This window comes from Sturnira hondurensis, unplaced genomic scaffold (assembly GCF_014824575.4).
Source record: "Sturnira hondurensis isolate 20B ecotype Veracruz unplaced genomic scaffold, ASM1482457v3 Scaffold0008380, whole genome shotgun sequence".
NCBI classification, from domain to species: Eukaryota; Metazoa; Chordata; class Mammalia; order Chiroptera; family Phyllostomidae; genus Sturnira; species Sturnira hondurensis.
The window spans coordinates 389,687-461,775 of record NW_028081011.1 but is presented as its reverse complement, the minus strand read 5'-3'; the positions used below and the strand labels follow the sequence as shown (position 1 = coordinate 461,775).

Sequence of the window (72,089 nt, the reverse complement as noted above, 5' to 3'; positions counted from 1 at the left end):
TGTACTGTCTTTCCAAAATGAGAAAACATTCCCTGAACTAGGACAGAGGGAAGAACTGGAGAGATAGCAAAGAGAAATTTCCACTATGATAGCTTGAAATAGAAATTGAGTTCTACTATTAAAAATTTTAAGAAATTTGTATTTCTTGCACACTTGAGTTTGTGAACTAAATTTTTTGATGGATAAATTGTTTATATGTGCACATATGATGACTTTGTTAATGGTGAATATAAAATGTGATTCGTGCTTTAGAAATTGGGCAATAAAGCTATGAAGCTTAAAGACACACATGAAGCAGCTTTGGTTAAAAGTCTGAAACTTTGCAAGTAACAGAGAGTTTCCAGTTCAGGTTTTAAAGAAAAGGGGAAACAAACTATTTGTTGAGTTGTCACCAATCAGTACTGAAATATGATCGAACAGGTATTAAGGTGACCTTGATATATTCCTATCACCTTAAGACTCAATGTCCCCAAATTAAATCATTTTTGCTCATGTGCTCCCACACAAAGTCAATTTCTCCTCTTTAATTTTCTTCCTTGTCAGGGGATCATCAAATTTCCAAGTTCAAAATCATGGATCTTTTTTTTATTTGTCCCATGCCAATATTCCCATGACTGAGCAAATGTTTGAATGTAAGTTTCATGTTTGAATTGTAAGTTTCATGTTTGAAATGTAAGTTTCATGTTTGAATTGTAACTCTGGTCCATTATCACTGCTACTAACCTAGGCTAAAACTTTATGACATGACTCCTAAATTCTAAAATAGCCTCGAAATATCCAGTTTTAAATGATCTCTTGATGCTTAGATATATTCTAGTCCCATCACTAGACTATAGCTTATAAAAAGTCCATACCAAGTTCCTTCAAGTGGCTGCTACTATGTCAAATAAAAATTTAAGAAGCAGTAGGGATACAGTTTATTGAACACTTGGTTTGGAGTTAGAAGACGTGGAATCAAATTCTGTCTCTACCACTTTCTAGCTACATGACCTTTAAAAATACTAAAACATCTGAATCTGTTCTCATTCATCAAATAAGAATTATTTTTGTCTTATATACACTCAGGGTGTACTTTCGGGTGAGGAGTAGAAGGAGCTGTACTGAGAATTCAATGAGATCATGGATATGAAAGTATTTGACATGAGCTAAGCACTTAGTAATGTTTCTTTTAATTTCCTCTACCTGGCAATTTAAGATTCTCAATAATTTGACCCTATTTTTCTTAACTAATTTACTTCCCACTACACTGTGCCATTATTGAAGCAGTGGTACCTTCTACCGCTTATGTATACTCAGCTCATTCTTACACACATGCTCTTTATTTTTGTACTACTTGTAATTTGGACCATTCAACCTTCCTTCTCCTAATACCCAGATTTTACTCATCCTTCCAGAACATGTTTGTCCTGTGTCAATGTTGGGGTCTTGTACCTAGTACAATTCCTGTTTTATAATAGATCTGTAATACATATTTGTTAAAACAACTAAACAAATTTGCCCTGCTAACTAAAGTTTAGGTTTCCCTATACTTTGGTCTTAAAAAAAATTCTCCCTTTTTGGAACTTCTTTAGGACTTGTGTTCTCTGTCATTCATGTTGGCACCCAATCATTTATTGAATTTTATTCTATGTATTGCAAGATCTCCAAGGGTAGGGCTCGCTTTTCTTCTTTTAGGCTCACCCATAGCATGCTGCAGTATCTTAACTAAAATTATTGGATGATTAAATACTTATATTATAACACAGCACATATAATTCTGTTCTTGAATCTAAAATTTAATTAAATTGCTTTTTCAGTTACTACTGAAAGTTTAAAATCAAAGAATTTCAGATTTGAAATTATCAGCTATATTCTATAGCCATAAAGGCTTTAAAAAACACAATGGTAGTGGTTTTACACTTCAAAATTTTTTTGGGCTGTTGCTGTGCTTAATCACTACAATAACTTTGAATTAAGTAGTCCTATCCATGAAGTTCATATTTTCAAAAATGTGTTGATATTATCATTGGGATTGCATTACATTTGATTGCATTACATTACATTACAATGTAATGCAATGCATTACATTGCATTAGTATGACTTCACATGTTTACAGTATTGAGATCCATTCAGGTGTATATCCTTAATTTATTCAGATTTTCTGTTTAATACTCTTCAGAAGAATTTTATTTTTATTATTTATATATGTCACGTTCCATTTTCATTAAATTTATTTAGCTATTTTATATTTTATGTTGCTATTGTAAAAGGAACACCTAAATACACAAAATACATAAAGTAAATAAATATATAAAACATATAAAATAAATAAATATATATAAAGAAAATCTTGGCCCTGGCTGATGTAGCTCAGTGGATTGAGTGCGGGCCTGCTAACCACACGATCGCGGTTCGATTCCCAGTCAGGGCATATGCCTGGGTTGCAGGCCAGTTCCCAGCAGGGGACTCACAAGAGGCAACCATACATTGATATTTCTCTCCTTCCCCTCCTATCTAGAGATAAATAAATAAAATTTAAAAAAAAAGAAAAAGAGAAAAAAAGAAAATCTTGGAGGATTTCAGAAACGTACTGACAACAACACAGACATCTAGGGAACTTTAACACCCACTCTCAACAATGGATAGATTTTCCAAACAAAGAATCAACAAGAATATTGTGGCACTGAATGCCACCCAAGAGCAAATGAACTTAATTGATATAAACAGAACATTTCACCCCAAAGAAGAAAACTATACATTCTTTTTAAATGTACATGGAACATTTTCAAAGATAGACCACATGGTAGGACACAAAACAAGCCTCAACAAATTAAAAAAAAAAATTAAATCATACTTAGTCTGTGCTCAGATCACAATTGATTGAAACTACAAATGAACCTCAAGAAAAACACTCAAAAACATTCAAATACATGGAGACTAAATAACATATTATTAAATAATGAATGGGTCAACAGTGAGATCAAGGAAGAAATCAAAAATAGTCTGGAAACAAATGAAAATGAACACACAACAACCTAAGAACTATGAAACATGGGAAAGGCAGTCCTGAGAGGGAAGTTTATAGCAATACAGGCCTACCTAAAGATGATAAAAAAAATCTCAAATAAACAACCTAACCCTACATTTATAAGAACTAGTAGAACAACAACAAAGTTCAGAGTGAGTAGAAGGAAGGAAATAATCAAGAAGGGGGCAGAATTCAATGACATAGAGACTAAAATAACAACTCAGTAAGTCCAGGTTCTTTGAAAAAATAAACAACAGCAGCAAGCTGTTGCTCATCAAGAAAAAAAGAGAGAAGACCCAATTAAATAACATCAGAAATAAAAGAGGAGAAGTTATAACCAATACCACAGAGATAACAAAGGATTGTATGCAATTACTATGAACAACTATACGCCAAGAAACTGGACAACCTGGGCAATATGGATAAATTTCTAGAAACACACAATATCCCAAAATGAAGAAGAAGCAGAAAACCTGAATAAATTGATAACAACTAGTGAGACTGAAGCAGTATTTAAAAAAAATAACTCCCAGCACATAAAAGCCTGGGACTAGATGGATTCACAGGTGAATTTTACCAAACATTTAAGGAAGAACTAATCCCTATCCTTCTCAATCTTTCCATTTCAACAAGAGGCAACACATTCAAACTCTTTTTATGAGGCCAGTCCCTTCCTAATTCCAAAACAAGGGAAAGACAAAACAAAGAAAGAAAACTACAGACCAATATACATGATGAACATAGATGATAAAATTTTAAAAAAATATTGGCAATCCAGATTCAAAAATTCATTAAAAAGATCATACACCATGATTAAGTGGGATTCATCCCAGGAATACAAGGATAGTGCAATATTTGCAAACCAATAAATATAATATACCATATAAACAAAAGGAAGGACAAAAATCATATGATTGTATCAACAGATGCTGAAAAAGCATTTGTCAAAATCCAGCCCCTATTTATGATAAAAACAGTCAGCAAAGTGGGAATAGAGGGAATATACTTCACCATAAGAAAAGCTATATATGAGAAACCTACAGCCCACATTACATTCAATGAACAAAACCCAAAACCTTTCCCTTGAAGATTAAGAACAAGTGTGTCCACTTTCACCATTCTTATTCAACATAGTACAGGAAGTTCTAGACACAGTGATCAGACAAGAGAAAGAAATAAAAGGCATCCAGACTGGAAAGGAGGAAATAAAACTGTCGTTATTTGTAGATAACAGAGTGTATACAGAAAATTCTATGCAGGAGTGTCCAACCTTTTGGCATCTCGGGTCCACACTGAAAGAAGAAGAGTTGTCTTGGGCCAAACATTAAATACATTGTGACATATAATTATAAAAACATCTAGTAATGTTTTAAGTAAATTTACAATTTTGTGTTGGCCTTCAATCATAGCCATGTTGGGCTGCATGTGGCCCACGAGCCTCAGGTTGGACACACCTGCTATAGTCTCCAAAAAAAAACCCCACCTTGATCTAATAAGTGAATTTGGCAAAATAGCAGGAAACAAAGTCAATATTCATAAATCAATGGCATTTTTGTACACCAACTGAAATATCAGAAAAAAAAACAAATTAGGAAAAAAATCCCATTTACTACAGCAACAAGAAAAAGAAAGTTTCTAGCAATAAATTTAACCAAGGAGGTAAGAGAACTTGGAAAGCTATAGAATGCTGAAGAGAAAACTTAAGAAAGATACAAATAAATGGAAACATATACCATGTTCATGGATTGGAAGAATTAACATCATTAAAGTATCCATACTACCTAAAGCAATCTATAGATGCAACACAATTGCTATTAAAATACCAATAGCATATATCACAGATCTAGAACAAGTATTTCAAAAATTTATATGGAGCCAAAAAAGACCCTGAATAGATTAAGCAATCTGGAGAATAAAGAAAAAAGTAGGAGGGACCACAATATCTGATATTAAACTATACTACAATGCCAATGTAAACAAAAAAACTGGTGCTGTCATAAGAACAGACACATAGACAAATGGAACAGAACAGAGAGTTCAGAAATAAACCCAAGTCTCTATGGTCAATTAATATATTTTTAAAGATTTAATTTATTTATTTATCTTTATAAGGGAAGGAGAGAGGGAGAGAAACATCAATGTATGGTTGCCTTTTGTGCATCCCCTGCTGGGAGTTGGCCTGCAGGGAACTGGCCTGCAACCCAGGCATGTGCCCTGACTGGGAATTGAACCCCGATCCTCTGGTTCGCAGGCCTGTGCTCAATCCACTGAGCTACGCCAGCCCGGGCTATGGTCAATTAATATTTATCAAAGGAGGCATGAGCATACAATGGAGTAAAGATAGCCTGTTCAATATAAATGGTGCTGGGAGAACTGCACTGGTGCATGCAAAAAAATGAAAGTAGACCACTAACTTAAATCATACACCAGAATAAACTCAAAATAGACAAAAGACTTAACTATAAGTCAGGGTGTCATAAAAGTCCTAGAGGAAACATAGGCAGTAAAATTTCAGATACACCATGCAGCAATATTTTTGCTGATATATCTCCTAGGGCAAGGGAAATAAAGGAAAAACCAAACAGGACTAAATGAAACTAAAAAGCTTCTGCACAGCTAAAGAAAACATCATCAAAATGAAAACAGAACCCACCATATGGGAGAACATATTTGCTAATGATACACCAAAATATATAAAGAACTCGTATGACTCAAAACCAGGAAGACAAACAATCCAATTAAAAAATGGGCAAAGGGTCTAAATAGACATTTCTCCAAGGATGACATACAGATGACCCATAGACATATGAAAAGATGCTCAACATCACTAGCCATCAGAGAGATGCAAATAAAACCACAATGAGATATCACCTCACACAGGTCAGAACAGCCATCATTAATAAATCACAAGTACTGGCAAGCATGTAGAGAAAAGAGAACCCTAGTGTACTGCTGGTGGGAATGCAGACTGTTGAATCCATTATGGAAAACAGTGTGGAATTTCCTCAAAAAACGAAAAATGAAACTGCCTTTTGACCCAGCAATACCACTGTTGGAAATACACCCTAAGAATCCTGAATTGTCAATTTAGAACTTATCCCCCACCTATGTTCATAGCAGTGCTATTTACAATAGCCAAGTGTTGGAAACAAACTAAGTGCCCATCAGTGGATGAGTGGATAAAAAAGCTGTGGTACATGTACACAACAGAATGCTACACAGCACTAAAACAGGAGAAATTCTTACCTCTTGGGACAGCATGGATGGAACTAGAGACTATCATGCTAAGTGAAACAAGTCAGTCAGTGAAAGACAAGTACTGTATGATCTCACCTATAAGATGAATCCAATGAGCAAAATAAACTAATGAACAAAATAGAACCACAGTGATGGGAACATGGAACAGACTGAAAATGACCAGAGGGGAGGGAAAGGGAGATAATGGTGGAAAGAAGAAGAAGGGACTAGACAAAGAACACATATGTTCTGCTGGATTATGACTGCTGGACAAGGTGCTGAAACTTTATTTTGTATAAAGTAGGTGCTCGGGCAGGGGAAAATAAAAATCAGATCTTGGGTTTAGGAATATTATTTCTGGCAGTATCATGTTGTGAATAAGAGAGGGGAGAGTTTGAAGTTAATAATGTAGGTAAAAGATGCTAAAATGAGACTATAATTTGAGACAGAGAAAATGGNCAAAGAACATATATGAATGACTCACAGACATGAACAACAGTGTGGGAATCGACTGTGGGTAAGGGTGGTGCAATGGGTGGAGGAAGGCAAATGGGAAAAAATTGGGACAACTGTAATAGAATAACAATAAAATAATTTAAAAAGAAAAAGTGAATTTTTGTGTTATATTTGTAAAAATTAAAAACATTTATCTATATTTATCATAACTTTTCTTTTTATTTCATAAATTATTTTAGTGTTGTTCAGTTACAGTTGTCCGCATTTTCTCCCCACCACTCCCTCCTATACCAGCCAACCCCACCTTCCTCCCTTGCTTCAATCTCACTCCTGTCCACGTGTCCTTTATAGTAGTTCCTGAACTCCCTTCTCCCCACAATCCCCTCCACCCTCCTCTCTGGCTATTGTTAGATTGTTCTTAATTTCAATGTCTCTGGTTATATTTTGTTTGCTTTTTTCTTTCGTTGATTGTTTCAGCAAATGAGTGGATCAAAAAACTATGGTACATTTACACAATGGAATTCTACGTAGCAGAGAGAAAGAAGGAGCTCCTACCCTTTTCAAAAGCATGGATGGAACTCGAGAGCACTATGCTAAGTGAAATAAGCCAGGCAGGGAGGGATTTATCATAACTCTTTAAGGTTACTTTGCTTACCATTGTTTTTTTTTTGTTTTTAACCTTAAAATTATATTTTATTTTGATGGAGCATATCTTCTAGTCAATATTTCAGCTAGGATTTGTGGATAATGCATTTTCTGAATTCATTCATGTCTGAAAATATCTTATTTTGTCATTATATTTGTCTGATGGTTTGTCAGATTATATAATTCTGCATTCAAAATCATTTCAATTTAGTACCTAGAAAATTTTTCTCCAGTCTTCTTATATTCAATATTGTTAGTGAATTTGAAGTCAACAGGGATATTTTTCTTTGCAAGTAATGTATTTTTCCTCTTTAGAAGTGTTTTTGCATTTTCTCAGTCTTCTTGTTAGGCCCTGGGTGGGTCTTAATCTAAAAATTTGCAGGTTTTTTTTTTTGCAATTTGGGATATTTTATTTGGATTCTGTATTTCTTCCTTTCAGCTATTCTATTTTGTTTTTCTGGAAATCCCATTATGGGGATGTGTAACTTTTGGGTGGAAACTTCAAAGCCTTTAACCTTTATTTCATACATACCATTTCTCTGTCCATTTGTGTAGTGATCTTAGAGAATTTCAAAGTTTAATCTTTGAGCTTGCAGTTGCTCTTGGGCCCTATCAATTTGCTATTCATCCCTGAGTTTTTAATCTATCATATATTTTATTTCCAAAATAGACCATGTTTTTTCTCTCATTAAGTCCTGCTGCTCTTGTTTCATGGATACAATAACCTCTTTAAAAACACCTTATGATAATTGTTTTATTTTTATTAAAAGTCTTTATATATAAATGCTTTTATTTTAAAGTCTTTGACTTGGTGTGTGTGTGCTGGTTTTCTTTCATGGTGTTAGTTTCATCAAATGTTTGTTGATTGTAATCACAATGGTTTTTGATTTTCCCTCTTAACCTGTCTGTGAATAACAATTACGTCATCTGTAACAATTACTTCAGCTTGCCACTAATAACTTTGTGGGTTTTTCAGGATGTGCTATCAAGATGTGACTTGAGCTAGTCTTCTGGGAATAGGGGCTCTCTGAGTATCATTGGCCATTTGTGTCAGGAGCCTATATCTCTGGCTCAAAGGCCCACTCAAAATGCTCTCATGGTGCTTTGTTTTCTTGTGAACCTACTTATTTTTAATTGTACTGCAAACTTTGAGTGGAGGATTCTTTGATATCTATGATGAAATTGCCTTTTCATGCAGAGAACATGAATTTGCTTTTGCTGGATGCTTGGGGCACTACCACCACAGAACCATCCTAGATCTAGTTCTGGGATTACCCAGTCAAATTAATCTAGGCTGTAAATCTCCAGCAGGACTGGTCAGTTATCAGAGACGTATTTTCCCTTTACCTTTCCCCCCTGCTTTGCTAAGTGTTAAGTATCCACAGATCCCTAGACTTGGGAAAGGATAGATTTACTTGTAGTCTGCCCGTATCCTAAGAGTATAGCACTTTATGACCCTAGGGCAATATCAAAAAGGTCTCTTATTAGACTCCTCACCTTGGATAGGTCTTGAACATTGGATTCTGTCCTCCTTGCTTTGTGAGGTCACTACAACCAAATCCCAACTTTGTCTGGCTAGGGGCAAAAGTGCTTTGTCTGGCTAAACGCAAGAGAGCTGTGACTGGGGTGATACAAATCCTGGTCCTGCTTAGGTGCTTTGTGTTTACTTCTCTGGATTCTAGAAGTTCCTTTTGTCTGATAATTCTTTGTATCATCTCAACCCTCTGATGCATTTAAGAAGTTTGTATATTTTATGTACCATTGTTTTCAGTGGGAGGGTTGGTCCAAATAACTCTTTTCTTACAAGAAATAGAAGGGCTGCCCTCTCCTTTGCTATGGTGGTATAGTGATGGTGGTGAGATGTCAGAACTGCTTAGGCTGCTTCTACTGTTTTCAACCAACAACCCTCTCTTTTACCTCAAAGTCTCCTTCCCTTTATCCCAAACCCACTTGTACATCTTTTCTAGCCATATACTTTTTTGTGCATGTTGGGGCAAAAGTTTCTTCTTTCAATCCATTTCCGTCTTGTCTTTTAGATATTTCTAATTTCTTTTTCATCAAGGGCATTGGTACTTTTTCTGCAGAGCTGATGAATCTTGATGCTTTTTTTTTTCAGTCTCTTGGGAAGCTGCAGGGTGTATACCACTTTTTCTAATCTGGGAATAATTCTCTTCAATCCTAGCACTGTAAACTTGGCTCCAAGTTTCTGGGGCAGACTTAAAAAGAAGTCTTAAAAAACAAGTTCTTCTTGACCACCATATCTCATTGGCTGATAAACTATATAAATAACATTAGATAGAAACAGTAAATAAATTGCAGATGCCAATAAAATTACAAAATCAATTAAAAACTAATATTGTAAAATGCCAATGTTGGAATTTATGTAATCATCATACTGCCAAAACAATTGGTCAAAAAGTAAATAACTTAATCAATTGTCTGGCTGTTTATTCTATATAGAAGCAAACATGTGAATACTACATTTAAAAATAGTTAGATGATTGATTACACTTTTATTTACATCTGGCTGTGTGATAACATGTAGAAACAGCCTGAGGCAAGTACATATGATTATGATGCAAATACTCAGAGCAGTCCACTTTGGAGAATATAGACATAGAATAATAAACAGGTGACATGTAGTTAAAAAAACAAACAAAACTTGTTTCTCATTAGAGGACTCAGGTCTTACTAAACTCTATACTTCAGGATTTTGAAAATCTTTAAGTTTAAAATAAAAAAAATGTCTGTGTAGCCTGTTCCATAGGTTTTACGAATATCTCTTACATATTTTAAAGTGTCACGCAGATGCTAATTAGTCTATTTTACAAGTGCTAATTGAGCATCTACTATGTGCAAAGTTCAGCAATGAGCTATAGGAAATATAAAAGGTAAGTAAAACACAGTCTCTGCTGCATTCAGGTAGTTAACAATCTAGTGAGGGAGTTGAAACTAACTCAATTATAAGACTATGATGCATAAGAAAATAAAGGCTCAATATACTACAAAAAAAGGCTTGGGAAAGTTTTGGATCACATAGAACTTGAGATGGACCTTGAAAGATAAGCAGAATGTTATGCTGTAGATTTATGGTGGTGACAGGGAAGATAATGGGATAACAGTTCATCGTTGCAGACAGTTCATCTGCAGAACAGATTGAGAAAGACATGGAAGTGAGTTAGGTAGGTAGACTAAGTAGCTAAGAATGTGAATGGTTTGAAATAAAATATGTGCATAGCAGAGACAAAAGAGAAAGTTGGGATCTAATTGCATAGGATTATGACTGCTGGACAAGGTGCTGAAACTTTATTTTGTATAAAGTAGGTGCTCGGGCAGGGGAAAATAAAAATCAGATCTTGGGTTTAGGAATATTATTTCTGGCAGTATCATGTTGTGAATAAGAGAGGGGAGAGTTTGAAGTTAATAATGTAGGTAAAAGATGCTAAAATGAGACTATAATTTGAGACAGAGAAAATGGATAGATGGGAGAAATACTGTGGAGCTGACAAGACTTGATGAAGAAATAAAGGAGTGAATAATTGAAAAGGGTTAGGAGATTCTGGCTCCAGATCTGGTTTTGCAGAATGACCCTGGGAAATCAATTTTACCACTCTGGGCCCCAGTCTGGTTACTTGTAAAAACATTGAATTAGATCATCCTTAGTGCATAATAACATGATCATGCAATTTTGAGGTTTCTACAGAGACAGAAAACAACAACAACAAAAAGTCAGTGAATAATGTCAAATGCTGCAGAGAGGTTAAATAGTAAGAACAGTGAGAGAACACTGAATCGCTAATCAATGACCTATCGGTGTTCTTTAAGGAAGCAGTCTCAATAGATGCTGAGTTGCTCTTAGGATGATTTAGGAGCTGGTAGTGGGCTATCACTGGCACAAAAAGTTCTTGGAGTGGATATGTGATGAGGATACATGTGAGCCCTTTTATGGAGAAAATGGAGGATATGGAGAATTCATAGGAGAAATTACATTCCAAAAAGATAATAAGGACATTCTAGGAGATGGCTGTTCCTCAAAGCAGCTTAAGTAACCTGAAACGAAGCTAATGCATATTCACTAATAGATTCGGCAGGGGGATCTGTTTACCCAGCTCTTCTCAGGTCCAGGGCCACTCTTTCCCCCACTGAGTGCTGTCCTACTGGATGATTACAAAGTATAGTAGTAATTGATCAATACCATAACTTTTCAGATGAATTTAGGATATTAACACAAGAAAAGGACTTACATCTTACAGGACAATTCACAGTAGAGAAATGAGCTTCCTCACTAATAGTATCTAACATAACATGGCAATCAAACTTGCCTCTAGCAGTCAACAATCCCACCACGACACACCTACTCTTTGTTGCTTCTCTTCAAGAAAAGATGCTCCAGACACTTGTAATACAATGTTTAAAAAAAACTGAGAGGAAGCAAAGGTAATTTAGAATTCCTTGATTTTACAAGTTATTCACAACAGCACTGGTAATAGCAAGAACACCTCTGAAGTAGGATATTGTCTGCCTATATTGCTTAGGCTCAGCATCCTCTGTAATGTGTCTAGAACATGGCCTTTGTGTGGCCCCTCTCTGAACATGACCGGGACCTAAACATGATTGTTAGGAAATTGCTTTCTGACCTCTGATTAGTGTGAGGCTGGTGAACTACTTGCCTTTTTTCAGCCAAGTTAGAGGGTTGCTGGATGGGTGAATATTAGGTGAAAGAGTTGATGAATTTTCTTTTTAATTTAATTTTTCTAACTGTAGAAGTGTATAATAGTGAGGAATTACTTACTAGAAAGAGATAGACAGGATAGAGAGACCCTGGATCATCTAAAGCCAGAACTCCTGGCAGTGTCTTTTCTCTGTTTCAGTTATATCATCTTACACTATCTTCAATGAGCAGCTAAATTGGTAATGTGAGAGGAAAAAATATGCTATTTAAATTTCATATTAAAATACACTAGTTAACTTTCATTTTCTATGCCACACTTTGAGATACGTTACTCATTCTTTCCATCATCATCAACTACTTTATTCTGAGGATTTACCAAGAAAAAAAGTGAAGTCAGTAACTTTAAAAAAAAACTTTCCTTTGATGAACACAGAGTCAGAGACAATAACATAGTTATTGCATCATCACTCTCTCAATGTTTTTATATAGGTGAAGTCAAAGCACATTGAGCATCAATTGAAAACACAAAGACAATACACAAGCTTGCAAGGTATATTTGCCTTGAGAGTTAGAGAAGAGGTACAAAGAAAGAAAAAAAAGAGTGGGGTTAAGTGCTGATTTAATCTATGAATCTTAGGTCTTTTAGCACTAGGTTGAAAAGCAACTGGCTTCTCCCCTACTACTTCTCTGAGTCTCTGTAGAACTACGATCAATAAATGATGTGTTGAAACATGTCTGATCCTGCATATCACCACAATCCAAGAAGAGCGCTGCACCCGTCATTATTATCTCTACTCTCTTCTCTCCTGTTCATTTCTATGCATTGAAATCAGGTTTTGTTCCTGCTTCTCCAATACAACTGTCCTGGAAATGTAGATTCCCCAGCTGTCAAACCCAATGGTCACTTATTGGCCTTTACCTTCCCACTCTCTCTGGTATTTGGCACTATTGGCCATTGCCATTTTCTTAGTATACTCTCACCCTGGACTCTAGCAACACTATTCTCTCTAGCCTTGTTATCCATCTACTTCTCTCAGTCCTCACTACTATTGCTATGATTTAAGTCCTGATTGTTCTTATTTGGACCATTTGATAGTCTACTACTGGTTACACTGTCACCAGAGTTATACAGCTAGAATCTGCCTACCTCTCTATTGCCCAAGTCAAAGCATAATTCTATTCATGTTCTTTAATGAATGAACCCTTAAATGACTCCCTGTTGTTCACTGGGCAAAGCCCAAACTATGTAGCATGTTACATAAAGTCTCTGCCCCCTACACTCCAGCTTCATTAATTACTGGGTTCCTTCTTGTGTCCTACACCACAGCAAACTAATATACTTATTTATAGATCATGCCCCCCTTTTCCCCTGTGTCTTTGTTCTCTTTCCCTGGTTTGAAATGTTCTGTTCTTTTTTCTCTGCTTGGTGAACACTAAACTTTGAAGATTCAACTTATGCCATTTCCTGTATAAAGAATGTCTGATCACTTTACACACTTGGTAGAATTAGTCACTCCCTCATTTGTGTCTACAGTACCCTCTAAATGCTTCTATTTTAGTATCTATAAAGCTTCACAATCTAGTAACTTGTTTACTTGTTTTCCACATCCAGACTCTAAGCTCCTCAAGAATAAGGACTGTGTCTTAGATAGTCTCATATCACCAATACACATTGACACATAACTTTTATTAAATATTATTTTTCCCTACAATTCAATGACTTTTAGGATATTCACAAATTTGTGCAGTCATCACCACAATTTTAGAACATTTTCTTTTTTAATTTTTAAAAATTTTTATTTTAATTGTTGTTCAAGTACAGTTTTCTGTTTTTTACTCCCATCCCAGCCCACCCACCCAGCCTTCTCCACCTCCCTCCCATTTCCACGCCCCCTAGTTTTTGTCCATGTGTCCTTTATACTTGTTCCTGTAAACCCTTTCCTTTTTCCCCTGAAATTACCTCCCCTCTCCCCTCTGGTTACTGTCAGCCTGTCCTCTATTTCAGTGTCTTTGGTTATATTTTGCTTGCTTGTTTGTTTTGTTGTTTAGGTTCCTGTTAAAGTGAGACCATATGGTATTTGTCTTTCAACACCTGGCTTATTTTACTTAGCATAATGCTCTCCAGATCTATCCATGCTGTAATTTTAGAACATTTTCATTACCACCAAAGATATCTTTTATCCCTCACCCATCATCTCCACAATTCCCACATACCTCCCAGCCCTAGGTAACCAGCAACAAAATTTCTATTTTTTGGACTTGCTTATTTAGGACCTTTCATATATATAAGATCACATACTATGTGGCTTTTTATTTCTAGTTTCTTTTGATCAGCATAATATTTTCAATGTTTCTTTTTTGTGGCTGAATAATATTCCATTGTACAGATATAACAAATTTTATTTATCCATTCATCAGTTGGTATATATTTGGTTTTCTCTTACTTTTTGGCTACTATCTATAATCCTGCCATTTGTGTACAAGTTTTTGCATGAAAATAAGTTTTAACTTTTCTTGGGTATATAGCTAACAGTGAAATTTCTAGATCATATGGTAATTCGATGTTTAATCTTCTGAGGAATTGCCAGATTATTTTCCAAAGTATTGTACCATTTTTTAAAAAAAATTGAGGTGAAATTCATAGTATACAATGAACTGTTCTAAAGAGTACAGTTAAATGACATTTAATGCATTCACAATGTTATGTAACCACCATCTCTCTCTAGATTGAAAACCTTTTATTTATCCCAGAAGGACACTCATTAACTCCCCATTCCTTCCTCCTCTACCCCTGGCAACCACTGATCTGCTTTCTGTTTATACAGACTGGCCTATTCTTGATATTTATATAGTAAGAGTTATGTAAGACATGGCCCTTGTATTTGTTTTTTTTTTTTTTACTTCTACTGTGTTTGAGGTCCATCCAACTTCTAGTATGTATCAGTACTTTATTACTTTTTTCCAAATCAAAAATTTTATTTCTATATTTTTAGAGAGGGGAAGAGAGGGAGATAGAGAGGGAAATAGCGATGTGTGGCTTCCTCTCAAGCTCTCCCTACTGGGGACTTGGCCTGCAATCCAGGCATATGCCCTGGCTGGGAATCGAACCAGTAACCCTTTGGTTTGCAGGCTGGCACTCAAACTCAATCCACTGAGCCACACCAGCCAGGGCACTTCGTTCTTTTTTCATGGTTGAATAATATTACATCGCATAAACATATACCACAATTTTCTTATTCATTCATTTGTTGATGAACTTTTAGGTCGTTTCAACCTTTTTACTATAATGAATGTTTTTTAAAAACATTTGTGTATGCATTCTGTATTTGGACATATACTTTCACTTCTCTTGGGTATATACCTAGCAGTGGAATTGATAGATCTTATGGTTATTCCATATTTAACTTTTTGAGGAACTGCCAAACTGTTTCCACAGTGGCTGTATCATTTTACATTCCCATTAGTAATGTATGAGCATTCTTACTTCTCCATATCCTTGGTAAAACTTATTATTTTTCCATTTTAAAAATTATAACCATCTATGGGTGTGATGTGGTATCTCATTGTGGCTTTGATTCTCATTTTTTTAAATGACCAATAATTTTGAATGCCTATTTGTGCATTTGATAGTCACTTGTATACCTTCTTTGGAGGAACACCTTTCCAATTCCTTTGCTTACTTAAAAAATTGTTTGACGTATTGTTGATGAGTTGTAAGATTTATTTACATATTCTGAATACTAAGCCCTTATGGGATAAATAAGGGCTTATTTATGCAGATATTTTCTTCCATTCAGTCAGTTGTCTTTCAGTTTCTTGATTATGTCCTTTGAAGCAAAAAATTGCTTAATTTTGATGACATCCAGTTTATCTGTTTTTTTTTCTTTTTTTGCTTGTGCTTTGGTGGCATATCTAATTTGAGGTCACAAAGGTTTATGTCTATGTTTTCTTCTAAGAGTTTTTTTTAAGCTTTAGCAAGTATATTTAGATCTTTGACCCATTTGAATAAATTTTTGTATATGGTGTGAGGTTTGCATTAAAATTCATTGTTTTGTACTTGGCTGTCCTGCTGTCCTTACTATTCATTGAAGAGATTATTCTTTCCCCTCCCCACTGAGTTGTCTTGTCATCCTTTCCAAAAAAAATCAATACACCATATATGATCTATTTTTGAACTCTCAATGATATTCCACTGATCTACATTTCTATCCTCATGCAAGCACTACTCTGTCTTGATTACTGTAGCTTTGTAGGAAGTTTTGAAATTGAGACACATGAGTCCTCCAACTGTGTTCTTTTCTTTCAATATTCATTTTTATATTAGTTTTTCTATCATTTTGTTAATTTTTTGCAAACAAGCCAGCTGAGATTTTAATAAGAATTCTATTGAATCTGTAGACCAGTTTGGAGAGTATTATCATCTTAATAACATTAAGTTTTTCAATCCATGAACATGAGAAATATTTTCATTTATTCAGGTTTTCTTTAACTTCCCTGAGCAATTTTGCAGTCATCAGAGTAGGAACTTTCCATTTCTTTTGTTAAATTTATTCCTAAGTACATTATTCTTTTTGACACTATTGTACATGGAAATGTTAATTTTATTTTTGGTTTGTTTATTGACACTGTATAAAATGAATTGATTTTTGCATATTTGCCTTTTATCTTGTAATTTTGCTGAACTTGTTTATTAGTTGTAATAGTTTTTAATGTATTCCTTAGGATTTTTTTTGTGTTTAAGATCATTATCATTACTGAATAGAGATAGTTTTACTTCTTTCTTTCCACTATTGGTATCTTTTACTTCTTTTTCTTATCTAATCTCCTTGGCTAGAACCCCCAGGACAATGTTGAATAGAAATGGCAAGAGTGAGCATCTGTGTTTTATTCCTGAATTTATAGGGGAAGCATTTAGTCTCTCACCTTTATGCATATTAAGTGTTTGTTTTTTTGAGGATGCCTGTAGGGGAGCTCAAAGATGCAATATGGCTCCAGCAGCTAAGGTGTCTGGGAAATGCTGAACTCTCTGTTTAACCCTCTGTGATTGTTTAACTCCCTGTAGCCGCAGGCTTGGCTGGCTAGAAAACTGGAATGTCACTCAAAAATAAACGTCATGCCTCCTGGAAGAAGTTTAATGACTGTATAGAGTATAATAACTTCCTGATGCTATCTGATAACTTAGAAATTAATTAATCTTTCTGGTGGTGGTAGTGACTACCCACCATACATTTTTTACTATTACCTGCTTATAAAAAGGAATCCTGAGAGGAGTGTGGATTCTTCACTGCTGGCCACCAGTGTGAGCAGCTGCTTTGCCCATGTATGTTAAGTTTCTCCTTTTAAACTTCTTATGAATTTGAATAAGGCTATGTGTTTGTTGTTTGGAATTGATCCATTTTTTTCTTTTTAATTTTTTTAAAATTTATTTAATTATTTTTCAAGTACAGTTTTCTATTACTCTCATCCCATCCCACCCCCTGTGCTCCCCACTTCCCTCCCATTTCCACCCTTCTCAGTTGTTGTCCATGTATCCTTTATATATGTTCCTCTAGATCCCTCCCCTATTTCCCCTGAAATTCCCTCCCCTCTTCCCTCTGGTCATTGTCAGCCTGTTCTCTATTTCAGTGTCTTTGGTTATATTTTGCTTGCTTGTTTGTTTTGTTGTTGGAATTGATCCTTTTGAGGCTTTTCCCCAACAATATCCTTTAGAAGGTTAAGGAAGTTTCTATTCCTAGACTATTGAGTGTTTTTATAACAAAGGGATATTGAATTTTGTCAAAAGCTTTTTCTTTATTAATTGAGATAATCACATAGTCTTTTATTCTATTAATGTGGTATGTTACATTAATTAAATTTTGAATGTCATGCCAAACTTTCTATCCTGGGTTAAATGTAAATAAATATTCCTTAAATTGAATCTACAATGACTAAATTACCTGAGGACTGGGTAAAAAGTTAACTCAATAAGTGTCTACAACAAATAAGATTGAAAAATTATTTCCATTTCAAGATAGTAACTAGCCAGGAAACATAAAATCTTTGGAAGTAGAACTGCTATTATAAAAAGATCTAAAAAATTAACAGAATATAAATTTATTACATATTTTCACTCTTTGAGTCCTATACTTTTCCTTTACAGTCTTGGAACTAGACTTTCAAGTTATTTTAGATTTAATAAAACGTAACTGTCTCAAATATCCCTACACTATAAAATCACTCTAACACTTTTGTTATAGATTTGTTCAATATGTTCTCCCAATTTCTCTCTCTCTCACACACGTATTTTTCCTAATATTATCCTAAATGAGAGTATAATTATTATCTATCCTTACTAAATATCCCAAAAAGGTGTTAATTGGGCATATATTGAGGTTACTTCTGATTTAAATAACCTCAGTGATGTTAAAGAGAAAAGAGCCTCATATAGAACGATAAGGACAGAAACACTTACTTTTAATTGTGACCCCAAGAATTATCAATATCTCTATTAAAAGGGACGAGAGATTCATCTTCTAAGCAGCTCCTCCTCACTGTAACAGGCAGAACTAGGTGGCTGGCCCAGAAGCTTCTTCTTTACAATTGAGGGTGAGTGTCAGAATTTTGTTGCTAAGCAACCATTTTCTTACTCATTGGCCAATGAGCTTCCAAGAAGTTTCTTGCAATCCAGAATGAAGGCAGCTGCTGGAGAGCAGGCTGTGGGAAGAAACCATATCTACTCTGCTGCTTCCTCAGCAGGAGATAAGGGTGGGCTTGAAATAAGACATGCTCTTAGAAACTGAAGGAAGGTATATAAGTCCAATTTGTTCATGTACATATTAATGTTTAAATAATGTTCAGAGTTGCTGAACATGTGTTCTAGATCTGTGAATTATGCCATTGGTATTTTAATAGTGATTGCATTAAATCTATAGATTGTTCTCTGTAGTACAGATATTTTAATGATGTTGATTCTTCCAATCCATGAACACGGTATATGCTTCCATATACTTTTATCTTCCTTAATTTCTTTCTTCAGTGTTCTATAGTTTTCTGAGTACCATTCTTTTACCTCCTTGGTTAATTTTTTTTCTAGGTGCTTTATTTTTCTAGTTGCTATAGTAAATGGGATTTTTTCCTCAGTTTTTCTTTTGGATAATTCATTGTTGGTGTACAAGAATGTCACTGATTTCTGAATATTGACTTCATATCCCGCTGCTTTGCCAAATTCACTTACTAGGTTAAGTAATTTTTGGGTGGAGACTATAGAGTTTTCTATGTTCACTATCATGTCATCTGCAAATAATGACAATTTCAATTCCTCCTTTCAAATTTGGATTCCTTTTTTCCCTTTTTCTTGTTGATTGGTGTGGTTAGAACTTCCAGTACTATGTTGAATAAGACGGGTGAAAGTGGGAACCCTTGCCTTGTTCTTGATCTTAAGGGAAACACTTAGTTTTTGCCCATTGAGTATGACATTGGCAGAAGGTTTCTTGTATATGGCCTTTATTACGTTGAATATGTTCACTCTATTCCTACTTTTCTGAGTATTTTTATCATAAAAGGGTGCTGGATTTTATCAAATACTTTTCTATTTCTTTTTTATATCTATTGACATAATCCTGTGATCTTTTCTTTCATTTTGTCTATATCACAGGTGGCAAACACAAAGTCTATGGGATGAATCTGGCCCTCCACCTTGTTTTATCCAGCCCAGCACTTTGTTTCTACCCAGCAGCAGCACTGAGTTCTCATTTAAGTGTTAAGGAGTAGTTATATTTATACAGTCCTAAAATTACATTCAGCCTTTGAAGGCAACCACAATGAAAATGAGTTTGACACCCCTGGTTTATATTATGTTAATTGGTTTGCAAATGTTATACCATCCTTGAATCCCTGAGATAAATCCCACTTGATCAGGGTGTATGATCTGTTTAATGTAATGCTGGATCCAGATTTTTAATATTTTGTTGAGGATTTTAGCGTCTAGACTGGCTTGTAATTTACTTTCTCTGTTGTCTTTACCTGATTTTGGAGTTAGGCTAATACTGGCTTTGTAGAAGAGTTTGGGAGTCTTCCCTCTTAATTAATTTTTTTGGAATAGTTTGAGAAGGATAGATATTAGTTCTTTGAATGTTTTGTAACATTCACCTGTGAAGGCATCTGGTCCAGGGCTTTTGTGTGCCAGGTATTTTTTGATCACTGCTTCAATTATAGGTCTGTTTAGGCTTTCTGCTGCTTCTTGTTTCAGTTTTGGGAGATTACAGTATGATACTTTCCAGCAGTCACCTTATATTCAGCATTTCTAAGTAAGAAGATATTTTTCCCACAAAAATCTGCAATTACTCCTGTATTGCCTAATATTATTATTGCTGTTCTCCACCTTAAATAGCCAATGAAACCCTTATCTTCTTTCTTACCATCTTTCTGAAATCTATTCTATTACCAATTTTTATAGATTTTTACCTTGGTAATGTAACTTGAATCAGAGCCCTCTTTTCATTTCCACTGCCAATAAAATGAGTGCATATTTTTATTACTAGCTCAAATGTCACTTCTTTCTTGAAGCTTTCCCTACTTCTCCTAGCCAAATAAATTTTTATGTACTCAGCATTAAAAGAAAAACCAAAGCATAGACAATGTAAAAATAAAAATTATTACCTTACTACAATGTTACTCAAAACATTTAATTCTTTATAATTCTTAATAGCGCCTGTCCTTTCTTCTTTTTTTATTATTAAAAAAGTGTTACAAGTAATTATTTGGTCTTACACACCTTGCTTAAGTAGAACACATATAACAGAGCACCCCAACTGTCAAATAAATGTGGGTTCAATGCAACCACCAACTCAGCTCTGTGGATTGACTGATATTCAGAAGTGCAATAAATTTGGGGAGGGCATTACCAAATTTTCTCTAAATACTAGATCAATCTACTCTTGATGTGGACTCTACTGAAATTGGATTTTAATATCAACCAGAATCAAACCAGTCCTTTGGTGCCTTTGGACCAGCACCTTGGCTGGAAACAACTGGTGGAGGAATAAAACAATAAAATGACCTGGCTTGGGTTAGCACTTACTTGAATTTACTTTGATGTAAGGCTTCTGTTTCCAATACAACATTTTGGGTGCATACTATTTACTGATTCCTTTTTAAAAAATATTTTATGTACTTATTTTGGGAGAGGAGAAGAAGAGAGGGAGAAACATCAATGTGTGGTTGCCTCTCATGTGCCCCAAACTGGGGACCCCACCTGCAACCCAGGCATGTGCTCTGACTAGGAATCCAACCGCTGACCCTTTGATTCACAGGTGCACGCTCAATTCACTGAGCTATACCAGCCAGGGCTATTTACCAATTCTTAAAACACTTGAGTAGTCCAATTTACCTTCGTTCTTACCTTCACTGAACTCCCAATGAAATTTTCAATTTCCACTACAAGGTTCAGGAGGGCACTGTATATGATCCTGAACCATTTCCCAATCCTTTAATTTCTTTCCGTTATATCTGCACACCATGAAAAAAAATCTCCATATTACCTGGTAAAATCCGTGCAAACAAGCTAGGGTCAGCATGTACGTTACAGATTGACTCACATCTCTCACTTCCTAATCTTACAGTCCCTAAAGCAGGGCTCCTCAGCTCACACCTCGGTCACCGGTATCACCTGGCCCATATGCCACGCCCTCAGGACCACTCAGCGCCTGGGTGAGTTGTCTGCCCCCTTCTAGCACTTTCATGTGGCCGCTCCTCCTACGCCCCGGTCAGGAGGTCATTTCAAGCACCTACACGCCCTGGCTCCGCCCCCTCCAGCTCCCAAACGTCCTCCGCGATGGGCTCGAGCCTGCGCCTGCGCGTGCGGCCTGTGGACCGTGTCGGGGCGCGCCGTAACTGAAACGCGGAGAGCGGCGGACGGTGCAGCCAATGGGAGGTGGCGTTGGCTAGCGGCTGGAAGGCGGGGCCTGCGCGGGTGTTAGGTTAGCGCGAGGCGTGACCCAGTTGACAGGTTGTGAGGTGCTGCTGTGACGGCGTCCGCGGAGCTGAGACGGGTGGGAACCGAAGCTGAGCGCGGGCTGAGGGAGGAGGGCGGCGACTGGACAGCAGTGAGCGGCGTGGGACGCGGAGCCTTTTTCACTTTTTCCCTCCCGAGTGCCCCCTCCCACCCCTCCCACTCCACACCACCCTGTTTGCCGGTGAGCCTGGGGAACTTGCACCTTAAAGCCAGCCACCCCCACGGCAACATGTACCCCAGCAACAAGAAGAAAAAGGTGTGGAGAGAGGAGAAAGGTAACCGGCCCGTCGAGTCCTAGGGTGCGGGGGTGCGGGTGGTTGTGGGTTGGGGGCGGGGGTCAGGGCTGAGTGTGCCGCGGAGTCCTCCGCCCGAGCTCCCGCCTCGCGCCCTCCTGACCGGTGCCGCCTCCCTCGTGTGTTCGTGTGTACGTGTGTACACACGCACACACGCGCGCTCACACCGGCGGGCACGCGCCTCCCCCGGGTACCCACTGCTCGCCCACGTGTGGGCGCACGCCCCTCTCTGCCGCCCGTCGCGACTGGTCCCCTCTCCAGACGGGGCTGCTTTAGCCTCGCTTGTGGCGTGGACCCCCGCACGATAGCCTCCGGGCCCGGACAACTTACTCTGGTGTCCTGCGGGGTCTCGGGACTCCCCCTGGGACTTTTCGCCCACCAGGCTGGCGAGTTCCCCGGACACGTGCCCGCCGGCGGACACACCCGCTGCAGCTGTTGCTGCGCCTCCGCTCCCCGCGGACCCTCATTCCTTCACTCTTCGCCTCTGTTGATCCCCCCACTCTGTCAGCCTGCAGTGTCCCCACCTTCGGGTGTTTACCCCTTCTCTAGGTCCCTCACTTCTGCGCCGCAGTGTGACTTGAAACCTGGAACTCTATGGGGAGCCAAAAACAAGCGTCTTGTCCGTGAGGATAAGTGCCTTCAGAGAAATCTAAATGGGCTTTTCTCTTTGGAGTGTTTTTCAATATTCCATCTCCATTCATAGTTTCAAGTTGCCTGGAGAAAGAGTGTGAGACTGATGCCACTCAGTGAATGAACCCACCCCTGGATTTTGTGTATATCGAGGCTTATCCAAATCGGTGAAAGTGGCACTGATTTCTGTGAGATACAGAAGTGTACAATCCAACCTTCTTTTCTCTTCTTTCTTACCCTCTCTTTCTCTTTGACCTTATAGTTAGCTAATATTCTAAGGTAAAACTTGAGTGTCTGGAGATTTTTTCTTTTTTTCACTCCTCTTTATTTAGTGTTTTTTTTTTTTTTTACAGAAATGTAGCAAAAAGTACTTGCATTGCTCCTGCTAAGATATACTAAACCTTTGTGGAGTGAGGTCAAATGAGGGTGGGACAAATCTCTCCTAAGTATCCTGTTTTTAAAGAAGAAGGGTAAAGGGGTGACTAGGTGCAAGTCCTGGCCTTTGTAAATACCTAGGCAAATAGTGGACAAAAAATGGAATTAATGTGGAAAAAGAATCCTCTCTATAGGGGCTATTTCAAGCAATGTACAAGGAAAGTGATGAGAAGGGATTTAAAAAATTAACTGCTGGGAGGATTAACATAACAAATTAAAGTGGTTTCTATAATATTAAAAGATTAGATTGTTATGTAATTATGTTTTAATGATTATGGTCATATATAGAAGTAAAATTTTTGGTGTCACAAAACAAATGTTGAGAATAATAGCTTGATATATAAAGTAGTATGAAATATGTTTTGTTTTTGCAGTAGCAGTCACTATATACTTTCAACAAGGATTACCTTGTAAGCATTGAAAAATCATTTACGCCCATTTTTATTGATGGTCTTGAAATGTTAGCTTTGTATTATTGATAATAATGAAGGCAAAAATTAAAGACATGGAGATTGATTTCAATACATGAATCTTTGATGAGCTTTTAGTAATTACTTAAGAACTATTTTTTCTGTCATAATAGATAATGTTCCTGAGTAACGATGTTATAATGCTTCCTTCATTTAACATCTGCACAGTTGACCTGTGATAAGCAGGCATTTTAGAATTTTTAACGTCTGAGTTCTTCTTTTGCTTCTAATAGTAGGGGCAAATGTAACTAAATTAATACTTTCTAAATAAAGAAGCAAATGCACTATTAAGGAAGGCATTTAACAAAGTATGCTTTCTTGTCCAAACTAACCTATTTTTGTCTGAGGTTTAATGTTAAAGGAGAAAGTTATTGAGAACTGAAGGCTTTAATATATGTCTCAATGTCCTATCAGGATGTATATATTATACCATCAAGAAGAAGCTAAGGATTTCCAGTACAGTAGTTGGTATTAAAGAAGCTGATGGGATGCATCACCTTTTCCCTTTTATTACGCTGTAGAGGATGGTATCATATTTTTGCAGATGTTATTTTATTTTTTTGCAGATGTTATTTTAAATCTAAAGCCTTACCCATCTCATTGAAATGTCAAGGCATACACAGTATAACATCTATTGAGTAGATTTATTTATGTGCTTGGTTAACCAAAAAAAAGATTTATGTATTTTTCTCTGTATAATGTGTACTTTTTTTGCCCACATTTTTGAGGGAAGAATAAGGATGCACATTGTATATGGGTCTAATGGTTACATACTATGGGTATAATAATTCCCATGTATAATGTGCACAAAAACTATGGTTGCACATTATACATGGCAAAATACGGTATTGCAAAGATAAAGTATTCTTTAAGGAAAAGTTTTAATATTTCAGAAACTACATAGTATATGTATGTAGTCCTCAGTATGTCTTATTGTTTAAAAAAGTAATTAAGTTCTCAAGTCCATACATGTTAACTAGGTGTTATTGATGTAGCTTTTTGGGCCATAATTCAACACTACTTAATGTGTATTATCATTTTAAGTACTGAAACTTAAATTATTTCATTGTTTTATCTTACTGGCTTATTGATCTTATTTTGTTTAAAGTGTCCACACTTAAATTTTTAAGCAGATGGAGTGATAGAGGCCAGGTCGCATTCCCACAGGCACCTTCTGACATTTATTGAAACTAGAGGTGCTTCATATATTTCAGTCTGATCAGTGGTATTGCAATATTCCATTTCAGTGATCTGAGCTTTACTAGTAGTCCTTTGGTAAATTCTAGTCATCTTTTCCTCCTCTGTGTGATTATTTCATTTTTTAAAACTTTCTGCAAGCTTCCTGTTTCATCAAGACCCTGTCCTCCTACTAGACAGATGTTACTGCCTTTTAAAAAGTTTTTTAATAGGAGAAAGTTTATTAAGACAGGTACAGAGGTAGAAGTGAGCTGTAAAAGATATGGGCTAAGGAAACGAGTTACAGCAAAAGAAGGGCCCTAGGAGCTCAGGAGGGGGGGTGGTGCTTGCACCCTGGGGAAAGAAGGGGGTGGGGAAAGGGGTTGGTGTGCTCCATAGAGAGAGCCACTAGATACTGCCTTTTAGTCCATAGAGAAAATACATGTCATATGACATGAACAGCTACATAGTCTTAATTGTTTCTTCATGTGTCCTTTGTCTTTTCAGCTTTGTGTCTATGTTAGAGGAAACATTTTAATACTTTGTTTCTAAGATTAACCCCTCTACTTGTGCTATTTATCTTATCTCCTGAATTTTTTGAGACTTTCTGCTATCATTTATTCCCTTTTGGGTGTGTTTAGTTTCTGAGCATCTTCAGGTTTCTCTCCTTAGCCTCTAAGAATGGCCCTAGTCTCTTCTAAAGTAGTCTTCCTTCCATAGTGCTTCACCTTGAAGTGTGCTGTTCTCACTTTCTTTTTTTGTTTCTCATAGCCAGCCTCCAGGATCTCAGTTACACTAATAAAACTTACATTTCTATAGTCACTTAGTAATAACAAATATTACTAAAAAATAGTTACTGTTTGAATCCTGCTCAGCACTCTTCTAGGTACTTTATGTGGGATCTCATGTAATTCTCACAACAATCCTCTGAGGTAGTATACTGTAGGGTCAAAAGCTTTGAACACCATTTGCATGAATTTGAACCTAGTTGTACTGCTTACTGTATGTAGAACCTTAGATTTAGAAATTCTCTGTTTTAGTTGCTGAATCTGTAAGTTTAGAATATACCTACCGACCTGTCTCAAAAGGAAACTGAGACATAAAGAGTTTAAGTAACATAGATTTGTATGATTTGGGATTAAAACCCAGTTTTGTTAACCACTTTGCTCTCTTTTCAGTGCCTTTGGTGACCCAGTTGATAAAGCCAGTGGCCTATTAATTTTTATTCGTCCTGATCTTCCTGTAGCAATCGGTAGTATGTCTCCTCTTTTACATATTAAAACTCTTTTTCTCTGCTAGTTTTTACGTCACTGAGACCTTGGTTCACCTTGTGCCCCAAGTAACATCTAAACTTTACTTTATTTCCTTCTTTTTTTGTCTACTCCCTAAATGTCGTTTTTTTGAGGTTTGCTCTCCTCTCTTACCCTCCCCTATGAATTTATTATAGGACCAGAAGTTCAGGTTGTAATTTCCAAAATCTCTAGGCTAGACCTCTTTCCTAAGTTTCAGATTTTTTATTTCAACTTGAATACCTTGTAGGCACCTGAATTTTAATATGCTGACGACTCTTGAATATTGTAGTATTGTGACTTGAATATATCACATCTGATTAAAAGGCTTTTTTGTTTTTTGGTCATTGTTCAGCCTATTTATGTGGCTGAAGATAAGCCAGTTCTAGGAGCTGGGGAAAATGTTGGTTCCCTGTTTCTTGTTTACTTATGCTTACATTAATACTTTCTGAAGTTTATTTCTGTGGGAGAATCTTTTAAAGTGATTATTTTTTGAGGGTTAGGTTACCTACAATGAGATACTATCCTTAAAGCCATTCAGTGAAATTATGACATCTTGTAATATGCAGAAATAGAATTGGAGAATGAGAATACATCATTTGGTAAAGTATGTGATAAGTGACAGCTGACATACAGAATAAGTGAGGACACCAGTGTCAGTTTATATATTGAATATTATTATTTTTTAAACTTTATTTTTTATTTCTTTTAAAATTATTTATTGTTGCTCAAGTACAGTTGTCTGCATTTTCCCCCCAACCCCACTCTGGTTTTGTCTATGTGTCCTTTATAGTTTCTGAAAACCCTTCCTGCCCCCATTATCCCCTCCCACTCTGGTTACTGTCAGATTGTTCTTAATTTCAATGTCGCTGGTTATATTTTGCTTGCTTGCTTGTTTTGTTGATTAGGTTTCACTTAAAGGTGAGATAATGTGGTATTTATCCCTGACTGTCTGGCTTTTTTCACTTAGCACAATGCTCTCCAGTTCCATCCATGCTGTTGCAAAGGGTAGGAGCTCCTTCTTTCTGCTGCGTAGTATTCCATTGTGTAAATGTACCATAGTTTTTTGATTCATTCATTTACTGATGGGCACTTAGGTTGCTTCTGGCACTTGGCTGCTGTAAATTGTGGTGCTATGAACATTGGGGTACATAGGTTCTTTTGGATTGGTGTTTCAGGGTTCTTAGAATATAATCTCAGCAGTGGAATTGCCGGGTCAAAAGGCAGATCAATTTTTAGTTTTCTGATGAAATTCTGTACTGTTTTCCACAGTTGGCTGCACCTGTCTGTATTCCCATCAACAGTTCAGTAGGGTTCCCTTTTCTCCACACTTCTCTCCAACACTTGTTTGTTGCCTTGTTTATGATGGCCATTCTGACCCATGTAAAGTGGTATCTCATTATGGTTTTAATTTGCATCTCTCTGATGGCTAGTGATATTGAGCATCTTTTCCTATGTCTCTGGGCTCTCTGTATGACCTCCTTGGAGAAGTGTCTGTTTAGGTTCTTTGACAATTTTTTTAATTGGGTTGTTTGTTTTCTTGGAGTGGAGTCATGTGAGTTCATTATATATTTTGGATATCAAATCCTTGTCCAAGGTATTATTGGCAAGTACATTTTCCCATATAGTTGGTTCTCTTTTCATTTTAATGCTGTTTTCTTTAGCCATGCAAAAGCTTTTTAATTTGATGAGGTCTCATTTGTTTATTCTTTCCTTTATGTCCCTTACTTTAGGGAACATATCGGTGAAAATATTGCTGTGTGGAATATCTGAGATTTTTCTGCTTATGTTTTTCCTCTAGGATTTCTATGGTGTTGCAAATTGTATTTAAGTCTTTTATCCACCTTGAATTTATTTTTGTGTATGGTGTAAGTTGGTGATTGAGTTTGATTTTTTTGCATGTAGCTGTCCAGATCTTCCAACACCATTTGTCAAAGAGGCTGTTTTTACTCCATTTTATGCTTTGGCCCCTTTTTCAAATATTAATTGGCCATAGAGACTTGGGTCTATTTCTGGAGTGTCTGTTCTGTTCCATTGGTCTTTGTGTCTGTTCTTATACTAGTACCAGGCTGTTTGTTAGCCTTGTAATACAGTTTAGTGTCAGGTGATCCTTAGTGTCATTGTGATCCTTACTACTTTGCTTTTTCTCAGAAGTCCTGCAGCTGTTCAGGATCATTTATGGTTCCATATAAATTTTGAAATGTTTGTCCTATATCTGTGAAATATGCCATTGGTACTTTAATAGGGATTGCGTTGAATCTATAAATTGCTTTGAGTAGTATGGACATTTTGTTGGTGTTAATTCTTTAAATCCATGAGCATGGTACATGCTTCCATTTGTGTCTTCCTTAATTACTTTCTTCAATGTTGTGTAGTTTTCTGAGTACAGAATTAAAAAAAATTATTACAGAACTAAAAAGAACTCTTAGTAAATTTTATGTCTTCCTTATTTCTTTAGATTAAATATACAAATAAAATTTTACACATTTTTCTTGTATCTTAGTGGATTGTTTTATGTACATTCTAGGATATGCATAATCAACTTTGAATATTAGTGGTCCTCTTTATAGAATAAAGGTTAAACTGCTTACATTTTGTTTTAACTTAAGTTTCAAGCTGCCTTTTACTTTTGTAGCCACTTCCCTTTTCATAGCATATCTCACAGCTACATTAAACTATTCATATTTCCTTGTCTTACCAGCATACACAACACATGTTTTGGGGACTCAGCTTTTACTGAGAAGAGGGTACAATACAGTGGCTAATCGTATAGGCCATAGTTTCTGACTGATGGAGAACTCTGACTGGATTTTCATGGGAAGTTCTCTTGCATTGGACTGCTGAACTTTGATGTGCTTTATTTCTCTACCTGCAAAATAAGGATACTAATAGTGTCAATTTATTGAATTGTTGGGAAGATTATTTCGGTGAAATTATATGTATAAAGTACCTGGCACACAGTGAATTCTTTTTATTTTTCTTTAATCCTTACCTGAGGATATGTTTATTGTTTTAGAGAGAGAGAGAAAGGAAGAGACAGAGAGACATTGTGGGGGAGAGAGAGAGAGAAACAGAAACATCGATGTGAGAGAGAAACATCTGTTGGTTGACTCCTGCATGTGCCCTGACAGGGGAGCAACCTACAGCCTAGGTCTGTGTCCTGACTAGCAGATAAACCACGACCTTTTGGTGTACCATGCGATGCTCCAACCAACTGAGCCACCTGGCCCATGGCCCCTGAACACTCTATAAATGACAGCAATTGTTATCAGTTCTAAGATGCATTTAAAAGTAATTGTGTTTGTAATCAAGATGTATGTGTATATTTAGAGTATTATTTATATCACTTCCACAAAGGTGTTATTAAATTAAACGTGCACTTTTATTGTGGATGGCATTTTTGAATTAAGAAAATATCTTGGTGGCTGCCTTTCTTATGCTCTTAGCATTTGTACATTCCTGTTTTAGGATTTAGTGTTTTATTTATGAAGCTGTTATTTTGCCTCATCCATTTCTTCTTTTGTCTTGTGAATTTTTCAATGTCAAGGATCTCCTTTGTACTTGAACGTATCACCTAGTACATAGTATAGACTGTCAATAGAGGTTGATTAAAAGAGTTTCCTTATTTTTCCCCCTACTAATGTAGTATTAATTTTACACCTTTTAGCATTCAAGGTGTATTGTATAATAGGCAAATATAGAGTCATTTGATTTGCATTTTGGTGTTTCTCAAGCCCACATTGATTTTTTTGGTTGTTTAACATGGTTAATATTTAAATTATAAAATAATTACTGATCTTAAAAGTTATATACAAATGGAAATTCTGCTTTTATTTTGCAAGAACGCTTACTGAAGATGTCCCTAGAGGAAAGACGTAAAGAATACATAAGGGACTATGTTCCCCTGAACACTATCCTATCATGGAAGGAGGAGGTGAAGGGCAAGACCCAAAATGATGGTAAGTTTCTCAGTATATTTTTCAGGTAGATACTGTAGCTATTTTTTATGACTTCTGCAGGATAATTTTTGACAAAAATGACTAACAGGCATTTAATAAAGAGATAATAATTTTGCTATTTGAAATTGGTGTTGGTTGTCATTTAATTATTTTAGCAATCTATCATGCATTATTTAAACTTAGAAGATTATTATTTTTTTACTTATTTTATTTTTTTATCCTAACTCTAACCATTCTGAAATATACCAAAATTATATTACAGTATTCTGCTATGGGCACTATTAAAAAAATTACCTTGCAGTAGTTTTTGGTGCAACTGATATTAGGGATTGCTGCTTTGGTGGCATGCCCCTGAGTTTGTTTTGATTAAGTTAATTTATGTTGGATTTCTTCAAGTTTATTTTAAGGATTGGCTACAGTTCAAAGACAGTGCATCAAGAAGAATAGAGAAAACATGTAACATTTCACATAACTTCGAGAAGAGTATATATTTTGTGTGGTCTGGTATTATGTCTACATATAAAGTATTTGTATGACAAATTTACTGTATGACAAGCCTATTTTGATTTAATGAGAGTGTAGCTTGAGGGAAAATATATGTATTAGAATATAAATAAAATTTTAAGTATTACAGATGTTCATGGAAGAAAATTTAAAAAAACATAATAAATTGAATGTATGTTTAATATGTTTAGCTCTGAATTAACATTCACTGGTATTTATGGTCTGGATGTTAAGTTTGAAGAAACAGGGTGATTTTTAGGATACTTAACAGTTGATAAAGAAAGGTAACCTTATAAAAGGCACTTAAAACATGCTGATTTCATAAATTGTGGTCTTTGATGGAAATATACAGGATGTTATGGCCCAGAATAAGGAGACTAGATGGAGTTCCTATGGACAAAATCTGTGGGAAATAACAGCTAAATGAAGCTTTAGTATTTGTGAAGAAAACACATTTACCTGAGAGTTTGGGATTTGGACAGAATTTTACTTTTCTAGGAGGGCAAATGTATGCCCTTGAACAAGTTGGATAGTGGGTTTATCCCAATTTCTAATGGGGTCATTAGCTGATGGGATGTACACATCTGACATGTGTGTCCAGTGTCCTAAGTAAATGCAAGTTATTTTAATAATGGTTTAATTAAGACATCATTGGAAGAGTAGGTAGTGGTGTGTAATGAAAAGAATACAGAACTAGAGATCAAAAGGACAGAATTCTGGGCCTTGTCTGACCTAGGACCACATGCTCTTAATGTTTGGATTTATTGTTCTTTTGTTTTTAAGAAACTGGTATTAAATATTTCAGCTTCATTTTTCTTATGCTAGCAAATCTCTTTTCCAGTGCTTCATTCATTTGGTTTTCTTTCTTGGTCACAGTTTTAACTGGTCAGTTTTCTAAGGTTGCAGTACATGATGTTCTTCTTTTATAAAAATTGCCTCCTGAGACAGAAGTAGATTCTTATTGCTGACCTAATCATTGACAAAGCAGTAGTGATATTTGGGCTGCCTTGCCCAGTGTTGGGTTGGCTCACCTATGCATAGAGGCTAGGTCTTTATGTTGTTTGCTTCTACTTGAACATTTAGCATGCAACATTTTAGGTTCAACTAGGTTTTTATGAACTCAGTGCTGGATTTTTTAGAGACACTACACAGCAAAATATGTCTCCCAAATCAGTTAAGATACACTGAGTAGCATCTGACATTGTTATTCACTAATAAGATCCTGTGCATTTAATCCTGTCTTCCAATATGAGCTTTATAAGTAGTTTACAACTGCTCTGTGTATTTTAGTTTTTACCTTCATGGGTTTTGAAAATAATAGGCCTTCATGGGAACTAGGTGATGATCAAAATTTTATCTCTATTAAACAATGTTTTATTCTCTTTATCTAATGTTACTTGCTCCTTTCTGTTGTGACAGAAATTGGTGACTGGCCTCTCCTTTTGCATGAAACAGAATGGTTCATTTTACATGTACTATCTGTTAATTTCTTTGTATGATATGTATATCTTTTGTAAGTATTTTCTTCTACTGTTACATATCCAGTCTTAGTTAACTAAAATAGTCGTCAAAATTTTCGTATTTTTGCAATTTGAAAGATCTTTGAAAAATATAAATTAAATCGTAAAGGACAACTGTAGTTGAATTTCTGTATTTTATTTTGAAGTGTTTAAGCTTATGCACTGTTTATAAATATATATATAAAAGTAGGTACTGATATTTATAATAGTTTTATTTTTTCCATGTGAGATCAAACTAAGTTTTAAAAGAAGATAGTTTCTGATATTTAGGAAATAGACAGTATTTATTGGACTAGCACAATGTGTCAATTTTAAATTTAGTAGTTTAATTATCTTTGTTTTCATAGAAGGTCATTTTGGCCTTGAAATCCATGATTACATGGAAACTTCTCAAGCTATTTTAAAAAATATTATGTTTTACTTTGCTCAGTTTTCTTTTACTTTAATTAAATGCTTCTTGTTATATTGTAAAAAGTTTTAAAAGGAGAGAGGCTGAATGTGTTAGTCATGTTTTGACTTTAACCTCTTCTAATAAAAGGAAACCAAAAATTGCCAAAAATATAAAATCCGTGTTTGTGTAGAAAGGAGGAAGCAAGCAGATAATATAAGGTGGTGCAAAAGTAGGTTTGCAGTTGTGAATATGCAAAACAGTTTATTCTTTTATTATTTAGTAATTATTGCATTATTTTCCATATGAACAACTGTAAACCTACTTTTGCCCCACTCTGTGTTTTTACTTGACTTACTACTACGTAGTAGTAGTATTGGAAATCTATGGCCCAGAGGAGGAAAAGAATAGGAGATGATTACCAAAACAAAAGTCTATTTGTTTTATTGTTCATGTCCATATTTATCAAATACTATTAGTAAATCTTTGGAATTAGGTGCTTTTAATTAATTTTTCTTCTGTATTAGCAATTATTGTAGTAATTCTATTTCATTTGTCAGTTGCCTTGTAGGGAATTTAAAAATGCTTGTCTCTCCTATTGTACTGTGTCTGTAACACCTGGAATAGTGCCTCATGCCTACGTCAGCTCAGTCACTGTTAAAATAAGAATGCCTCAGAGGTTAACAGACTTCAGGGGGCAGTTCTTTTTATTTTTTTTCAAACTTTAAAATAAGCATTTAGCCCTACCTGGTGTAGCTGAGTGGATTGAGCACTGGCCTGCAAACCAAAGGATCGCGTGGTTCGATTCCCAGGGCACATGCCTGGGTTGCAGGCCAGTTCCCACCAGGAGATGCATGAGAGGCAACCATACATTGATATTTCTCTCCCTTTCTCCTTCCCTTTCCCTCTACAGATAAATAAAATCTTTAAAAAATAAAAAAAATATATAAAAATAAATAAAATAAGCATTTAAATACATACATAAAAATAGAGTATAATGAAGATTTTTGTACCCATTTCTCAGTTATAACAGTTAATATGTAGCCAATTAATGAACTTAATTTAAAATTTTTATTTCATCTATACCAGAGCTCCCAGTACCTTTTTCCCAGATTATTTTGAAGCAATTCTGGTACATAATATCAATTTTTATCTGTAAGTATATGTAAGTATGCATGTGTATGTACATCCAAAAGATAGGGACACATTTTTATTGTTTTATTATAACAACAATACTATCATCACACCTAAAAAGTAATAATTCTTTAATATAATTAAATATCTGATTAGTATTTCTATTTTTTCATTGTGTCACAAAGGGTTTTGCTTTTTTTGTACAGTTGGTTTTGGTAGAGTCAAATATGAGGTCCACATACTGCTTTTAATTGATGTATTTCCTGAGTCTCCTTTAATCCGTGAGTTGTTTTTTGTCTGTTCTTTTTCCTCCTTTCTAATTTATTTGATGAATAAAGTAGGTCGATTGTCTTATACATGTGTTGCATTTTGCTGGCTGCATCTTTGTAGTTTAATTTAACATGTTCCTCTATCACCTGTGTTTCTTATGAACTGGTAAATACAGAGGCTTGATGAGACTTGGGTTTAAATTTTTTGAAAGAGTACTGTATGGATTATTGTACTTTTGCATAATATTAGAAGGCACATACTGTCTGCTTCTCTCTCTCTCTGTGGTGATAAAACTGATCACTAGTTGAAGTATTTTGAGGCTAATTTAATCCATTGTGAAGTTGCCTATCAACTTTGCACCTAAATGATTTTAGTAGCAATTGATGATCATTACTTTTTAGGGGTAACAAAATGGTGTTATTTTATTTTATTTTTTTAAATATTTTATTTACTTATCTTTAGAGGGGAAGGGAAGGAGAGAGGGAGAGAAATATCAATGTATGGTTGCCTTTGCTGAGGAGACACAATGCATATCGTGTGTCCCCTGCCGGGAACTGGCCTGCAACCTAGGTATGTGCCCTGACTGGGAATCGAACCACGATCCTCTGGTTCGCAGGCCCGCGCTCAATCCACTGAGCTACAGCCGCCAGGGCACAAAATGGTGTTATTTTAATATTGTCATTCATTCATAGTTTATTAGTTGGACTATAAACTGTTTTTTTAATCAAGTATTTTTTTCTTTTCATGCAATACAGTTTAGACAGAAAATTCAGAAAAAATGCTAGATTTTTTTTTTACCAGTTTTCAGATTGAGTTGGTTGTATAAGATATAAAATGACTGAATGGTTAGAAAAATGGTATTTAAAACAGGATGGAACTTAGTAGGGATAAAAAAACTTTAAAAGGAATGTATCCTATTTAATCATTTGATGTTGATTCCTTTTTATACTATCACACTGAGTTTGAACACTATAATTGAAAAGTGAAATATCTGGAGAAGCAGAAGTCTCAGAGCAAAACACTTGTGCTTCTTAGATACAAATCTTTTATGGTGAGTGGGTAGTGGTTTTTCCCTACTCTTACATGATCTTAAAATGAATTTAATTTAGAAAAGCAGAAATCTATTTTGCCTCAAGTAACTAAGACCACTCTGACTTCTTTGAACAATTATTTGTGAAGCTTCCATCACCTGAAATAAGTAGAACTTGTATTAGAAACAGACTTTTTCACTTTAGAAGTGAAGATCAGGATAAAGACTAACATCCTAAAATGGCCTGTACTTTTTTATGATCTGGCCCCTTTCTTCTTTATTCTCTTTTATACAGTTTCCTTTCTTGGTCTCTGCATCTTGCTACACTATCCTTTCTGTGTCTTGAATGTTCTGATTCCTTCCACTACTGAATCTTCTTCTGATATTTTTTTCATCACTACTCTCACCTTCCTAATTTTTCTCAGCTTTCAGTTCTCAGTTTGAAACCCTTTTATTCTCCCTGAAGTCTTCTCTGTGTTCTTACTCTGTAACAGATTCCTTTATTATATACTTTCATAGAGCATTTATATCATTTTTTTAAATATACTCAATCTTAAGATTTTCTGATTATGGTCAATTTCCTTAGGGGATTATAATAGCCATGAAGATAGGAATGTTGGTGTTTTAATTCTTCCTTATACCCTAACATCCAGCATAATGCTTGGTGCACAGTAGATATTCAGAAAATATTTGTTGTGTTAATTGAATAAATGATAAATTATTGTGTGATGGCATTTTCATGCATTGTTTCCTTTCTTCCCACCTTTTTTATATTGTTTTTTAAAGACTCATGTGGAAATGATAGGATTAGAAGTAAGTCAGATGCTTTTTAATATAGGTAGTTTTTCAAACATAAGGTCAGTTTTATTAAGTTTTAAAAGGTAGACAGCTCAGTAATAATTTCAATAAAGATTTTAATGGACTATTACATAGATATTTAACTAGTTGATACAAAGATGAGAATTTATGTGTTATGTGTATTCATTAACATTGTATAGTATTATTGATAGTATTTAGTAACTAAACTTCATGATTTCAATTTCTATGAGTTTAGATGTCAACAGCTTAAGTTAAATGAGTGTAAATGTAACAATTTAGTAACACTTCAAAACATTAATATGTTAATGTTTATTAGAGCAAAGGGAAGGGAGGAACAAAGAGAGAAAACATCAACTCATTGCCAAAACATTAACATATTAATGTTTTGAAGTGTTGAAAACTCTTGAAGTATTGTCATTCTAAATGCGTTTACTTTGGCATTGTTTCTTGACAAGTAAAGCATTTGTAAGAAATTACTTTAATGCTATATTCTTTTCAATACTGTTAGTCAGTTTGCATCAAAAAAGAACTTTGCTAAAAGAATGTATTTGCCCATGGAAAAATTAAGATAAATAGGCCAAATATTCCAATAATTTTGAGAATAAATGGAATTTATATTACTATTAAACTTTTTTGGTGTAATGAGTTATGACCAGTGTGGCTTGCTTGGTTGGAGTGTCATCCCATAAACTTAAGGGTCCGGAGTTCAATTCTTGGTCAGGGCACATGTATGGGTAGTGCATTTGGTCCAAGTGGTCAGGGTGTGCTGAGAGAGGCAACGAGTTGATGTTTTCTCTCTCTTTGTTCCTCCCTTCGCTTTGCTCTAATAAACAAACAAATAAATAAACAAACAAAAAACCTGGTGTTGGAGTAATCACTGGAAACTAAGAGCTACTCAGATAAAAAAATTTTTGTGTGTAACAATATTCTATGTGAAGTTGTGAGCACTGATTTAGTCAGACATTTGTGAAGTGAGGTTACCTTGTAAAATGGAGAATTCATGATTCACCACATCGTTTTGCTTTTCCTCTACCATTACTTCTTTCTTAGTCTTTTAAACTACTTTCCAAGATTATTTTAAGAAGCTATAGATAAGTTTTATTGTGCGTTGTAGTGTATACCACTAAGTGCCATGTACACTTTTTGTATTTAAGCTTGTTTTTAAAATAATGTACTAGAAATAAAAAAATCACATATCTATAAACATGACTTGGTGCGGAGACCACAAAATGAAAAGTTTTACTGTGTATTTCCTAAGTTTCACCAGTTTCCATAATTTTACCACAGATTATATGTTTTCTTTTTAACCCATTAAATGAATTATACTAATAAACATGAATTTTACTTAAATAAATTTTGATCAACGTAGACAGATACTTAGAGATGGGTTACAGACTAGCAGCAGCTAAAGTCCTCTTTTTCCTTTCTTTTCTTTTTTCTCTCTGGTTGTCTTTCTGTATAAAAGAGTCTTTATAGAGTCTTTTGTGTGTGAAATATTTAGTTATTGAATTTTCATATAAGCATTCAAAACCAGGATTTAAATACAATTTATGGTTTACCTAAGCTTTTGATTTAGAACCAAGTTGAAGATTGCTGATGAAACAAGTACTAAAATATAGATAATAAATACAGCTCAATGAAGTTCATATGCTTGGTGGTATGCATATCTCAGCAAAAATGTGTCTCCTTTTGGAGGTTTGGAAATATTGAGGTTTAGTTTGGCCTGTCTTTAGGGCAGGCTGTTGATTTCAGATTGCTGTTCTTCCCTAGAGACTGGTTTGAGATATATTCAGTTTTTTAAGAATCCAGACTATCCTAACAAAGAGGGGATTATACCAATACAAATGGCCCATATATATATATGAAATGTTCAACTTCACTAGCTATTAGGGAAATGCAAATCAAAACTACAGCGAGACACCACCTCATACCTGTTAGAATGACAATTATCAACAAAACAAGTAATAAATGTTGGAGAGGTTGTGGAGAAAAAAGAACCCTCATTCACTGCTGGTGGGAATGTATATTGGTATAGCTACTGTGGAAAATAGTATGGTGTGGTTCCTCAAAAAATTAAGAAGAGTTACCATATGACCCAGCAGTTCCTCTTCTGGGTATGTATATGAAAAACCAAAAACATTTATTTGCAAAGATAATGCAACCCTATGTTCATTGTAGCATTATTCACAGTGGCCAAGACACGGAGACAACCAAACTGTCCTTTCATAGAGGATTGGGTAAAGAAGGTATGGTACATATGTATGTAATACTACTTAGCCATAAGAAAAGATGAAATCTGTTTGTGACAACATGGATGGATCTTGAGAATATTATGCTGAATGAAATATCAGTCAGAGAAAGCTAAGAACCATATGATTTCACTTATATAAAACTATAACTCATTGACACAGACAACATAGTTACCAGAAGGAAAGTGGGGGGGGGAGTTAAAGGCGAGGGAGGCCAAATACATGGTGACAGAAGATGATTTGACTTTGGGTGCTGGGCACACAATGCAATATACAAATCATGTAGCATAGAAATGTATACCTGAAACCTGTATGACCCTATGAACCAATGTCACCCCAGTAAATTTAATTAAAATAAATTACAAAATAAACAGTAAGATATCTACACATAAAAGTTGTATGAAAGTAGTAGACTTTTGATACTCTGTGACTCCAAGTTAGTACCAGTGCTCAAACTGTGAATCTTGGGTAAGTTACTTAAACTTCAAATACTCAGTTTATTCATCTATAAAATCTAGATAATAATATTAACCACCTTTCAGAGATACTGTGATAATTCAAAATATTGTATGTGAAGCTCTACATGTAACTCTTTAAGAAAAGGAAGTAAGAGAGATTTCCCAAATTGTATAATTCTCTTGTATTGGTGATTCTGTTGGGGTAAATAACTTTTTTTCCTTTTTTATTGGTGATGTAAGTTCAGGATTAATGTTAAGTACCCATTAGACACATGCTATTTTGGGTGACTTTCATTATTCAATATACATGTATCTTTCATGTAACATGTTTGGCATCATATCTCAGTTCTGCTATTATGTACTCTTGCCAAGAACCTGTGACCAATCTAAACTTGTTTCTTCATAGGTTAGTTACCACATGGGGGCTGTTTATTTCTTCTTCTTGAGGTTGTCATAATTAATTAAGAGAGGATATCAGTGAGCCTAGACAACCCAAAGCTCTTTTATTCTAGAATGCGCACTCCTCTTGCATGAAACTTCTTGTGACTCTGTATTCACAACTACTATTATCTATGCTCTTAGCCAATGTAAATATAAAGTAGATTTTTTCTCTGTGCTTATAAGTAGGACACACGTACAGTTTGCATCTATTTTGCTTTAGAAGGTAGAAACTGCTTTGAAATTTTATTTTATAGGACCTAGTAGAGGTCTGTGTGTATGTATTCATTTAGTAGTTTTGGTAAGTATACTAAATGGAATTATAACTGCTCAAGAAGGATTTTTTTTAAGATGATTTGAGTCTTTCACAAATAAACATATATGCTCTGTAGTCCTCTTGTTCAGGTGGTATGTGGTTGGACAGAGGTAAAAATGCTTATCGGACAATTTACAATACATAATGCTTTTCTTATCCAAGCAACTATTTCAAATTCCTGGTAACTTGGCTTGGTCCATAAGTGTTTTTAAAACCTTTTAACCATTTTAAAATGTATAATTCAGTGACTTGAAGTACATTTAAAATGTTTTCTAGCCATCACCACTACCCATTTCTAAAACTTTTTCATCTTGTTAAACAGAAACTGTGTACCCATTAAATAATAACTACCTATTCTTTCCTTTCACCCAGCTTCTGGTAATCTCTCTTTTTTCTGTCTTCATAATTTTACCTGCCGTAGACTTCATATAAATAGAATTGTACAATATTTGTCTTTTATTTTTGGCTTATTTCACTTAGCATGCTGCTTCTGTGTTCATCCATATTATAGCATGTATCAGATTTCATTGCTTTTTAAGGTTGGATAATATTTCACTGTGTGTATATATCACATTTTATTCATTTACTCATCTGTAAAGACATTTGGGTGGTTTTCACCTTTTGACTCTTGTGAGTAATGCTTCTATGAACATTGATGTACAAGTTTCTGAGTCTCTGTTTTCAGTTCTTTTGGCTATAAAACTAGGAGTAGAATTGCTTGATCATATGGTAATGCTATGTTGTTTAACTTTTTCAGGAATCACAAAACTATTTTCCACAGCAGCTATACCATTATTTAATTCCCATCTGCAAGGCACAGGGGTTCTTCCACATTCTCTCAAATGCTTGTCATTTTCTTTTTTAAAAAGAAAATAATACTAAAATCATTTCTTTCAGTAGTGTTTTGTAGTTTTCAGTATATAAATCTTTCAACTCTTTGGTTAAATTTATTACTAAGTATTTTATTCTTTTTAATGTTATTATAAATGGAATTTTAAAAAAGTTTCCTTATTGTTCATTGATAGTATACAGGAATGCAGTTGATCTTTGTGTGTTGATTTTGTATTCTGCAACTTTGACAAATTGAAGCTAATAATCTTTTGGGTTTCTACATATATGATCATGTTATCTGTAAACAGATAATTTTAGTTTTTTATTTTTAATACAAGGCATGTATCCCTTTTAAGCTGCTGCTGAATTCAGTTTGTACTTTGTTAAGGGTTTTTGCATAGTTATTCACAAGGAATATCAGTCTGCAGTTTTCTTGTATTGGCATACTTTTTTATTGTGCTTCACTTGATTATGATTGACAGATGTGGCATTTTACAAATTGAAGGCAAGACCCTCCACCAGTAAGTAGGTTATGGATTGCTCTAATATGATACTTTATTGTGGTGGTCTGGAGCTGAACCATAGTTATCTTCGAGGTATGCCTGTAGTATCTTTTTCTGGCTTTGGTATTGGATTATGTTCATTATATAAAATGCATTAGGAATTGTTCCTTCCTCTTAAGTTTTTTGGAAGAATTTGAGAAGGAATAGTGTTTATTCTCTCAATGTTTGGTGGAATTCACCAATGATGCCTTCCTGTCCTGGGTGTTTTTAGTTGGAAGGTTTTTGATAGCTGATTCAATCTCCTTACTAGTTATAGATCTATTCAGATTCTCTGTTTCTCTAAGTCAGTTTTGCTGGATATTTCTACTGTGTTTCTACGTACTTGTCCATTTCATGTAAGTTATCCAATTTGTTGATATATAGTTATTCAAGAAAATGTTAGCAAACCAAATGCATCAATGCATCAGAACAGTCATACACCATGATCAAGTGGGATTTATTCCAGAGATGGAATGATGGGACAATATTTGCATATCAGTAAATATATACCACAAAAGGAAGGATAAAAATTACACAGTAGTGTCTATAGATGCATAAAAATCATTGGATCAAATTTAGCACCCATTAATATTAAAAACTATCAGCAAAGTGGGAATAGGGTGAACATTGTTAAACATAATAAAGGCCATATATGACCAACCCACTACCGCATCATATTCAACAGGCAAAAACTACAAGCATTCTCCTTATCGGGAACAAGACGAGGTTGTCTACTTTCACCTGTTACGTACAACAGAGTACTGAAACTCCTAGCCATTGCATTCAGACAAAAAGAAGAAATAAAAGGCATCCAAATTGGAAAGGAAGAAGTAAAATTGTATTTGCAGGTGACATGATATTGTATGTAGAGAACCCTGAACATTCCACTAAGAAACTACTAGAACTGATAAGTCAATTTGACCAAGTAGCAGGATACAAAATTAGTATCCAGAAATCAGTTGCATTTTTATGTGCCATTAATGAACTATCAATAAGGGAAATTAAGAAAACAATACCATTCATGATTATTTCAAAAATAATAAAATCCCCAGGAATAAATCTTACCAATGATGTATAAAAAGACCTGTACTAGAAGATTATAAGACACTGAAGAAAGAAATTGAAGAAGATATAAGTAAGTAGAAGCACATACCGTGTTCATTGGTAGGAAGAATTAACATCATTAAAATGTCCATGCTACACAAAGTAATCCATAGATTCAGTGTAATTCCTCTCAAGGTTCCAATGACATATTTCATAGAACTAGGACAAATATTGCAAAAATTCATATGGAATTATGAAAGACCCTGCAAAGCAACAGCAATCCTGAGAAAAAACAAAATTGGTGCTAAAATGCCACCCGGTAGCAAACTATAAGGTCGTAGTAATCAAAGCAGCACGTTGCTAACATAAAAAGAGACACATAGGTCAGGGGAACAGAATAGAAGGCCCAGAAATAAATCCACACCTTTATAGTCAATTAATTAATTTGACACAGATGGCAAGCACAGACAATGGTCTATAGATAGTTTATTCCATAAGTGGTGTTGGTAAAATTGAACAGGTAAGTGCAGGAAAATGAAACTAGACCACCTTCTTACTGTACACACAGGAATAAATTCAAAATGGATTAAAGACTTCAATTTTATACCCCAAACCATGAAAATGATAGAAGAAAACATAGTAAAATCTTGGACATTGCTTATAGCAATATTTTGTTTGATATATCATCTAACGCAAGGGGAATAAGCACAAAAAAACCCAAATGCACTATATCAAACTAAAAAAAAATTCACATCAAAGGAAACCATCTACAAAATAACATTTTGTAAAACAACCCACTGAATGGGAGAACGTATTTGCTGATACATCTGTATTTCAGATATATCTGAAACCAGAATTTATAAAGAACTTATAAATCACCACCAAAAAAACCCAAACAATCCAATTAAAAAATGGGCAAAGGATCTGAATAGACATTTCTCCAAAGAGGACATACAATGGCCAATAGACACATGAAAAGATCCTCAACATCATTAATCATCAGAGAATCTCAAATTAAAACCACAATGAAACATCACCTCGCACCAGTCAGAGTGGTTATCATTAATAATTCAACAAACAAGTGCTGGCTAGGATCTGGAGTAAGGGGATCCTTTTTCATTGTTGGTGAGAATGAAGATTGGTGCATCCACTATGGAAAGTAGTATGGCATCATTACCTTAAAAAATTAAAAGTGAACCTGCTTTATGATCTAGTGATTTCCTGTCTGGGAATTTGTGGGAGCGACTTTCCTTGTTCCCCCCGCGTGCCACAGATGAAAGTAAACGTGACAGAGATATGATATGATCTGCTTGGGGAGGAGAGGTGGCCAGTTTCCCAGAGGAAAAAGGCCTTGAGCAGTGGCCAGTTTCTCAGGGGAAAAAGGCATTGAGCCCCTTCCTCCGAGGGCTTTTATTGGGTTGTAATACAAAGAAATACAGGGTGGCAAGGATCAAACAGTAGATAACATTTAAAAAAAATCTGAGGGCTTAGTCTGAGAGTCTGTCAGGAAGAGAGTTTTTAGGGTTTCCTGCTTGAACCCTTAACATATGAATGAAAGCACTCTTAGCAGAGCAGATTGCACAGGTTTATCAGGAAGTCTTTGTGATGCCAGATTCCCCACCCCCACACGCTCTAGCAAGGCAAGGAGCTGGACCCCTCCTGATCAGGTATTCAGGATTAAGGGGATTAGAGCCAGGAAGCACTTCTCCCAGAGGACTTGGGGACTCGGGCTATCTCACATAGCCGGGAGGCATGAGTCCATTGCTCGCTCTTTGTTGCAGCCCCTCTAACCCAGTCCTTCCATGATGGCTTCCCAAGTGATTGTGTCTGGCCTAGGTTGCTCCTCCTCTGAGGGGTCTTACCCCTCAAGGACTTCTGACCATACTTTGGGGGCAGGGAGGAAACTGAGGCAGTGTTTGCTACTGGAGACAGGCTTTGTCTCATGCGGCTCGAATTCCAGAGGTCACTTGTTCATCCTTAGCCACAAGGGGTAGACTTACAATTCCTGAAACCAGGCAGAGTGGTCCACAACAGGAATTTATCAGAAGAAACCGGAAACATGAATTCAAAGTACATTAGCACTGCTATGTTCATTACAGCATTATTTACAATTGCCAAGATGTGGAAGCAGTCCAAGTTTCAATCAGTGTGTGAGTGGCTAAAATTAATTTGTATTTTTTATTGGTATAATATAGAGAAAGCTTATTCAAACATTTTATTTTTTTCCCTTGTCAGCACTTAAATTCATTATTCAGAAAATATAAGGGTCAATTAGTATAAGTAAACAAAAAATGGTCAACATGCCTATTTTTTAAAATCAGACAGCAGTTAGGAATTCAGTAAGGCAGAAGTCATGTTTATGATGTTTAAGAGTCTTTAGTCTTCTTGTCAGCTGTGATTTAGTGAGACTAATACTTTACTAATCTTCAGTTCTTGGCAGTGCCTGGAATCTGTTCAATTTTCAAAATATTTTGCTTAACATATTTACTGTTTTTGAAGTATATTCAGTATCTTATTTATATTCAAAGTGTAGATTATAATTCAGTTGGTTGTTCCTCAAAAGTACAAAAAGTTTTTTCCAAGTAGAGATTTTCCATTGTATCTCATAGAAAGCAAATTTTTGAGGGAGAGATTCACTGTCATCTTCCATGTGTTAGTACTGTAAATTTAGCTTTCACTTCAGATTTTGGCTTCATTTTAGAGTGAACTTAGTAGGCTCTTGGTATCCACTTGGAGCATATGTGGTGATTACTTAACATTTAAAACTTAGAATAATTATTGCATTAGCTATAATTTACTAATACATTGGTTCATGTTGTTAACTTTATTAACTTTAATGTGTTTTTTTAAAAGCATTTCTAAAAACTGAATTGATCTTTGTTCCTCCTTGAGATCCTTATCATGGTCTAGGTACATAGAGCTTGAAAGGTCACATGATACCTGACATTCTTTTAATAATGAAAGTCTAACCTTTATTTTAAAGAGTATTGTGGAAAGAAAGAAAGAACTCCTACCCTTTGTGACAGCATGGATGGAACTGGAAATCATTATGCTAAGCGAAATAAGCCAGGCTGTGAAAGACAAATACCATATGATCTCACCTTAAAGGGGAACCTAATGAACAAAACAAACAAACTAGCAAAATATAACCAAAGACACTGAAATTGAGAACAGGCTGACAGTGACCAGAGGGGAAAGGGGAGGGAATTTCAGGGGAAAAGGGTGAAGGGTTTGCAGGAATAACTCTAAAGGACACATGGACAATAACAAGGAGGGGTGGGGCCCTGGCTGGTGTAGCTCAGTGGATTGAGCCACGGGCCTGCGAACCAGAGGATCGCAGTTCGATTCCCAGTCAGGGCATATGCCTGGGTTGCAGGCCGGTTCCCTGCAGGCTAACTCTCAGCAGGGGACGCATGAAAGGCAACCATACATTGATGTTTCTCTCCCTCTCCTTCCCCTCTAAAGATAAATAAATAAATAAATAAAATCTTTTAAAAAAAAAGGAGGGGTGGGAACGGGAGGGAGGTGGGGAGGGTTGGGGGGTGGGCTGGGATGGGGGAGAAGGAAGAAAACTGTATTCAAACAACAATTTTTTAAAAAGTATTGTGTATGAGTAGCTGGTTATACTCTAAGGTAGCTTTTTATGTATTAGAACCATTTTTGTGGTGTTATATCATATACTCAAAATATGAATAAATCATGATCAACAGAAACATGATGGCAAGTTTGTATAATTTACTAATTTTGGACTCATTAATTTGGCCAAAATGGAGTGATGATGGGGGTTTAATCTATTATAATATTTCTGTGAAAGTTCCACTGTAAAATTATATTTTAACAAATATTTTTATTGGTAAATAGAATCAGTTGTTTTCTACTTGCTTTTATCATGTTCATTTCTTTTTTCCATTGCATTTCTATTCTTTGAATGTAAATTAAAAAAAAACAAACAAACGTTAGTTGTAAGACTTACAAAAACATTTCACCAAGTCCTATTCAGTGATTAAAAAAGTCTTTTTAAAAATGAAAGTTCATCAGTGGCCCACAGACTTGTGTGAGCTTGCTTTCTTGTTTGTGATTTGGATTTTTCTCTGATGTTTGAATCTTGGTAACCACTCACAGTGCTTAGATGAACTTGATTCTAAGTTCAGTAAAATAAATCATCTGAGTCTTGACCACGAAAGAAAAAAGATTCCTTTCATTAAAAATTGTATAACTGATACCAAATGTATTTTATCATTATGAGCATGTAAATATTTAATTTATTTGGTGATTTTAGTAAGAGATATGTACTTTTTTTGATAGCTTAATTGAACTTAGCTCAAAGGAATGAATATTTCATTTCTGAATTTAAATCAGTGATGTTGCTTATCTGTGTGAACACCTGTGTTCATCTGCATGTATGGAGATGAGGTGTGAAAGTTAGTGATGATAGATTAAGAATTATTTGAAGTTGATGATGAGGGAAACAAATATTCCCTTGGAATTAGGAAAAATTCTACTTTATAAAAAAACAGATACTTACAAATTACTTAACATGTGCCAGATATAGTTTTAAGTAGTTTACAAATGTTAACTTAGGTAATTATCACAACAACCCCATGAAGTAGGTACTGTTAGTAGGAGTAGGTACTATTATTGTTTCATTTTACAAATGAGGTCACTGAAGTACAGTGTTAGCTTGTCCCAGGTCACACTGTTGTTGAGTGGTAAAGTCTGAATTTGAACCCTGGCCTCTGGCTTTACATCCTTTTGTCCTCTGTTGATGATGTCTTTTGTTTTCCAGAAGCATTGCTGATATGTTTATGTGCTTACTATGAATTATATTTGATTTTTGAAAGATATATTTTATATGACATTATAAAATTTTTATAGATTATTATTTATAATACTATGATGTTTTTAATTGAAAACAAACAACTGTTAAAAAAGAAAGTTATAGATAATGAAATTGACAGTAATCACTGAATATTGTTAGGAAGAAGGCTTTATCCTGTCAAGTAGATATATAATGAACACTACTTTACAACATTTTAAAAAATCATTAATATTTCTTCATAAATCCAATCAGTGTTGCAGATTTGTACTTGCTATCTGTTGAAAGTTTTTAAAAGCTGATTAATTAATTAATTAATTAATTATTTTTTACACCAGTCACTATATTTTTTAGTAGGGTGGATCATATATTGAACATAAGGCTACATTTTGCAACTTTTAATTGACTATGAACTTGCTTCTCAGACTTAGAACACTAAGGTATCTATGGGTCTGTACCAGGGAGTATATGAAGCTACACAATAAAAGTATTACTCTTTTAAAGCACCATTTCTACTAAAAGATTGGCTGGCATGGAATACTAAGTAATTTTATTGCTCAGCATTTAAGAAAATTTATTTATGTTAAAACTGAATGATTCTGAAGATAACAGGCAAAGAATTTTATAATAATGTTTCTACCCTATTTTGAAGATAAATCAGTTCATTCTGTGGAAAAGTTTCAGGAGTGCTTGATTGTGTTTGAAGTCAGTTGGTGTCTTGGAAAGTTCTAAAATAAGTAAATAACTAACATAAAATACTGGTCATTAAAGTTGAGAAAGAGACCTCATTATTGGTCAGTCATTTGCTGTAGTATAAATATAGTACCCAAATGTTAATCAGTAAGCTTTGTTGGGCTGCTGAAAAGATTGTATTAAAGATAGTTAGGGGGTTATTTAATTTACAGAAAGTTGAACATGATATACCTTTAAATAGCTTGTTTCTTTAGCTTCTTCAGTTTATTATATGCATTCAGGCCTGCATATGAATAAAGAAACAAAGAAATACCATGGGAAAGATTAAAAGGGTATCAATTTGGAAACCTGTGTAGCCATTGTTTTTATTTCTTATATACCTAATTGATTTGGGTATAAACAATATAGATATAATTACCTTTAATTTCATTCTAAATACTGAGAATAGGGCTTGAATGTGCCACTTATTTTTTATTATTAAGTGTGGCCATTAAAACAGTTATCATTTGACTTTAGAGTGGCATGAATGTATTCTTAGAGTGTCCAGATGGAAATTGTGAATGTCAGGGAACATTTTAATAGGGTAATTTGGGGGACAGCAAATTAAATACTAATTTTCATGCTTCCCTGGAGTATATTTTTTGTGTGGAATTTCTTATCCAACAGCAGAGAGGAATATAAATCATTTATTCTGATCCAAAAATTAAATCAGAAAAAATATGATTTGATCTTTGTTTTTTTATTCCATCTAGACTTGACTGAATAAGAAAAATAACAATTGTTAGAATTGGCATAATTCTTAGGTTTTCATGTCCTTTGCCTAACTTTCTTGATTTATCACTATGTGTTGGTTCATTAAAGCATATTTAATTTATATCATCTATAAAACTGTGTAGATTGCAAATTTTTTATAACTTGGCTAATTACTTTTATAATGGAGAATATACTTACATAAAGTAAATTTCTGCATAATAAAAGAAAAAACACTCTAGCTTCTATAATCAGATTTCTTTACTTATGCTTTAGTAGATGAACCAGAAGTAGGAATTAAAAAGTTGGAGAGTATTTTTTGGGGGGATTCCTGACAGGAAACAAGAGTACTACTAAAATGTTGATGAGGGAAAAAACTATACACTGAGGCTTTTGGATATGTAATAGTAAACATTTGATGAATTACCAGATATTTGAGGAAAATTAGCAGTGCAAAAAAGAAGACCTGTACTAAAGCAAGCAAAGCAGATAACCCAGAAATCATAGTCAATGAAAAAAAAGTAAAATGAAAATTTCTGCTTAGAATTGAGGAAACATTGTATTGAGAAGGAGTAGTGAAAAAAGTTGTAGAAAATTGAAAATATTGCCAACTAAAATTTCTAGAGTCCCAAAACAATAGAAGATGTTAGAATCCAGATTACTAAATTGGCTCCAAAGCTGTTCTTAGAACATTTACTGACATAGAGGCTTGTATTTAAAGTTCATATGAATTTGAGGAGGTAGATCTTTGTGCTTCCATTAGATGGGCAATTGAAATTGAGGCCTCTGTATAAGGCCAAGGCTCTTCAAGATCATGATGCAATGAAAGAGAACTGTGAAAATTAAATTTTTTTAAAGATTTTTAAAAAAATTTATCTTAGAGGGGAAGGGAAGGAGAGAGAGAAATATCAATGTATGGTTGCCTCTTGTGCATCCCCTGCTGGGAACTGGGAACTGGCCTGCAACCCAGGCATGTGCCCTGACTGGGAATTGAACCGCGATCATGTGGTTCCCAGGCTTGCGCTGCAGGCTTGCGCTCAATCCACTGAGCTACACCAGCCAGGGTGCGAAAATTAAGTTTAACTTCTACCAGAGACTATAGGAGTTTTCTTCTCTTGGTAATGGGGTGTTGATGATGAAAAGTCTTCTCCAAAAATTTGTGACCGTAAGTCTGTCTTCATGTGGGTATGAGATTTTAATTTTTACCTAACTGTAGGCAGAGAAAATTATTTGAAAATAGTCAAATGTCTGTATTGCTACAGAGCACCTAGCAGAAGCAAAAGTTAATACTTTTTAGAGGAGTGCATCTTCAGGGTAAGACTTTTGTTTTGCCCATTGAAGCCTGAATGAAATGAAGAAAATTGTCAGTCATAAGCAAAGAATAAGCAGATAAAACAAACAGCAAAATTAAATTTCTATCAGATATTAAAATTATAAGATAAGACTGTGGAATAATATACATGTTTAAAATGCTTAACGAAATAAAATGGGGGATTAAAAACATGAGCAAGGAACAAAATGCTGTCAAGAAATACCAGGAAGATCTAAAAAAGAATAGAATTTTAAAAAAATTAAAAATACAACAATTAAAATTGAAAAACATTGAATGGCTTATAAGCTCAACAGAAAAAGAGAGATTTAGTGATCTCGAAGATAGATCTTAAAAAAACAGATATAGAAATATGAAAGAGCTATTTAGCAGCAGAAGAATAAATATGTCTAACTTACGTGAAATTGGAGTTCCAGAGGAGAATGAAGAAACTGATGACAATCTGTTTCCAAAGAAGGAACGACTGATGATTTTCCAGAATTAAAAAATGTGAATCATTAGATTGATAAAATTAATTTTAGAGGTAGAAAAATAACTGGATAATATTAGAGACAAAGGGAACTTAAAATAGTGAGAAATAGATTAGTTTCTAAAATATGAAAATTAGCAGACCTCAAAACTACAAAAAAGAATGCCAGAAGTCAGAAATCATTCTTCAAATACTAACAGAAAACATGTCATCCTACAAATGATAACTAGCAAAATCACTCAAAAACAAGGGCTTTTGAAACATTTTCTGGCAAACATAAGGTTGATAAAAATTTAAAATCTGGTTATACTGTATTAGTGAGCATGTTTAACATTGAGAATTCTTAACCAAAAAAATAGGAACCAATTTTTTTAAAGTAATTTGTCAATACCTCCTAAGTTTCAGTATGTATTATTTCCTAAGTTTCAATATGTATTATTTCCCTTATGACCTAGGAAATCTATCTATCGATTTGTGTGTGTGTGTGTGTGTGTGTGTGTGTGTGTGTGTGTATGGTGGGGGGGAAATGTATATACCTTAGTTTGTTGATCTTGTTTTGACTATGACATAACTGAAATAAAATTTTCAGGAAACAAAATTTACTCTTACTACATGCAGTACCACTTTGTCCATTTTCTTCCTTTCTCCCTTCACTCTTCACCACTCACTGTCTCTCTTTTTAAAAAACTGTTTGTTACCTTGACTCACTAATGGGCCTTTTTTATTGATGGGTTATGAACTGTAGTTTCAAAAACCCTACCTTAAAGAAACTTACACATTAAGTGCAAAAGAGACAAGGATAAGGATTTCATAACAGTATCATTTGTAACAGTGAAAAACTGGAAGCAATCTTAAGCATTAATAAATGGAAACTAGATAAAAAACCTAGTATATCCATATAAGGATTTTGAATTATACATCACAATAAATCAGTGATTATAATACCCATATTCAATGGATACACTTAAAAATATAATCCTTGTATAGAAAGGAAGGTGCAAAAGAATATATAAAATACATTTAAATGAAGCTTAAATGCAAAACCATACTATATATAGTTATATAGATATACACAGATGTAAAAATACATAAAGAAATCCATGGAAATGATAGACATCAAACTTAGGCTATCTCTGGGAAACAAATAAAAGTATTTCTGTTGTCTAGATACACATATATTTTTAAATAGTGTGGTACATACATATTTATTAAATATTTTACCTTTCTTTGTATGTCTAAAGTATTTTACAGTAAGTATTTTGAAAAGAGAGACTACAATAATGACAGTGAAATTGAGATTTCTCTCAGACAAAAGAGCAAAAAGAATTAAACATTATAAGAGGAAGTTGAAGACCTACCAAGTAGATCCAGGAGATCAATTATCTGTGAGATAGGAATTCCAAAGGTAAAAAATAGGTCCACATTGGGAAGCAGTAGATAATAAAATGGTAGAATAAGCTTTTCTTGGGACAAACAATGCCATCAAATAACATATACTAAAATCAACTTTCTGTTAAAATACTGTAAAAATTCTGAATTCCAAAGGTGAAAAAATCATTTCCAGATAAAGTAAATAGCCTTACTGTGATGGAAAAAAGAATCAGATTGGCATCTGATATTTCTTATGCAGCACTGGATACTAAGAAAGAGTGGGAATTGCTTATAGGATTCTGAGATAAAAGTGTTACGATCCTAAAGTTCTTTATGAAGCAGAAACTGTTTTTCAGGTACCAAGACAAAGTATGTATTTGTTCCAAAGGATTGAACTATTACACTTGTAGACTTAAATAAATTCATCTATTATTTGGAAGTACTTAAGCAAAATGAAATGAATCAGAATAAAGAATTCTGAACTCAGAAAAGGAAAGGTATAGACAAACCTTACAGATATCATGGGTTTGATTTTAGACCACTGAATAAAGTATCTGAATAAATTGAGTTGCAGTTATTTTGCTTGTGAAAGTTCATGCTTTCAGTATTTAAAAAAGCACATTTTTGAAGCACAATAAAATGAAGCACAACTAAACAAGATGCACCTATATGCGTTGACAGACAAAAGCAAACAACCAATGAAACTTACGGTTAAATATAAGACATTGTTAATAATGTACTTTGAAGTATAATATTACTTTAGAGAAAATATTCCTAATAAAATGAAAGAGACAAAGAAATGGCAGCTAGGAAATGAATTATAGATGACTTAATAATAAAACCTATAGACTAGTGGTAAAGTGGGGAAGTAAAAGAATACTATCCATGGCATAGTATGCAAAGATGTCTACTTCCAGAATTATAGGAGTGGATACTTTTTACTTCTTGGTATTTTTGAAGATTTATAGATGGAAATATATGTTAAAAATTTTGAAGACTTTTGTTAAAAGATGGCAAACGATGAGCTCTCCTAACTTTTTCTATTTGTGTTTGAAATGATTAAATGTGTCCTTTTAAAAATTAGACTGAAAAAATTTTTTAAAAATGTGTTTTTTAATTAGGCCTCTCTGTTCTTAAAAAAATCTTGCTGCATTGGGCAACAAGAAAGGGTAACATTGGTGTAGCAGATTTGGGGGAGTTCTATGAAGGTACAAAGGAGATGAAATGAGAGAAGCACAGAAACAAGAAGAGAGAAAACTACAATTGAAAGTGAAGTTTTTCCTCACTAGACTTCAAGGGACTCCATTTGTGTTGTTGACATTTTCAAAGATTTAGACTGCTCTATGGGGTAATCATCAGATTAAAAACTGTAATTAAAAACTGTATCAGTGGGGGTTCCCCCTTCCTCATTTGTGCAGAATGATTGTGTTCTGGGTATAGTATTTGTATCTAGGATAGAGTTGTGGCTTTTGTTTTGCAGATAATGATTTTGGAGAAAGCTTCTGGTAATGTATGGTGGGGTTGGAGAGAGTATCAGAACAGAGCCTGGGAACTCTACGAAGACATAGATAGAAGCGATGGAGAAGGAAAGAGAACATAGTTCCATGTATGCATTGAAATGCTCCACCCCAAAAGTAGTCTTCCTGATATTGACAATCTTGGGGGGTTCCAGCCTACAACTGCTCTATGATTATATGTTGTAAAATAAAGTGTGCCTCTTGATGTACTCCATCTACCCACATTCATCCTGAAATCAGTTCTCATTCAGGAAAATGGCTTCAGAGACGTACAGAGTGATAGATCTACTGGAGAAAACTAGGTAATTTAGATATCTCTAGAACACCATTCATAAATTTGAAATACTAAGGATCATCAGAAAACCAGCAGTACTAATAGAGTAAGAACTAGGAGAAAAACACTCCTGGAGCATAGGAATGATGTAAGCAGTAGATGGGACATAAATGTAACTTTTGTAGGCCATCATTAAGTATTTATTGACTTAGAAAAGAAATATAAATGGCTTAGAAAATGTAAACATATGCTCAAATTCACTCATTCTAAAAGTTCAGTTTTAAACTACAAAAGATGCCACATTTTAGAATAATTTGATAAGTAGATAGTAATGGTGAGGACACCAACACTTTCTCATAAATTTGTATCTTCAAAGACATTTAAGTGGATAAAACAGCTGAAAAAATGAGTGGGGTTCTTCTGAAAGAAGCAATCTACAGAGTTGTCAGAAACAAAAATCTGATTGTTAAAATAAAAAAAATTAAAAGTAAGGGCTGAAAGCTTAATGATTTAGAAGGAAAGTTGGGGAAACATCCCATAACCTAAAGATAAAAAAAATGAAAATAGTACATATGAGCAAATATTACGTCACATGGGGCATGGAACCAAATATTTTCATTTTCAGGGGAGATAGGAAGGGAGAGAATAATCAAAAATAGTAGAATATAATACCTGGATGCAAGGGAGTGTTACCAGGATATTTGAAAAGATGAATGAGATCAATATTATGTGAAAAGGTCAAGATATATTTTAAAAAGTTGAAAGAATAGTATATTTGTGCTCAAATATAAGCATGTTCAAATATGCACAAGAAAGATGAAAGGACATGAAATATTAATATGGTTTTATTAAAACTTTCATTAGGAACATATGTTTATTTAAAAAATGAAGCACTAAAAGTTGTGTTGGAGTGGAGTGGTGGGTAGGAGAGCAATGTGGTGGTAGCAGTGGTTACTTAAACCACTTCAGTTACAGAGTCTCAAGTCTGGTTTCCTTTGTAATATATACTTTTCTTTTACTTCTTAGCTGTCATCTCCTTCACTCACCATTCCTTGACCCTCATGGAAGGGTGTTCATACACTTCTCTTAACCTTCTTTTTTACTTAGACTATCAGAGCAGGAGTCTATCTAATTTCTTCATTTGCATATGGATTTTATGAGAGATGATACATATGTGGAGAATACTTTAAAGGAAGGATATCTTCTGGGTATTGCTTTATTAATAAAAGGTTAACATCAATCCAGCATCTTTTGTAGAATGAGCCAGGATGTAAATAAATTAAAATAATCAATAGCAAAGGGAAAAATAAAGAGAAGGTCATATTCAAGATTTTGAAGTATATTCTCATGAGATTTTGGGGGAGCTGAGAGTAGAAATTGCTCAGAATCAGAATACTAACATACAGTATAGTCACAGAGGTGTGAAGTGGTGTACTGGACCATCTAAAAGGCGCCATCCCTTTTGAGGAGATGGATATGTTCCTTGATCTCAATATGCCACATCTACTATAAACTTCTGAACCCTCCACCATCATTCAGGATGCATCTCTAATGGTTGAAGAAGTGGTGGAGGACAACACGGAGTGAGTGCCGGAGGATCCTTACCTGGGACAATTTATGGGAAGAAAAATCTTACAGGTATTCCTCTTCTTATATATATTACTTGGTTGCTGTGTTTGATTAGATAAAATAATTGTTTTTCTGGAGGGAATGGGGAGTGGTTAGTGGGGATGGGAGATGGGACGGTTGAGGTGGAGTCATCTTTTGTAAGTGTGTTAAAGAATTAGGAAAGAATATTAGCATCTTTTTGTATTTCTTTTTTGGCTCTTACACAAATTTTGCTTCATAAAAAGGAAGTTGTATCAGAGTTCTTGAATCACAGACTCACTTCTATGGTAATGAGATTCATAAGGAACATTTTGGTACATAGCATAAAGACATAATAGTATTAGCTAATAGCATTAGCAGCAACGTTTAGAAACCAGTGGAAAATGTGTAGATCTGTGAACTATATTGAGTTTTAAATATTTTTAATATATGTTTAAACATCTTATTTGTAATTAACTTGATAATGATCTCTTCTTTGGTTGTGTTAATTGGTTGTTTAACCATTTGACACTGACTTCTCAGGCATGAAATGTTTAACCCTGCTAGCAGTTTAATTGTTAATTAACTGGATCTCTTTAAGTCTTAAATTCTTGTTTTTGTTTTTGTTTTTTTCTCTAGAATAGCATAGACATTCCAAGAGCTCAGTGACTGGCTTCCAAGATAGCTCTAGTTTCGGTGCAGCTTTAAAATATTGTACAGTGATTTTTCTCTTCAAACCATATGTCAGGGAATTATGTAGAGATTTTCTACACAGATAGTTACTGAAGTTTTTAAAATGGTATTCTCAGTTGTGTTCCTGAAAATTTATAACTCTGCTGTGCTTTTTAAATGATAATATAAGTATGCACGAGTAAGTGGGGGGAAGTTGTATTTGAATACTTGAAGCACTTGGGAAATATACCTATAACAACTCAAGAGGACATGAACAAAAAATTGGCCAAGTGAGAATATATGTGGTAAAGTTTTCTGTTTTTGTTTCAGTGAAAATAAGTGTTACTAGATAATTTTGTGTCATTTTCTCTTCTGTTTTTTTTCCTTCAGCTTGGGCACAAAGAAAAGAGCTCTTTTATCCCATCTTTTCTCCAATCCATTTTTATTCAAGAAAGACTTGTTGAAGACTCCTTTGAGAAGAGTCTGTTTTGAAGAAGAAAAAGGAAATACTGTTGAGACAAGAAGGCAAACAGACCAAAAGGGTGATAGAAAAATGTATTTTTGTTGTGTGTGTAACAGCAATGGGAATTCATAAAGTGAACATGGAGAGCTGAGAAGGAAGAAAATGAAGAAATGACTGGATTTTGTGGGTCCTGAGGAAAAAATGTTGGCTATCTACTAACACCGAAAGACAGCTAATGCTTTAGTCCCAGGATTCTCTGTCTCTGCAGTGTGTAGTTATTATCATAAACTCTTTTTACTTTCAGAACCACCCCTTTGTCCTCTGTGAGTCATTGGAACTCTTGCTTCTGTTTCAGCAGTGCTTCCAAGGCTAAATGAAAAAATATATTGTCTGCCAAAACCTAAACAGTACATTTTGTTTATTTATATTTAGAACTTTGCAAGGTACCCTTCTTGTTTTTAAAATTCTGTAGAGCTTAGAGTCAACTATTGTAGGGGCTTCAATAAATATTATATTTTCAAGATGAAGTATAGCATATTCTGGTCAGTTTTTTAATTTACTATGTATAGAAAGCTTGATAAAACAGATTTTATTTTTTACATTTAAGTGATTGTTCAGTTTATGGTGTGTGATTATATGATTTGATGTTTTTCTTGAGATTTTAACATCTTATTTCACTGTCTATGATAAAACAAAATTAAAATAGTAAATATGTCATAATATTGCTACACATATTTTCCAAGTAACAAATTTATCTTGATTATTGGAAATTTAAGTGATTTATCTGTTTTATAGGGGAAACTTCTTACAGATTTGGCTTTTGTATGTTTTTTAAATTTAAGTATTATTTGTTTAAAATTCTTTTTAAATTATGTAATCATATTCTACTAGTCAGCTTTGCTTTGAAAGACAAGAGAACTTTTTTTTTTTGAGCCTAGAATTGGTTGTTTTAGTTCTCCAGGCTAATAATATGAACTCTGAACTGTGTTCCTAATACTTCAGTCTTTCCTTATTTGAAGGACTTTTAGAACAGGCTGTGATCCATTTTGAACATACTATCTCAATTGTTAAGAATGTGTTTTCCTGAGCGTTTCTCCAAAGAGGATTTCTTGATTGAAAGTCCTTCTCATACACTGCATTCTTTTAGTGCCCTCTTATTATTCAGTGATTATACATATATATGTAAGGATGTGAGTTTAACATGACATAGTCAGCTATACAAACATGTTTATCTCTGCATTGCTAGCAGTGACAAAAAGCTAGAAACACCTTTAATGTACGCCAAGAAGGAGAATGGTTGCAGTGTAGGAATTTGTGCAGCTCTTAAAAAATAGGTTCTGTGTGTGTGCATTTTTAAGGAATGTCTATGATGTTTTAATAAGCAAGGAAAACTAGTTATAACTCAGAGTATCCTATTTTTAAAAAATTGTTTTTATAAAGTATATATATTTGAAATAAAGGTATTGTTATTGCTATATGGGATGGAGGATAAAGAAGGAATAGAGGTGATCTTTATTCCCTTTTCATAATTTTGTAGTATCGCATTGGTTTCAATGGAAATATTATTATTATAATTTTTGAGGAAGAGTTTAAGAATTATGGAAAAAGTACTTAAATGCAATCGTATTGGATAAATTTAAGATAAATCTTATAACTTTATAGAATAACTTAATAGAGAAAAGTAAAAATACTTATTGTGGTCAGTGATATACATAATTTGCCATTACTGTGAAATAAATTAATGTGCTACAGCCTCATTTATGATTCATAGGAACACTAAGATAGGAGCCATTTTTACCTATAGGAGATAATGAGTCAAGGCTAGTATGCATGTTTGAAATGTGGTCACAATTTTTATTATAGGGACTAGTTTCAATTTAACTTGCTTTTTTCCTTAGCCTCAGTGCTTTTGCATTTGAGAAACTAAATTGCTCAACAAAATTTAATTGAGCTTTTTTTTATCCCTTCTCTCTTACCCCTTCTTTGAAAGGAGTAGGCAGAAGGGGACCATCAGCAGTATAAAGATGAAAATGATGAATGGTATTTGAATACTGTACTGGAAAACACACTGACTAGAACTAGACATTGTGGACCTGTTCTGATAAAAAATTTTCCAGACCTGTGTTTACTCAGCTGTAAGATAAGGAATTTGGACTCATAAATACAAAGGGCTGTCCTGGAAATGCTATCACATAAATAGAAAATCTTGTATAATAAAAAATGTATAATAGAGACTTGAATAGCTTTACCTTTGAGGGGATGAAATATAAAGACTGTCCAACCTTGGTTCTTTTTTTTTTTAAATATTTTATTTATTTATCTTTTAGAAGGGAAGGAGAGAGGGAGAGAAACATCAATGTATGGTTGCTTTTCGTGCATCCTCTGCTGGGAGTTGGCCTGCAGGGAACTGGCCTGCAACCCAGGCATGTGCCCTGACTGGGAATCGAACCTCGATCCTCTGGTTCGCAGGCCCGTGGCTCAATCCACTGAGCTACACCAGCCAGGGCCAACCTTGGTTCTTGAATGTCTCCCATCTTAACAGTTAGGTTCTTGACTAAATTGTTCATGGAAAAATGTCTCAATTGTCAAACAAAACTTCAGTTCGCGACCTAACAACCCTTTCATGCTGGTACCTGTATGATCAGTAATGTGTCTCTGAGGTGAAATACAAAGGAGAGAATGTGGGAGAGTGTGTCAGTTTACTGCTAAACCTCCTATTGTTAGCACTTCAGGAAATTGTGCTGTGATTATTTTCCTGTTTCTCTTTTTTGTTTTTGTTGCTGCTTATTATTAAATACATACAGTAAGTCACCATGGGTCCTAAGAAGGTTAGTGATAGTAGCAAAGTGAAAAGGAAAAGTGTGAAAACAACAATGGAGCTTTAAAAAGAAATACTTGCCAAGTAAAATAGAGGTATTCACGTGTCTGATCTGGCTACCTACTCTGGTGTGGTGAATTGATGATTAGTACAATTTTAAAACATAAAATGCCTGTCAAGAGTGCTGATATTGCTAAAGGTTATGAAAGTGCCTACAAAATAATAATCACAGGCAATTGAAGAGGTAGAAAAATTGTTGATTTGGATAAATGAAAAGCAGTTTGCCAGTGACAGCATTTTGGAGGCAGTGATATGTGAAAATCGAGATGCTGCAAGCTGACCTCCTGAACGACACCCCTGGAATGACTGCTGAAAGTGATTCATTTAGGGCCAGTAGGGGTGGTTTGATAAATTTAAGAAAATAAGTGGCATTTATAGTGTAGTTGGGCATGGGGAAGCTGCCAGTTCTAACACAGTAGCAGCTAGTAATTTTGTGACAGAATTTCAAGGATACGTAGAGGCTGAGGGATCTTTCCCCTACAAGTGTTCAGTTTTGATGAGACAGGCCTCTTCTGGAAGAAAATGCCAAAGAGGACCTACATTACACAGGAGGAAAAATCAATTCCAGGACACAAGCCAGTGAAGGTCAGGCTGACATTATTGGTGTGGGAATGCAAGTGGGGACTTTAAATTGAAACCTCTACTCCTCTACCATTTTGAAAATCTGAGTTTTCAAGAAAAATAATATCATGAAAAACAAGTTGAATATGATGTGGAGGGCTAAAAATAAAGTTTGGGTGCCCAAGCAATTTTTATTGAGTGGATTCATGAAGTGTTTGCCACAAGCGTGAAGAAAAATCTCTGTAGAAACAGTTGTCGCTCGGGGCACTTTTTGTAATGGACAGTGCTTCTGCCCACCCTCCAGGCTTGGTGGCTGATTTGGTGGAACTTCTCACTATTTGGTTCTTGCCACCTACCAACTCCTATCATCTAGCCTATGCACCAGCAGGTCATTTCTAAGCCCAAAGGCACTGTTTCAGAGGTGTTTTGAGGTCACCTCTGAAACTAATTTGATGTTCAGGTAGCCCTGGAAGGAATATTTTTATATCCTTACCTGCTTGAGGCTCATAGACAAAGCATGGGAGGAAGTGTCTTCTAGGACATGTAATCAGCTTGGAAGAAATTAGGGCCTGAGTCTGTGCTGAAAGAATTTGAAGGCTTTGAGGCCTGTGTCTCTTGTGGAGGATACTCTGTCTCTGGGCAAGTCCTTGGGCTTGGAGGTGGATGATAATGAGGAGGAGTAGATAGAGGACCACCACACTGAGCTGACCACGGGGAAACTCCAAGACCTTCAGAGGGAACAGCAGCAGATGGCATCTGAAAAGCGCTCTCAGAGGAGGAGGGAAAGGGGGTATTCCTACTTCACTAATTAAAGAAATGCTTGGGAAATGGGGAGAAACACAAAGTTTTATTGAGAAATATCACTCTGTCAAAGAAGTTGTAAACCCCATGATACTCAATGATAATGCAGTGTTTCACTTCAGGAAAGTATTAAAATGCAGACAAAACCAAATACTGGGAAGGTTTTAGTCTTGATAGGTAAGCCCAGTGATTCTGAAGCAAGTTCTAGTGGAGCAAAGAGACAGAGGAGAGCAATAACCCCAGAAGAATAGCTATCTGACATTTTTATGGAAGGGGACTCCCAAACAATAACATCTCTCCATCTTTTTATCCCCCTACTCCATATTCAGTCAGTAGTGCTCAACATTAAAGGTAAGTTGTAGTGTGTAGGTAAATTTTCATTTTTTACTGTATATTTCTCTTGCCTAGGTTAAATTTCCATTTATATTTTATGTCCTTTTCTTACAGTGTTATAGATTAAATAGTACACTGGCATGTACTGTATATAAGAAAGGCTAAAACAGGGAATCAGGAATGGATTAATTCAATTTACATTATTTCTAGTGGGAATAAATTATTCAGTTTTTGAACAGATTGCTTCTTGAATAGCCTTCTAGAACAAATGAGTTTGAGAACTGAGGTACCACAGTATAGTGATGCATGTGAATGTGAAGTTGGGCCTTACTTTGGACTACTAGAATATTAGAATATTTTTCTTTAAGACCTGGTTACTGCTGCATAAGGAAGATTATTATAGTAGCAAATATCTGTGGCTGTCTTAGGCTTGTACAGTTAACATCTTGAGTTCATAGGATGTCAGTTTTAAAATATAGCAGTTGCCCTGGCTGGTGTAGCTCAGTGGATTGAGCACAGGCCAGGGAACCAGACGATCGCAGTCCGATTCCCAGTCAGGGCACATGCCTGGGTTGCAGGTCAGTTCCCAGCAGGGGACGCATGAGGAGCAACCATACATTGATATTTGTCTCCCTTTCTCCTTCCCTTCCCTTCTAAAGATAAATAAGTAAAATCTAGCAGTATAAAGTACAGCAAAGTGACAGGTAATAAATATATGTGTTAGGACATAGCTACTATAATATTGAAGGAAACAAAACCCTTATATTTGTTTTGTATTCTCATGGACTTGTGTACCTAACTTTAAAAAAAACCACAGTTTACTTGAGGAAAAAACATTGTGTCTGTGGGATAGAGATGAATTTTTACTATTAAACTTTTCATGGCAAGTCATTGAACCTAGTATTCACAGGCAGAGACTTGTTTTTCATCTTTGTCTTTACGACTCTTTTCCTCAGCTTAAATAATTATAAATTCCTCTGGTTTTCTTATTACTTGGTTATAAACTTAAATTGTATTACCATGTTTTTCTCCTTTAAACTAGATTATCAAAGGATTGTGAAACCCCATGTTTTCTAAATTTCAAAGTTTCATACTGTATTAAATCAAGTTTATAGTATATATTTGTGTACAGCATGAACTATAGACTGATTTATGAGTTGTGGTTTTGTGTTTGGCATCTATATATTTCAAAAGACTTGTCTGTTATTTGGCTTTTATTATAATTTATAGGATTATTATAGGGATTGAAAGAGACTACATATGGAAATACTTTGAAAATGAGAAAGATTATACAAACAAATTACTCTTTTATTCAGTGGTTAAAAAAGATTAGAGGGCATATTAGTATGTTCCTAAGGGCTGAACATACTTTGCAAATCATTTACTTATGCTGGGTGCAGTTTTATGAATAGCACTATTTCTGTTTTACTGAGAGAGAAAATTGAGATGATTTTACTAGCTGATTAATTGACTCAGTATTGTACAATGAGATATGGGAAAATGTAAAATGTAAAATATTTAAGAAAAATAGGAAACATTTCTAATTCAGTTAACAAATTTTCACAAATAGTTACAACATTTTATCTAAAATGGCTCTGAAAATATCCAACATTATTTTAGAGTTGAGACCTTTGTATATGAACATAAGGTATTAAAATTTATTACACTTTTGTTTCTAACTCAAGTTGGCCAGAACTAAACTTGTTATCTTTGTTTCAAGCTCATTTATCTTTACCTATATTTTGGAGTTGTCTCAATTTATCATTTGCTATCCAGGAACACCTACTTCTAGCAGGTCCTAAATTACTAAATTTTTTAATGCCTTTTTTTTGATACCTCTATTTCTGTCACCCCTGCCACTTACCCAAGATCAGGGTCTAAACATTTTTTATTTGGATTATAATGGCTCCCTCATAACTCATCTGTCTTTAAAGTTTTGCTACAGCTCGTCCATACCTTCTCAAAGCAAACTTTCTAAAGGGAAATCTGATCAAATTACTCTTTTGGCATCCCACCCTTTAAAAGTCCTTTGCAAAGGTCTAAATTCATACAAAGGGCTGCTTTAGGAACCTGCAAATTCTTTGGAAGCACATGACCACAGTCCAGATCACTGCTCTGCCCTTATCACTGTGTGACCTCTATTAAGTTTACACTTTCTTAGGTTCCTCAGTTTATAAAAGGAAGTTGATCATAATCACCTCCCTTGAAGGATTATTGTGGGATTGTGCATATGTGAAAGTGCTTAGTATTTGGTTGGCACATAGTGTTACCTTCTGTTGTAATTCTCCAGCTTTATTGCTCTTCACTGTTAGGATTATCCAAAGTACTTAAAGAAAAGTAGTCAATTAATATTTTTTATTTTTTTTAGAGGTCCGATTTTCTTTTTGAAGTGATGCTGGTTAAAATTATACAGGTTTCAGGTGGACAGCTCTATATCATCTGTACACTGTATTGTGTGTTCACCACTCTAAGTCAGGTCTCTGTCCATCACCATTTATCTCCTCATCCCCTCTTCCACCTACCCCCCCGCCTCCTCCCACAGTCACCACCCTGTTGTCAGTGTCCATGAGTTTTCTTTTTTCTTTTTTTTTCTTTGCTCAATCTCTCCACCCACTCAACCCAGCCCTGACTCCCCACAATTGTCCGCCTGTTGTCTATGGTCCTGTCTCTGTTTTCCTTTGTAAGCAGTGTTTTTCACTGGCTGTTGTCTCTATTTCACTGAGCATGGTGATTACCAATTAGTAAAGTGCTCAATAAATATTGAATTAGTTGATAAATTTGAAATCAAAATTGGAATTTCAATATGGATGACACAGTGGATATTGGCCATTGTTTTGGTAGAGATGCCATCAGTTTTCATGATCCACTTCTACCGTACTTGAAAACAAGAAAATTCTGTAATGCACATGTGAGTGTGGCAGTTTCTTTTCTAAGCACATTTGTTTTTTGTGTGTGTGTCTTACCTCACTAAATTTTCATTTTGGTTCTTTTCCCTTAGCCAATGCAAATGTGGCTTGGGATACTTCTGTTGGTGAAATGACTTGAGCCATTGGTCAGCTGAGGCAATATAAAAAAGAAAAACAAATCACTGAAAAGTAAAAAGAAATTCCTTTTCCTTTCTGTGTGTGAAAGACATAACATTATTTTTCAATAGCCCTATAAAATTGGAATTACCATATTTTGCTGTGCATAATGCACACTGTTTTCCCCAGATTTTTGAGGGAAAAATAAAGATGTGCATTATACATGGGTATAATGCTTACTTATCATGTGTATAATAATCCCATGTATAATTCTAAAAAAACATGGGTGTGTATTATACATGGCAAAATATGGTAGCTGATTTGCCAAATTGTCAGTTACATGTCATACAACTTGGATCTTCTGTCTAGGCTGGGTATTAGATTGAATTAATCTCAGGGATCTGATTGTTGAAAAACTTGAAAAGTTATTTGTTAACAAAGGTTGTAGATGTTTTAGATGTTTTTCCTGTTACAATTGGTACTAATTTTTAGTAACATGAATCAAAGATTCACTTTGCCCTTCATTTAATAAATAAAATAAGCACGTTAATTAATATGTAAATTACATTGAAATAGCTGTTAAAAATAAGGAGAAGCTATTTCATAAACCTTAAGGTAAGATTTTTCTTCAATTCAGGCCCAGTTTGCCTTGAAATAAAGATAAAGAATTTAGTGAAACTTATTATCTACAGATTTTTTTTAAGATCTGCCAATTGAATTCTTAAAGGCTGTACCTCCTTTTCATCATTTTGCAAGTAGAGAATTCATGCCTGATGTTTTTTATCTGGAGGAATTAAATGATGTTTTTTACCTGGAGGAATTAAATAATGTTTCAGTAGTACTCCTACTACTTTCTCACTTGTAGAGATAACTTTGGTTTCTAAATTACTACTTGGTCATTGTGTAGATCCTATTTTGTGAAAGTTAACTGCTCACATTGGCAAAAATTTTAACCACTTACTCCTACTCCCACCCTCATAATCACATACATAATCAGGCACTCAAAAGCATTATCCAATGTAGCAATTTCCTCCCACCATGAAACTTGTATAAACTTATCTGGCCTAATAATTCCTTTTTATGATGAATTATCATTTTCCAGAAATAGCTCAAGGTGACTCTTCCACTTGGTAGTGCTTTTTAATTGAATTAATAATCTTTCTTCAAATAAAATTGCTGGAGTCACCACCAGATTATTTCTTGAAATAGAATCTCAAATTTAGTTTTTGTTTGTGTACGTCTGTTTATTTTTATTATTACAGTAAAACCAAAAATGTGCTTATTGTCTGGATGCAGAAACTGACCTGTGCTGAATAGAAAACACTATCACAGGGATGTCTCACTCATGGTCCATGGGCCGCATGTGGCCTGGGATGCCTATGAATGTAGCCCAACACAAAATTGTAACTTACTTAAAACATCATGAGATTTTTTTTTTGATTACATGTTGCAATGCCATGTAAAATAAATGTAAGTATGCTCTCGCTGTTTGTACACCTGTGTGGCTGCAGTTTTACTGCTGTGTGCAGATTCCAGTGTGTTATCTTCCAAGTGCAGTCAGTAGAATTGATACTGTCAGACGTTACATGTGCTTGTGATGACTTAGTGAGACAGCTATTATCAATAGCATGTGCTATTATCAATACATGTGCTATTATCAAGCACATGTAACGTTTGTGCAATATTATCAATATTTCAACCTACTATTGCAATGTTAGGCATTTAATGTTATTTGGAAGTCAGGTAAGCATTCTTGATTATTAAAAGTACTTCCGCACCTTGGCGGTGCCTCACATGTCACACTTCACAATCACCCCTCTGCTTTGGCCAGTATCAGTAGCCAAGAGGTCTGTGGAAGGGCCCAAACCTTGCTTTCTATTCTCCTGTCAATTAATTTTCATAATAAAAGTAAATAAAGTCCTTTATCTACTATTATTATTTTTAATCCCAGTATGGCTTCTCCAGTGTCTCAAAAGAAAAAAAGAACCCCCCAAAAGAAAAATTACAGATGCAGGAAGACCGTTCAATGAAAAGTGGATAGATGACTACCTTTTTGTTGAGGAAAATAGTAAGGCACTCTGCTTAACTTGTAAGGAGTTTGTGCAAGATTTCAAAGACTATAATTTGAAATGGCTTTCTATGCAAAAACCTGCTGCCAAATGCAGTGTGAATGAAGTATTGTGTCATCAGGACAAAATAACAGAACTGAAAGAAAGTCTGTCTTAATAAAATTTTTTTCAGAAAGTTACAACTCTGGTGGATTCTGTTGTAAAAGCTAGTTATGTGGTAGCATATTTAATAGCAAGAAATAACCCTTTACCAATGTTGAGTTTATTAAGCACTGTATAGAAAGTGGCAGATATAATTTGCCCTGAAAAAAAGGGAGGTATTTCTAAAATCAGTTTGTCTCACCAGACTACAGCAAGAAGAATGAAATAAGTTGGAAAACCTACTGAAAGAAGTTTGGAGAGTAGAGCTAATTTAAAATTTTATGCTTTGACATGCTACAGGTACAGCTCAACTTTCCATTTTTATTAGAGGTGTTGATGATGAGTTTAGCATCCCTAAAGAAGAGGCTTCTTTAGTGCTATTAAAAGACACAACTTAAGAGATTTACATGAAGCAGTAAAAAATATGTTGAAGTGTTTTTATTTGTCGATTGTCAATATATCTGGTAAAGTTAATGATGGTGGCCCGGCAATGGTAGTCAAAAGAGAGGGATTTGTTAAATTAATAGAAGATGGTGCAGACGTCCACCAAGATGGGGCCATAGGTGGAAACACTATACCTCCTCTCACAACCAAGTTTAAAGTCAACAAAGTTTCAGTAACAAAAATGCAGCCAAAACACAGAAAATTGAACTATACGGAAGTCCAACAACAACGAACCATTCAGCCAGACCAGTAAGGGGTGGAGCCAGCAGTGGAGCGGGGTCAGGCAGGAAAGATCTCCGGAACCAGGGGCGCAGGCAGCTGTGGGCGGATCCCAAGTGTGGGGTAACAACAGGTGGACCCAGTGAAGGCACAAGGCTTCAGGCTGACCGCAGTCACACATTCTCGAACAGATAAACCAGTGAAGGAGTAAGCAGTGAGGCAGACTGAGCAGGCCCCAGCGGCGGGAAGCAGCAGAGGGGACCGCCACTGCCCCTCTCTGACCCCACACCCACATACAGCGTCACAACCGAGTGACTGAGTTGCCCCACCCTGGTGAACACCTAGGGCTCTGCTCCTCATATGTAACAGGAACGAACAGACCAACATATGGCTCAAGAAGAACTCAAAGCCCCAGAGCCTATAATTCTAAGTGACCAAGAAATAGCCAACGTTTCAGATGCATAGTTCAAAATACTGGTGATCAGGATGCTCACAGAACTGGTTGATTTTAGTCACAAATTAGAGGAACAAATGAAGGCTAAACTAATTGAAATGAAGGGAAATGCACAGGAAACCAATAGTGATGGATAGGAAACTGGGACTCAAATCAAGGGACTGAACCAGAAGGAAGAAAAAAAATGACCAAACAGAAAAGAATGAAGAGGCAAGAATTCAAAAAAATGAGGAGAGGCTTAGGAACCTCCAGGACATCTTTAAATGTTCCAACATCCAAATTATAGGAGTACCAGAAGGGGAAGAGGAACAGCCACGAGTGGAAAACTTATTTGAACAAATAATGAAGGAGAACTTCCCCAATCTGGCAAAGGCAATAGACTTCCAGGAAGTCCAGGAAGCTCAGAGAGTCCCAAAGAATTTGGACCCAAGAAGGAACACACCAAGGCACATCATAATTACATTAGCCAAGATTAAAATGAAGGAGAGAATCCTAGAAGCAGCAAGAGATAAGGGGAGAGTCACCTACAAAGGAGTACCCATCAGACTGTCAGTGGATTTCTCAAAAGAGACCTTCCGGGCAAGAAGGGGCTGGAAAGAAGTATTCCAAATTATGAAATCAAAGACCTACATCCAAGATTGCTCTATACAGCCAAGCTTTCATTTAGAATGGAAAGGCAGATGAAGTGCTTCTCAGATAAGGTGAAGTGAAGGAGTTCATCATCACCAAGCCCTTATTATATGAAATGTTAAAGGGACTTATATAACAAAAAGAAGATAAAAAATAGGAACAGTGAAAGGACAGCAAACTCACAGTTATTAACAACCACACCTGAAACAAAAGCAAACTAAGAGGACAGCTAAATCAGGAGCGGAACCATAGAAATGGAGACCACATGGAGGGTTAGCAACAGGGGAGTGGGGGGAGGAGAAGGGGGATAAGGTACCGAAAATAAGTAGCATAGACAGTAGGTAGAAAATAGGGGAGGGCAAGAATAGTGGGGGAAATATAGAATCTAAAGAACTTGAGACACGTGGACATAAACTAAAGGGGGGGATGGTGGGGGAGGTGGTGTGCAGGGTGGAGGGGAATGAAGAGGGGGAATTAGAACAACTGTAATGGCGTAGTCAATAAAATATATTTAAAAAAATAGAAGATGATGCAATTGCTCCAAACTCACATTTGATGAAGTGTCTGCATAGTACATCAAGAAAATTTATGCACAAAAGCTTTAAAGATGGATAATGTCATGCAAATCATCATCAGGCTGTGAATTTTATGAGCCAAGGGATTAAATTATTGCCAGTTCCAGGAATTCCTTTATTGATGCTGACCATGGTGACATTTTACTTTTCAGAAGTAAGATGGCTAAGTTGAAGTCAAATGTTGAAAAGATGTTATGATTTGCAACATGTTATATCAAGTTGTTGATGGCATCAAAAAGCAAATTTGTGCTGGAACTTGATGATAACTGGCTTACAGATTTAGCATTTTAAATGGATTTAACTGCTCATGTTAATGAGTTAAACATGCATCTTCAAGGTAAAAACCAACTTATCAATACCATGTTTCAAAGCAGAACAGCATTCCAAATGAAACAAATTATGGCAAGCTCAAATTAAGGCAATCAATTTTATGCACTTTGACATATTAGTTAAACAGTCCTGTGAACATTGGAAAAACCTGCTGCCAAATGTAGTGTGAATGAAGTATTGTGTCGTCAGGACAAAATAGAACTGAAAGAAAATCTGTCTTAATAAAAATTTTTTCAGAAAGTGGAAAATATGCAGTCTTGCTTTTCAATTTGATACAAAAATTTGAAAACAGATTTTAACATTTCTGGGAAAATAATATTTGCTGTATTTGAGACTCTATTTTCAGTCACCATAAATGTTACCTGCCAATTTTCAAATGGAATGCATAGAGCTGAAATGTGACATTCAACTAGAAGACAATCTACATTCAAAGAAGGCATAATCGATTGTGCCTCTTTATTGGACTTTTGTAGGTCCTCTCTTCCCACAGACAAATATCCCTTGCTTCACAATCATGCCTTATTCATGTCATTGCTGCTCGTCAACATCTACATTTGTGATTGACTATTTTCAAGAATAAAATATAAAGAGAAAAATCAGAACCAAAATATCTGGTGAGCACTTTGAGAACTTTCTGAGAATTGCAACCCCTTCTATCAAATCAGATATTAATACACTAATTTTTTAAATGCAGTGTCAAACATCCCACTAGTTTTATGTTGCTCCTTTTAAAATAAAAAAGAATTTTAAATGACATTTTATTACTTAGATATGTAAATTTTCCATATTAGTGATCACAAATTTGGGACCTGCTTGATGATTTTAAAAGATTATCAGAAGGGTAGCTGCATAATTGGGGTGATTGTGTGAGGATTTTTTTGCTTATCTGTGGTGGTGAATATTACAAAAATTGTTAATGGACCTTTTTTTTTCTTGCTCATCAGTTTTTGTTAGTGTTTGTGTATTTAATGTGTGGCCCAAGACAACTCTTCCAGTGTGGCCCAGAGATGCCAAAAGGTTGGACACCCCTGCTTTATCAGGACTGTTGGCTTTATTTATAGTTTAACTCAATTAACATTTTTCAAGCCCTTCTAGCTTTCCTTCAGGTACTTGGAATACAAAGTTGAATGAGATAAAAATTCTGATGTCTTAAGGCTTTTTACATTATGAAATGAAATGTAATCTTTTATGTGACTAAGACAAAGGAGGAGGAGATATAGTTGGGAAGACCTTAAAGAAGAGATGATAGCAAAGCTGAGACCTAAAAGAAGAGAATCAGTATAGGAGTAGGTAGAGAAGTAACAGAAGTAGGAAAACAGATGCAAGACTTAAAAGACCTACTGAGTTCTAGAATCCTCTTAGCCATTTCTAAATGTAGAGAGTGCTCTGTGGGAGAGTGGCAGGTGAGGCAGTGAAAGAGGGAGTCAGGGACCACTCAGTGAAAGTTCTCATTGACAAATGCCATTATATGATGTAAAACTAATATTCATGAATTCCCTATTAAAATATAGATTCTGATTCAGTAAGTCAGAGGTAGGAACCTATGCTCAGTAGGTGAGGTGATGCTCCTAAGTGATGCTTGATCCTGCTGGACTCCTAACCACAGTTTGAAGCATTCTAACTTTATTCTGTGGGGCTTGAAGGAGTGATATGACCAAACTTTAATTTTAAGAAAATTTTGCTTACATAGGGGTAGAAGGCAGTGATCATTAAGCTTGGTGAGTAAAAAGAATTGTGTGATACTTGAGAGGAGGAGGAAGAGATGGAGGCAAGAGATAGGCAAAAAGTAGAATAAAAAGCTGCTGGTTATTTGGCTGTGAAGGAGACTTGTTGAGGGAAGGATAATTTGGTGTGTTCCTAGGTTTGGAAATTGGCTAGCTAGCAGATGATGTTTACTGAGTTAGGGAGGAGAAGCTGGTCAGTCTTGTGCCTGGGGTGGAGGAGGGGGTGATAAGAACATAGATGCCTGCTGGGAAGTTCCAAATGACTAAATCATTATGTTTGAATAGTATGTATGGACTTTGGGGACTCACTCCATTATCTCACTTCAATGTTTATTGAGAGCCTGTTGTTTGCCAAGGAGGTGACAATTCAGCAAGATGTAGAAGGTTGGAGAGGAATTCCACAAGCAGGTGTGCAGGAGAGTTGCAAAGTGAGATGGACGTACCAAACACTCAGAATGGAAAGTTACCCTTTGAGTGCAGTCTTAGATCATTTTCTGTACCAGCTCAAAGTCCAAAGTGGAAAGAGGGGGCTGTAGAGAAAAGCAAGGGTCTAATCATAAGTCTTGACCATGGTGGTCCCTTCAGCTGTAGATAATGAGGGAGGTAGCACTTGAAGTGGTTAATTTTGTACTTTGCATTTTAGAGGGCATAGTCTAGTGTCACTGTGAGGGATGAATTGGAGAGAGGTAAAATGTGGGGCTTGAATCCCAGGTAAGTCTGAGGTAGTGGTTTAAATCCACAAAACTAAGCCCCAGACTCAAATGATTGGGTCAGGTAGGTAAAGTGAAAGGGGAATAGCAGTGATAGAAGGCTTAGACGGGCAGGCTCTGTGGTGAAAGTCAAGTCAGCATCTATTCCCTTTTCTCCACCAAGTAATCCACGTTCAAAATTTAAATACTGAATAAAACACCCTTAAAATTGTAATTTCTGGTTACAGTGCTGACCGAGAGGAGGTTGCAGTGCTGACTGAAATAAAATGATTTGGGAAATAGAATTTCTCTCTTGAGAGACTGCGTTTTGGTATTACCCACTTAGGCAAGGAGGTGAAGGAAGAATTACTTATGGTGAAAAGCTAGGAGTCAGGCTTGGACATGTTGGATTTGAGATGCTTATATAATATTCAAGTAGAGATAGATAGTGTACAGTTGTCAGAGTTAGACCAGGGAATGGAATTTGGAAAGCCCTTTATATAGTAGAGGGAAGATTCTCTAAGGAAAAAGTCATGGGAATAGAAGAGGGTTGTGGATGGAAACCCAAGTTCTAAACTTTAACAATGGCCAGTGAGAGAACTGAGTGCTGTTCATGGTAAAAGTAAGTTGTGTGATTTGACTATGTTAGAGACAGAAATCAGTATTCCCAAAAACAAGTTTGTTTAGTTGTGCTGCAGAGAGGTGCAGAAACAAAGATTTCAAAGATTCATTCTGGTTTGTCACAGAGTGGTCACTGGCAGATTTTTCCAGAACAATGTCATTGGGGCCAGAACCTAGGAAACTGAATTTTGGAGTTACTGTGAGGTGAGAAAGCCTAAACAATTATTTTCCTTCAGAAAAATTCTTGCTCTGCTTTTGCTATTTATTAAAGGCATTTATCAAAGGTTAAGTTCAGGACTAAATGATCTAATTATAGGCTACCTATGTGAATATGGAATAAATTAATTTCATTAATGTATATAAGCTGACAAAACTTCTAAGAATATGAAGTTAGATGTGATTATTTTTAAACTGAAAAGTTCTTGTAACAGAGTTACTTTATAAAATAAGTCTATAGGTTTATTTATCTGTCCTCATTAATATTATATTAATCTTTGTGAAACTCCAGTGAAATTTTTTCTACACATTTTACGGTAAAAAGAAACCTCTGTGCATTTATTTTAGAATGCTTTAAACATTCTAAAAATTAACTGGCCACCGGAGAACATTTCCTTTTTAGTAGGTAAAAATGGGCTTAAACATTGAATTAACTTTTAGTTTTACCCTAGGCCTTTTTTTCCCTTATGAATTTGTTACTTATAGTCTTTGCAATGCTGCCCTCTAGTGATAGCTTCCCCAAATTCATTGATTAACTTGCAAGTGTCCAGTGTCTCTTTTGACTCCATGGGTCCTTTGCCACAGCACATATGGTTTGGTGTCCTCTTTTATTACATCTCAGTTGAGGTGTGTGT

At 35.2% G+C, this 72,089-nt stretch overlaps 1 long non-coding RNA gene across 1 annotated transcript; it reads left to right on the top strand.

Annotated features, from left to right (window-relative positions):
- The first annotated feature begins 21,996 nt into the window (after positions 1 to 21,996).
- Positions 21,997 to 56,245, top strand: LOC118992779 (uncharacterized). The gene is made up of 4 exons (XR_005067713.1): positions 21,997 to 22,284; positions 30,145 to 30,261; positions 54,564 to 54,662; positions 55,674 to 56,245. It is a non-coding gene; the product is annotated as an uncharacterized LOC118992779 (long non-coding RNA).
- The last annotated feature ends 15,844 nt before the right edge of the window (positions 56,246 to 72,089 follow it).